Below are 72089 nucleotides of genomic sequence, written 5' to 3'. Positions count from 1 at the left end.
GAGAAACGCATCAACAAACCTCAATTTATCAGTTGTCAACACCATGTATTAGACAGAATCCTCCGTTTGGTGATGGATGAAGAACCTGGAAGTTAAACACAATCGCCGAACATCGAATATCCATTTGTAACTCAACTGTTGAAGGAGTATATACAACTGAAAACACAGTTTGACAACGGAAGATAAGTAACTCTCGAAACATCATTCATTTAAATTCCTTCAACAAGGACAGTTCTGCAGAAAGCATGTCAATGACTTTTTGTTTTGTTTCGAATCGAATTTTTTTTAGTTTCGAACAATTCGAATTTTCGAAGTATAGTAACTTTGTTTCGAAGCGAACCCAAAGTTAATCAAATTTTATCGTTTAAAAGTGACAGAAAAAAGTTATACAGTTCCACAATGGCGGATAGCAACGATGGTAATTATCGAAGTATTGTCTGGGAATTTTTTAGTAGACAAAAAACGAATGGCAATAGAATTATAGGCATTTGCAAAATAGGAACATGCAAGTTACCTGTTCAGTGTCCAACTGGAGCAACAACAGGTCTTTATGCTCACTTACGTGCTGCTCATCCGAAAGCGCGTAAAGAGTGTAGCGAGAAATGAAGAAAATCGTCAAAGAAAACTTGCAGAACAAGAACTGAAAAATGAAAATAAGAAGCAAAGTAAAGTTGATGACCTTTTTAATAAGAAAGCTCATTGGTCGTCAAGTCATCCAAATGCCATCGCCATAACGAATTCGGTTGGTCGCATGCTTGCTCTAGACATGTTGCCATACGACTTTGTAGAAGGCAGAGGATTCAAAGAACTGATGAAATTAATGGAACCACAATATCTGGTGCCAAGCAGAACTACGTTTTCAAGATCAGTTGTACCTGAGTTATATTGTAGAGTAAAACAGAAAACCTCTAATGAAATATATCGAGATTTTGAAGATATTCCTTCATATTCATTCACAACTGACCTGTGGACTTCGAGGGCGCAAGATCCATTTATTTCTTTCTGTCTGTCATATGTAAGCCCTGAATTTGAGCTAAAGACATTTGCATTAGAACACAAGCCGTTTCCAGGAGAACATACCGGCGAAAGCATTCTTGAATCTTTAGACAAGACTATTGATAATTAGGAGCTTCCTCGGACTGTTCCAATTTATGCGTTGCGTGATAATAGCAGTAATATGAAAAGCGCCATGAATCTTTCACAATCATTTTATGATCTTTCTTGTTTTGATTACACTTTACAATTAACCATCAATGATGCCGTGAGTGAAATTGATGGAATGCAGACTGTCCTTTCCAAAAGCCGTCGTATTGTGTCACATTATCACCATAGCTGCCAGGCTACACAGAATTTGCACAAAGAGCAGAAGCGATTAGGAAAGGTAGAACGAGAACTGATAATCAATGTTGCTACTAGGTGGAACTCAGATTACTTTATGCTGAAGAGATTATGCGAAGAAAAAGAGGCTATACCTGCAGAGCTAGCAATAAGTGAAAAAATTGATAATTTGACTAATGCAGACTGGAAGCTTGCTGAAGGCAAGGACAGTTCTGCAGAGAGCATGTCGATGTATATCGTATGGCTGGGCAGAATAACGGTTTACACACCAACTGTATAACAAAAACGACTTAGCTGAAGTACTGAATCCATATAAAAAGGCTTAAAACTCTTTGAAAAATTACTGGAAGCAAGAGCCATTCATAAAAGAGATCCCCAGAAGTAATCAAGGCGTAGTGCGCGCAATTAAAGTTATGGAGGAAATGTATTCATCATGCAAAATTAAGACAAATTGCACCTTCTATTCCTTCAATGCAACATGCAAGAGCTAGGTCAACGGTCTGAATCATTGTTGGATTGAAAATTTATTGTATTACAAAACTATGAAATTCTATATACATTTGAATACATGATAGTACTTATGTCAAAATCAGTTATTCAAGATATGCAAATAATTGTTCATTTCGTGCTTTTTAGGTATAAGTTCATCAAACTACAGTGTAGGAGCATTGGTGTGTGTGTGTGTATATATATATATATATATATATATATATATATATATATATATATATATATATATATATATATATATATATAATAGTTCAGCATAATATGTATTATAGTTATCTTCAGAAATTTCAATGTAAAATCTCCGCTAAATTTATTCAAAATTGTAATACTTTATCATAATTTTATTTGTTGTAATAATTCATTGTATAATTCGTTGTATAACTCATTGTGTAATTCATTGTACAATTTATTGTATAATTCATTGTATAATTCATTGTATAATTTATTGTATAATTCATTGTATAATTCATTGTATAATTCATTGTATAATTCATTGTATAATTCATTGTTAAATTCATTGTATAATTCATTGTATAATTCATTGTGTAATTCATTGTATAATTCATTGTATAATTCATTGCATTTACGTCGCGACGATTGCGTAAGTTATTACGCCACAAAGAATTTGTAAAACTTTTATAAATCGTAAGAAGCAGAGAAAGAACAGAGAAATATATAACTGTAACAGAAATATAGTCGTCTTGATTTTACAAGCTTTTTTCGAAAGTATGACACCAATGGCAAAAATTATTGAAAAATTTGATGGGTCTGGCGATGTGGTGGTATGGCTGAAGTAAGTGAAATTGGTCGGTGAACTACAAAAGATGAGGGATATGTCTTTGATAATTCCGTTATTTCTCGAAGGAAGTGCATTCGCGTTATATGAACAACTTAGCGATAGTAAGAAAATCTCCGCCGCGGATAATAAAAAAGCTTTATTGGATGCAATTGCAGTAGATAATTTTGAATTCAGAAGACATCAAAAACGATAAAATAACAGGACGAAGACTTTTTTCAATATGTGGGCACTTATTAAGGCACTATCCCGTTTGAAATGGCTTAGAATGGCATACAGCATTGTAAAACGTCATAGCCATGGAGAAGTTTTGAATGATTTAATTGGGCATCAAGCACAGCCATGGTTGGTCGAAATACTGCGTCTATTGGAGTTAAACGATCCTGTATAAGGGATATGGGATGCTGAAGGGATTCACAATGGAGCAATATTGTGGTGTAATGCAAGTAGCATAGCGATGGGAGTTGTTCTAGAATATGATGGTGCAATAATAGAGGATGCAGCCTGGCTACGAAGCATCGATGATATCATGCATATTAATATTGCTGAATTAGAAGCTGTGGTACGTGGGATAAACCTAGCCGTCAAGTGGGATATAAAGAACCTATTAGTGTTCACTGACTCAGTAACCGTACATGAATGGCTAAAAAGTGTGCTGACCGAAAGTCATAGAGTTCGATCTAATGGGCTATCAGAAATGCTTATTAAAAGAAGGCTTTTAATATTACGAGATTTAGTAAAGGAATATAAAACGAAAATTGTGTTAAAGTGGGTTCCGTCCTCTAAAAACAAAGCTGATGCACTGACAAGAGTTCCAAAGACCTGGTTAAACGAACTTTTACGTAAAGATGTTATTGAACTCTATGGGTATGGTATGGTGTAGAAGAAATTCGTAAATGTCATTCAAAGCATCATTTCGGCGTTGATCGGACAATTTTTACAGTTCAGAGAATAATTCCGCAAGAAATGAGGAAAGATCCAGCACCATTAATCTATCCAGCACCATTAAAATGGGAACACGGAGTACTAGTTGTTCCCGATACCATGTATCGGGAACATCTAGTACTTCGTGTTCCCATTTTATTGTCCGTGTTCACTGATTTTTTTCTCCGTGTTCACTGATTTTATTGTCAGATAAAATGGTCCGCATTAATTTAAACCACACAATTCTTGTTATTCTTCCGCAATTGGAACTAAAGACGTAATTAAAGACGTAATTAAAGACGCAATTAACGAAGGAATTAAAGCATGGACGTATAAGAGTGGAAGTGCAACTTGTTATTATAGTTTAAACTTTTTGTATTAGTTTAAACTTTTGTAGCATTTGTTTAATAAGACTGTTCAGGATAAAGTAACGACTTTATGTGTTGACAAATTACTAAACAAATTACACCAAGATAAAGGAAATTAGTAGTCGGCACGAACAGATTTTATCATTTTTTCAAGATAAACATTTGTAAATTTGAGAACTTTTTTTGTGTATACAAAGTCTGTCAATGATAAAATAGACCTTTAAGGATAATTTTAAAATGACTAAAAAAAGTATAGCAAATTATAAAAAACCTTAAAATTTTTCGCCAAGATCTGTTTCCATTAAATTCTTTGGTCCGTCATTCACCAAACTTCATTTGATAATGCAAAACCATTTAAAAAGTTATTCAAATTTATAATTATCTTGCAAAATGCGGCTAGATATTTCATGTTTTTGCTTTTCATATTTCATATATTATTTCATTTAACATAAAAAGCACATAATAACCCATAAGTTTTTGTCAAATAAAGTTTAGTTTATATATAGCTGGTAAATCGTATTTTGTTAATATTAAATACTTAGTAATGCTTGTGGTTTGCCATAAATTGGCTTTAAGAAATTCTTTAAAGCTGTGACATTATTTTTTCTTTCTTGTATTTTTATTCATTTTATGTATAAGTTATTTATCCTTAACTGTATATATCTCTGCTGTTGAACACACACAAACATGCACACACACACAAACATGCACACACACACAAACATGCACACACACACACACACACACACACATTTAAGACGTTTTTAATTAGACGACTTACAGTGTTTCATTTGAGACCAATTTAAGACATCTTTAATACCAATTTCAAGTCATCTTAATTTTGTCTTTAAGACGACTTGTTGATGGGTGGGAAACGTCCATGATTAAAGACATCTTAAACTGGTTATTCTGAAAGACGTCTGAAACTTGTTGTTCCGACAGACGTCTTGTTAAGATGTCTTAAGGATGTCTTAAACTGGTTGTCAAAAGACGTCTTAATATGATGTGGAATGGCCATCTTAAACACGTCTTTAACTAGTTGCAGACGTCTAGACGAGTTAAAGATAAGCTACATACGTCTTAAAGTCGACTTATGTTGGGTGGGTAACGACTGCAATGCAGTCTTTTTGTTTAGAGCAAAAATATTTTTTAAAATGTAAAAGTTTTTTAAAAAAATTACATTTTCAAGACCAGAAACGAACTGTTTATGAAGCTCTGGATTTAAATCGAATTCTTTTGCACCGCCAGTGACTGATATCAACAAACGTGGCAGTTCTAACTCCCAAACAGTTGTCAAAAGTTCAAAAATAACCGTGGCTTCGGTATTCACACCAACTCTGGCAAACTAAACAAAATATCTATAGCATCATACTTAATTACAAAAAATTTTTTTCAAATTGATTCAAAGGAAATATTTTCTATTACCTGATTTTAACAGGGTGGTAGTAAATATTTAATTTATTAAATAATATTTACAAATCAACTAATTTTTCTAAGCAATAAAGAGCAAAGTTAAATAAATTCAGTAATATTTACGAATCAACTTATTGCTTCTAAGCAATAAGTTGATTTGTAAATATTATCTCGTAATAGTAAAAGTTTTACCGGCGCTACTGCACTTTCGAACCCCCCCTCCTCCTTTATATATATATATATATATATATATATATATATATATATATATATATATATATATATAAATGATTATAATAGGGAATTTTATGCTGATTCGTAAATACAGAAACATAGACCTGAAAATCAACGTACAATTCTCTAGATCAAAGTCAAAGCTTTAAAAAATCCCACTAAAAACCCAAATATTCGCCGTCTTTTAAAAACATTATAACACCACAGAACATAACGTAAATTTGTTACCGTTACACAGTGTCACTAAATGACTTTTAATTCGAACCTCTTGTCCCGAGAAAACCCTTTGGAGGTTTGAGAGTACACATGTGTAGAATAACACTAGAGTTGGTTTTGAAATCTTTCATCATCGTCCGAGAAAGAAAAATCAGTTTAAAGTTTTAATTTTATTGCTCAGAATAAAAATTTTACAAAAAAATAATTTCTTTAAAAAAATCTTGTTCTCTATTATAACATATAAATTTCTTCAACATATAATGTGTTTGCAACTCTGAACAAAGCAAAACCAAAAAAAATACATACAAACTATTCTTGAAAGACAAACAGTTTTCTACTTTCAGCTTTGAAATTCAAGCTGCGAAAAACATTAATGATTCTAGATACTTATACAAAATTATTCTACTCAATTGATTAAGAAGCAAGCCTTTATTAAACTCTTACATAGCATATGTAATTAATAACTGTAAATGTCTCTTCCACAAATAGAAATCAAAATAAATGTTTACTGTTATACTCGATCAAACAGTTTCGAAGATTCCTGGGATAATCCCGATGGATGGCTGGCCTCTTGAAACGTTGCCAAAGAAGACTGAAGTTGTGGTGAAGTGACTCTCTGGCTTAATCGGAAAAGATGCCCAGAGAGTGGTTGTGGCGATCAATAAACTGCGTCACATGGAAGAAAACAGCATGTGCTTTGGGGGTAACACTTGTGTTTGGAAGGTTGAGATAGGAAGCTTTAAACTCTTCAATAAGCTCACAGTAGTTCTGTTGGAGTGTATTCCCAAAGCAGGCATGAACAACAGCATCAAATTTTCTGAGGGTTTCAATAAATGGAAATGCCAAAAAGCAAGCATGCTTCTCTGCAAGTTGTTGAAGTGAGTCAACATTTCTCAAAAGCTTTCTACGCTCATTGTCAGCAAATTGTCCTCCATGAAAAGGTTGTTGCTGAATGTTGATCATCTTTGGCCACTCATCTGCATTTTGCCAAACCTGACAGAGGTTCTTAAAGAGGTGGTTCACAACACCAATAAGAAGGTGAAGTTCCATAGGAGGAATAAAATCTAGGACAAGAGTATCATCAGAAAGTCTTATTATTGGCTGGTGAACAACATTTTAAAAGTCCCTTGCCTTTTTTGTTTGGGCACCGGCTGCTTGGAAGCCTTCAAAATCAGAACGAATGGAGCCAAATTTTCGAAGCTCACCACTGTGATGAAGATTCTTTGACTCAATGTCACACCAGGTGCAAGGGTGTGCACTAGAGTGAGATTGCAAGCCACAAATTATGTTAGCAAGCTTCATGTCGCATGACAACACAAAAGACATTCTCTCTAAACACAGTTTATCCAGGATTTGTTTGACATTGTCATAGTTTTCAGAGACATTTTCTGCAATGGCCACCAAAAGTTGACGCTTCACTCCTGAGTCTTTGAAATTTTTAAAGAGAGGTTTCTTTCATGGAGGAGAAGTATCTGGTGTTTCTAAGCTCATAATACCAAAAGAAACTTTCACGAACCCGCCTCCACCATCAATCCCCACCTTAATAAGCTGGTCTGACTGAGGGCCTCTGACTTCAGCAACAGTGTTTCTTAATGACTCCATTTCATTGCAGTACACCAATAAATGTTTAGACTCTTAGCTAGTGCTTTTGGATGTATCAGTAATTTCTGAGGTGACAAAGAGGTCAGAAAGTTGCTTTCCAAGAGATTCAAACTTTTCTCTGAAATTTTTCTCCACAACACGCTGTGGAACTACTTTGTTAAGAGTTGAAGCAAGCATATTCATTCCTCTATTTGAAAGACCAATCTGGTTTTGAACTTGTACTAGATGTTGTGCAGTCAAGGTGGGTGTAGATGAAGGAAATAATTCTCTTTGTCGCGATGGACCTGCAAAAAATCACAGAAAGCTACCATTGTATCATTTCCGAAATTCATAGTGTATATTTTATTGCTATGCCCTTTGACAAAAGTTTTTTTTGTTTAAAAAGTACAGTTTTTACCTGGAGTTACTGGAAAGGGTCTTCCTACTCCTTGATTGAGACGGACAGTGCCATGGGGGGAAGGAACTTTGTTGGCAATTACAGAAACAGCCACTCTTTTTGCTGCTTTTTTGTCCTTTTCTGCAACTTCGAGTAAGTTCTGTCGTAACATTGCTTTAGTACAGACATGAGGGATGCCTCTTCCTATCAATGAAAAGCATGCTGAACATCTTTTCTAAACAATTGGTTGTTCTATAGGCTGACTGGCAGCGTTTGTTGCTCCACTTATCTGAGGGCTTCTGAATTTTGCTTTTCCCACACTACAAATCAAGCAATCACATGCTGATTCTCTTGTTGCAGGACGGATCTTTATGTTTTGATAGTCTGGCAAGGAAGGAAGTTGGACATCTCTCCCTTCACCTTTTCTTCTGAGACTTACTCAACAGTTTTCACAGATTCCAATTGGTACTCTTTGGTCTTCAAAGTTGATTCTTTGGCCCAAAATTTCTTGACTGCGTTTAATCATAAAATCAGTCAGCTGCCTGTTAGGTTTGTTCATACAGAGAAAACAGACAGTTTTCCTGTTGTCTTCATGAGTTTTTGCTTGGTTAGGCATTTTGAAAAATGACGCACACCTTGTTCTTTTAAAACGGTTTCTAAACTGTTTGCAGGTTTTTCCCGGAATTCTTTAGTTAATTATTTTTTTGCTAAAATATTTTGTATGTACTATTTGTAAAACAAATAACCAAAATAGACAGTTTTTTTGAGAAAGAAAAAAAAACTCTTAGTTTATTGACCTTATTAAATAAGCATAAAATTAGAAACTTTAAACTAATTTTTCTTTCTCGGACAATGATGAAAGATTTCAAAACCAACTCTAGTGTAATTCTACACATGTGTACTCTCAAACCTCCAAAGAGTTTTCTCGGGACAAGAGGTTCGAATTAATAGTCATTTCGCGACACAGTGCAGGGTCATCATCACAATTTTTCACCTAGTACTTAATATTTGCTCTGACCTGTGAATAATTCTCTTTAATAAAAACAAACATTTCGAGTGTTTCTGGTTTAATACACTCCCATTTGGCACCTATAATATTGCCACCTGTAGAAAACATGCTTTCTGATGAAGCTGATGTCACTGGTATCCACAGATCATGCTGCTTCCACTATTGTAGTGAATTCACATTATAACTTTGCACTGGTATGTCCATGTATTTAACTATTTCAGTTTCCAGCTTTGATTGTGATTCCAGATTGATTTGATTTTCCAGCTTTGATTGTGAAGATTTCAACATTTCTTGCCCCTAAGAAAAAATCCCCCTGGAAAAAACTCTAAATAGTTTTTTTATATACTTTGAAATGCTTTAGTATAGTATCATTTTATTATTGTATCAGCTTTTTTCCTGCTACCGTTTTTACTGTTTAATTTTTAAAATTTTATTTTATTGCTTTTTTATTTTTGTTTTATTGACTGATTATATTTAGTAAGATCACTTTCAAAAAATATTTACTTTTACATATAAAAAGTAAATTACATTTCGATGTAAAGTATTTGTGTAAGTAAAATCTAAATTACTTTTTAAAGTAAATTACTTTCACATTATTTACTTTTAAATTGATTAACATAGACAAAGAAAAAGTAAATAAAAATTTTATAATAATTACTTTTACTAGTAATAATAAATTACTTTAACAAGTAAAAGTTAAACATTTTTAAAATTAACTTCTATGTAAGTAATTTTTACATGTAATATATTATTTTACTGTGCTACTTTTTAAAAAATGAATTACTTTTAAATGTAAATATATTTGATAATTTAATCTATGTTATGTAAAGTAATATTTGTTTAAAAGTAACTTTTTTACATCAAAGTAAGTATAAGTGCTATCCCTAGTAGGTTTGTAGGACCTAAATATAAAAACTTTATTCAAGTTACAGGTTTTACAGCTTTACTAGTTTTCTCTCCTTAGGAATTTATTTTTCAATGGAGTGTTTAATTGCGGAGTGAATTTGCGAAAATCTAATTCGGTTTTTACAGTTAATTCACTCTTTTTACATATTACCATCGAAATTTAATCAAATACTTCGTATTATTAGAAATACTTCTTTTTTACAGTGAAATCTCGTGATAAATCATCGAATTACATCGTACCTCTGTTATAAATTATAACTAATTATCAATTTACAACTCTCTTGACAAATATTGTAATCGTCGCATTATAACTACCATTTATTTTTTTTATTGTATTAATCTACGTTATTTGATATATAAAACCTTTGGAGTTCAGAGGTTATTATTTCAGTTTATCTATCAAAAATAAAAAAAAGTTAAAAAAAATAAAAAAATTAATTTTCATGGAAAAATATCTGTGTCCAGAAAGATTTGACGCGAATCAAAATTCTTCAATATCAGGTAAAGAATGGACTCACTGGTTTAAAACTCTCGAAAATTTCTTATCTTCAGAATCTACATCTGACGAAAAATTAAGAATATTAATAAACTTCATATCACCAACTGTTTATGAACACATTTCCAATTCACTATCTTTTGAAAATGCGATCGACGTTCTCAAATCGTTGTACGCTGAACCAAAAAACGAAATATTTACTCGGCATCAATAAGCAACACGTAAGCAACAAGCTGGCAAAACACTAGACAAATTTATACAAGCTCTCCGAACTCTTGCAAAAGAATTCAACTTTAAAGTAGTAACAGCCGATGTTTATTGTGATGAGTCTATTAAAGATGCGTTTATCACTAGCTTAAACTCAAGTATAATACGTCAAAGGCAGTAGCCTTAATACTACTGGCTTAATACTCTAATACTCTTAATAATATAAGGTTGCCAATATTGTACCCCCTAAGACAAAATTAAGTAATGTAGGCAATCTACTGAGTAAAAACCTGGATTTTCAATTGGATTTCATAATTTAGGGATTGTTTGTGGTAAAGATGTTTAAAAAGCTCAAAATTTAAAAAGCGTTAAGTCTCGAAGAATCAAATTAAAAAAATAGCGCTAAGAGTATAATTAAGGAAACTATATCCTTAATTGTACCATTGTAATCCGATATTGTACCACTTTCTTGATTTCAATTACTTTACAGCTTTTGCAAATATTTTATGATTTTAGATTTAAGGGATTTAAAGAACTGATTAAAAGGAATGGTTTTTATAGAATCAGCAATTGGAAATATTCTGATATAACATAACATAACATCTAACTGCCCATAATATAATGAAATGAAGTTTTTTATTTAACAAACTCTATGCAACTTGAATTTTTTTTACTTCTGGAAAATGCCAAAAACAGGTAGGGGAGAGTGGAGTATTGGCGAACAGCTAAGCGGGAATGCGAATTAAAGACAACTATAACTATATATTGATGATATTTATTGCTTATCATTTAGTCTAACTATTCAGTTAAAAACACTCAAAAGCAATTTTCATACATCTTATAAAAAAATAGAAAATTCGATCAAAAACAAAACCATTGGTGTTCGGAATTACCCTACGTACGTGGGGTAATTCCGAACATACCGTGGGGTAATAACAAACACTTTTGGAGTGGATAAAATGATGATTAAAGCAAATCAAACTTAATTGAAGCGCTAAAATATTATTGAATAAAATTTTAAACAAATCAAATGTTAAGAAAGAAATATCAACAAATTTTATTCAAACAAAATAAAATGTTACATCAATGAAATGTCAAATATCTATCAATGTTATTCTAACATATTGTTACTTCCATTTATTAAGTGCAAAAATCACAGAGAAAACCTCTAGATGTGCTTGCACAACTTGTGCACTTCTCGTGGGACCACGACTTACATTTGTAACACATAATCCAGTCTTCCGTTGGTGGATCATGATACTTTTCTTCACAAATTAAACAATAACAATCATTTTCTTTATCATCTCTGGTTATTATTTTCTTCTTTGGTTCATTATTAGCCTCAAACTTATTAAAGTTGCTTCCTACCTTCTTTTTTTTAACAGAAATCTTTTTTACTTCTTGTTCCTTCATACTTTTCTTTTGCTCCTTGTCCTTTAAAAAATCTCTCATTGGAGAACTAGTGATAATAGTCGAATGTTTCTTTCTTAGACTTTCTCTGGTTTTCCTTTTTGGCAAATTAGGTACAGAGACAATATTCAAAAGAGGTATTGACTGATTTGATCTATTTGGTAGCAGTTCAGGGGAGACATTCACATCAGGTGACAGACTTACACTAGAAGGATTCAATGACAGATTAACTAACACTTCAGATGATTTGGCTTGAGTATCTGATTGATTCATTGCATTTACCTGGGATTCTGAACTCATAATGTTATCAAGTAATGACGTTTCAGGTGTAACGATACTTCTTGGAAATAAATCATTGAATTTTGTGGGATCTAACGGATAAATACCAGCTCCTCGAAATCCATTGACTGCTTTTTCAATATTGCTGAGACGATTAAAAGCTTTTGTAAATAGTTCAACAATTTCATATTGAGTAATTCTTCGGCCTACGTTTGCTGCCATAAAAATTTCACATTCCCTGTTATATGCAGATTTAAGTGGACCAAAGTATGTTAAATCTAATGGTTGCATTTTATGGGAAGTGTGTGGTGGAAGGGATAACAATACAATTCCATTTCCACGACAAAGTAGAAAGCAATCAAGACTAATATGGCTCTCATGGTTATCTAGAATTAATAACACAGGTTCGTCTTTGGTTGGTTTAGCAAATGACATAAAGTGATTAAGCCAGTCCACAAATAAATTTTCATTGATCCAACCTGAGTCACTGACCGTGGCAAGCATATCGACATTGCCTCCCCGCAACAACTGATCATTCATGCGTTTTCTTTTAAATACAAAAAATGGAGGAATATACTTTCCTGAAGCACTGAATGCACAAACAACTGTAGTTGTTGAACCCCTTTCCCCACTGGTTGCCATCCCAACTTGTTTCTGGCCCTTAGGGGCTAATATTTTGGAGTTTCGTTGAATATTAGAAATACCGGTCTCGTCAACATTATATATATGATTAGTGTCGAAGTTATAAGTTCTTTGTAAAGTTTCCAGATTTTCAAAAAACATTTTTACTTCTGTTGCATTAAATCCATTTATTCTGTTTAACGAAGTGGGCTCAGGTTTTCTCAATGAAATATTTGAATTTCTTTTTATGAAAGAATAATACCAGTCTTTACCTGCCAATTGGGTTGTCCTATTAAATTTATGGTTCAGGTTATTTTGTTCAGCAAATTTGAAAGCAATTTGTCGCACCATTTTAATTGTTAACCCATAAAAAACCTGGCTACATTTGACAATATATTCCTTTAACTCTTTTTCTTGTGCATCTGAGAATATACATTTTCTTCCACCTCTTGGTTGTGTTATGAATTCTCTCTTGCAGTGGTCAAATAAAGTGGTTTTAGGCACCGAATAAGCTAAAGAGGCTTGACTTAATGACAAAGTTTTATTGTTCACATCTTTTATGGCCCTTTTTAAATCCTCTAGTCTATATTTTATTTCAGTTTTTCTATTATAATTTCGTGGCATCTAAAATGAAAAAGAAATTTAAATAACATATAAATACATATATATATATATATATATATATATATATATATATATATATATATATATATATATGTATATATATATATATATATATATATATATATATATATATATATATATATATATATATATATATATATATATATGTATATATGTATATATATATGTATATTGTAAATGTTTAACTTGCTTCAAAATGTAATTTTAACTTTGAATAATAATAAACTAAATAAATAATTTATAATAACTTTATTTAAGAAACGTCCGTGTGTACACTAGAATACTTCGATGTTTTCTCAAAGTATTTGAAAAGAATATAGCGTATCCAATGAGATATATTAAGTTAATATATATCATTGAGCATTTCTGATATCACACGGACGTAGGCGGTGACATAAGCGTTCGTTATTACCCGACTAAGATCGTTCGTTATTTCCCAGCGACCCAACCAAATGAAATTAAATGAATATATTGAGGTTGTATTAATATACCCTAAATATAATACGTGTTAAAAAACTCCATGATTATGATACTTTGCAACTACATAAAAAAAAGTTTAGGTTTTATATACTTAGTATAGCCAATACATAAATGTTTCGCAAGTAAAAATTACATGAAACAAAGAGAAAAACTTAGAATAGATCTATCGTGAACAACATGCGCATCTATACTACACTACTGTACGTCTGGAACTGATCATGGAACACACTCTCGCCAGGGGGAAAAAAATTTGTCAAGTTTCCTAATCGAACATGCCGTAATGACCTTGTTCGGATTTACCCCGCGTTCGCCAATACCCCACTCTCCCCTATCACCACATATGGTACAATTTTTATTTAAATTTTATGTTTACCAATGGGTTAGCTAAGATTAGAATAGAGGAGGAAGTTAGGTATTAAAGATAGTTATACTAAATAATGTAAAACAATATATACTATATCCGTTTTAAAAACAACCACACTAAATATTGTAAAATAAAATACATAAAAACATTATTTTTGGCAAAAGTTTCAGATATATTGTATCTGTTTTTGATTAACACCTGCACAGTCAACATGACACCAGCCTTGACATATTGGTAAAACTGAACTAGAGAGTGCATCTTTTTAAGGACTGCTTGTCAATACAAGAGTATTACTGAAATTTTTCTTTTTTTGTTTAAGTGGTGAAGTTCGTTTTGTAAGTATGGATATTTCTCTAATTGGAATCTCAAAAGGAATTTGTTAACTTTACACGCATTTTTTAGCGGTCAGAATGGTTGCGTCGGTACAATTAAGGATATGCCTTGAGGTACAATTTACGCAACTAATTTGACATTCAGTTAAGTAAAAAATTTGACAACTAAAAATAAGATATTTTTAATTCTAGGTATTTATTTTAAATTTAGATAAATTATGCTTTAACATAACTACACTGAACAAATCATATCTTCTACTTTCTTTAGTGAAATACGCTTAGCCATAAAAACCTAAAATAAGAAATCTCCAATAACAAAACAACAAGAGCTTACTCCGGTCTTAATGCAGTTAGATGACAAAAAAAAACAGTTGACTACATAATTTCATTCAGCAAAGATAAAAAATAAGTTAAAAAATTTCTTGTGGGTTGTAAAAGTAACGAGTTATGTTAAAAGTACAATATAGGCATCGGTACAATATTAGCAACCTTACCCTAGTATAATTTTATTAAAGATATTAGGTTTGTGTTTTGTTTCGAAAAACTTTCGGTTGTTTTAAATCAAGCTTTTTTCAACCCCCATCAATTCAACCACAATCATTTATGTTGACTGATATTATTTTTTATGTAACTTGGATCAATTTATACTTGCTGTTTCCATAGCAACCAAAATTATAAAAAAAAACTTTGAAAAAAAGTTTTCGTTAAGATATCTGTCTAAGAGGCGTGGGCATAATCTAAAACTTGCTAATCCTTTTAAGTTTCCTACTAAAACTTGCTAATCCTACTTAGTTCCTAGTAAGTACTCGTCAGGAACTTACTAAGTTTTAGTAGGAAACTTATTAAGTACTTAACGGGATTAGCCGGTTTTTTTTTCTCGGGCAGTCAGTCAATAATTATATTAAACAAAATATTGAGAAAATTAAAATAACAAAAAAAAAAAAAAAAAAAAAGATTTTAGAAGACGTAGTTCTTGGAAAAGGGCAGTTAGGGGTCAGGACGGGATTAGGTTAGCTCTGACTACCGTAACTTTTTGCAAATCATCCTCATTCAGCATCATTCTCAACATCCTAAAATTAGATTGTGCACACGCCACTTTGACAGCTATCTTAACAAAAAAATTTTTTCAAAGTTTTTTCTCAAGGTCATTTTAATTGCTATGGAAACGGTAAGTATTAAATTGATGCAAGTTACATGAAAAATGAACTCAGCCAATATAAATGATTGTGGTTGAAAAAAATTTGATTTGAAACAACCGAAAGTTTTTCGAAACAAAACACAAATTTAATATCTTTAATAAAATTATACTACTTTATTTACAAAAAAAAATTTTTAAACCGCCTTCCTCCTTCGACAAAAAAAAATGTCCACCGTTCGAAGCTTTTAAAAAATTCGCTGAATTTTTTTTTTTTTATCAACATCAAAAAAAACTTTCCGTTCTAAAAATTTATCGAATCTCATCTTAAAAACTCGAATATTTTTTTCATAACTGTTACCATTGACAACGACAAAAAAACAGTGTAAATATTTTATATTTCCGTTATTATTACATTAAATTATTCTCATTTTATTATATTTCCGTGATTTTTTGCAGTATTTAAAAAACTTACTTAAGCTTTAACAAACAACAAATATTCGCAACAAAAACTCCAAATAAAAATGAAAATCTTTCCATTTTTTTCCGCGTTTCAAGTTTTAAAAGAAAGTTGTTTTTTTTCCTTTTAAAATTACTTAACATTTCATTTCATAAATAATTTTTGAATTATTTATACATTTTACATTTTTATTTAACATATTAAACATTTTTCGTGTTTCTTACTTTAAACTCTTCGATGTCAATAAAATCTTTTCCACGGTACTCAACCGCTTGAAGTACGGTATGAGATCCGCATTTTCTTTAAGTTCGAACTACGAAGCCATTCACAAATGTCATCGATGAAGTTAGTTTCGTCGTGAAGGCGAAGATCTAATTCTTCAGCAAGTCGAATCCACGGCAAGAAGCCTTCGAACTCGTTCTTTGATAAGAAAGTATCACTGATGTTTATCCGCAACCATTCAATCTCCCAGTGGGCATGCGTCGTCCGCGCGACGTCCATAAGACGTCCGTTAGACGTCCAGACGTCCTTAGCACGTCCGTGGGACGTCGTGCGGACGACGCATGCCCACTGGGCTTATGCTTCAGTATCCATCCATTGATCTTCACTGGATGATATAAATAGACACAACGAACGTTGGTCGAACATAAAATGATAAGTTTTTTCTCATCCTCAGATAAAATCTTTTTACGAACATGTAATTCATTCAACTTGCATCTTGCGTCTAAAAATTTCTCCATGAAATATTTCTCATGTGAAACTTCATGAGCAGTTTTTCCATCGTATATCCAAATCTCCCATTCTCGTCCATCGATTGATCTTTTCATGTCCTCGGTAATCGACGCCTGCGCTTCAAAGAAGCATTCCGTGAACATCTTGTATTTATCATCTGAAGAATAATAACATATTAATATTATTATTAATATTTATTTATTTGCAACAACAATTACTCAAGAAAATCAACTTTCAAAAATTTGAAAACACAATATCGTGTTAAATAAATATAAAACGGATATTATTTTCTTTATAAAAAAGATCAAAACAGTTCAAATGATCACAAGTCAATTCAAAAAATACTTTTTATTTATCAAATATTTATTAAGCAAATAAATAATTTGCGAAATGTAAAATTCAAATATTTATTGAAACTTGTCGTACGCCGTTTTCAAACTTTGGTTGCGCTTCAACCAATAGAAATACGAATAACAAATAAGCCAATCAGAAGCTTTACCAAAAGCATTAAAATAGCGCTCAACTTTATTTAAAAGTCGCGTGAGATTTTTCATACAAAAATAATTTATTTTCAAACTGAAATAAAAACATTTTCGCTTTCTATTTCTTTGCTGTAGCAACGAAAGATATTAAAAACTAAATGAAAAGTTTGTCAATTTAAAGCGGTATCTGTCGAATAAAAATTGTCAAAACGGTTGGAAATTATATTTTAAAAGTTTCACACGAAAAGTACCATATAGGGTGAGGTTGCCAATATTGTACCCCCTAAGACAAAACTAAAAAATGTAGGTAAGCTACTGAGTAAAAACATGGATTTTCAATAGGATTTCATAATTTAGGGATTGTTTGTTGTAAAGATGTTAAAAAAGCTCAAAATTTAAAAAGCGTTAAGTCTCGAAGAATCAAATTAAAAAAATAGCGCTAAGAGTACAATAAAGGAAACTATGTGACTAGATCCTTAATTGTACCATTGTAATGAAATATTGTACCACTTTCTTGATTTCAATTACTTTACAGCTTTGCAAATATTTTATGATTTTAGATTTAAGGGATTTAAAGAACTGATTAAAAGGAATGGTTTTTATAGAATCAGCAATTGGAAATATTCTGATATAACATAACATAACATCTAACTGCCCATAATATAATGAAATGAAGTTTTTTATTTAACAAACTCTATGCAACTTGAATTTTTTTTACTTCTGGAAAATGCCGAAAACAGGTATCACCACATATGATACAATTTTTATTTAAATTGTATGTTTACCAATGGGTTAGCTAAGATTAGAATAGAGGAGGAAGGTAGGTATTAAAGAAAGTTATACTAAATAATGTAAAACAATATATACTATATCTGTTTTAAAAACAACCTCACTAAATATTGTAAAAAAAATTGTATTGTAATTGTAAGTATGAATATTTCTCTAATTGAAATCTCAAAAACTTTACACGCGTTTTTTTAGCGGTCAGAATGGTTGCGTCGGTACAATTTAGGACATGCCTTGAGGTACAATTTATGCAACTAATCTGACATTCAGTAAATTAAAAAATTTGACAACTAAAAATAAAATCTTTTAAATTCTAAGTATTTATTTTAAATTTAGATAAATTATGCTTTAACATAACTACACTGAACAAATCATATCTTCTGCTTCTTTTAGTGAAAAACGCTTAGCCATAAAAACCTAAAATAAGAAATCTTCAATAACAAACCAACAAGAGCTTATTCTGGGCCTAATTAAGTTGGATGACAAAAAAAAACAGTTGACTACTTAATTTCATTCAGCAAAGATAAAAAATAAGTTAAAAAATTTTTTGTGGGTTGTAAAAATAACGAGTTATGTTAAAAGTACAATATAGGCATCGGTACAATATTAGCAACCTTACCCTAAGGAGCAATTTCTTTTAGAGACATCTTTTTTTAAACTTTAAAACATTTTGAAGAGAAAAAAACATTTCAATGTCACCAAAAAAACTAAAACTTTTTAAATCTATAACTAAAATCATTCTATTAATTGAACTTGTTGTCACTTTTTCCCTAAAAACCTAAGTAATAGAAATATATTCTGCTCAAAACTGATTTTAACAACTACATAACAACAAAATCTTAAACACTTACTTCTTTTGCACCGTTCGTTCAGAAATTACTATAACAAGAGAATGAACATAAAAGTTTGCGATTTTCATCAATGAAATAACTCAACTCCTGCGGCAATGCCTCGGCGATGTTCTCACTTAAAAAACGTCCGCCCGCTCACAGGGTTGCTTGAAAACTCAACCAGAGTGAGGGTTTAGTTGTAATAGAAAACTCGAGCGTCGAATGCGGAACAAGAGTTTGCAATTGAAGGGCTGCCTGCAAAAAGTTCATAAGTCACCTTCTTTTCATTCTGAGATATAAGCATTTTAAAGTTTTCATTTAATCCTGAAATTAGACTATACATTTTAGGCTTAAAAGCTTCTATCAGTTTATGTATTATGTAATTGTACACATATTAATGCAATAAAAAGTTTTAAAATATTAATATTCTGCTTTTAATTAAAAAACTAAACTTCATGTAATTAGGTACTTTTTGAACTTTCCCTGCAAAAAGTGCTTAAGTCCAAGTAGATCATTTTTAAAAAAATGTAAAAAAAATAACAAATATAAAAAACAAATATTTTTTATTGTTTAGGAACATAGAACAGATTTTTTATTACATAATTTCCATAAATTCAATATCATATCAATTAAAATTAAACATAAAATGCAAAATTTATGTAAACCCATGTTAAGAAAAAATTAAATACACATCTGTGATATAGTTAGTTATATAACAGTGATAATCATAAGTGTTCTTAAATGTTGGATAATTATTATATAAAAAACAGTATTTTAATATATTAAAATCAAACATACAATGCAAAATACATGTCAACCCATGTTAAAATAAAATAATATTAAAAGCACGTGTCATAGATAGTTATAACGGGTCCGCCATCTAACTTTTTTTTTTTCAACTAGTGCTTATTTCGTGAATGGTAACACTTAGCTCATGTCTGATTTGACAGATAATTAGTTTTATCCTTCCGCTGAACGAATATGGTTGTGTATACGCTTGAACAACGCTGGGAAATATTGCGACATTACTTTGAAAATCATGGTAATGTTGCAGAGTGTGTGCGAAAATTGCGTACGGATTTTGGAAGAAGAGAAGCACCGTCAGCTCCGTATGTTCGTTATCTTGTGAAAAAAGTGAAAGAAACTGGCATCCTCATCGATAAACCAAAGCGAGAAAAGCCAAAAACAGTGCGTATACCCGAGAATATTGCTGCTGTGGCAGAAAGTGTGCGTGAAGCGCCATCAACATCAATTCACCGTCGTTCTCAACAATTGAACATTTCGGAGACATCATTGAGACGAATTTTGCATAAAGACCTTGGTATGACGCCATACAAAGTCCAATTGGTTCAGGAGTTGAAGCCAACTGACCATCCAATGCGTTTTCGCTTCGCTAAGTGGGCCTGCGATCGACTTACAGAAAATGCAGATTTTGCCAAAAAAATCATCTTTTCAGATGAAGCTCATTTTGATCTTGGCGGGTATGTAAACAAGCAATATTATCGCATTTGGGGCACAGAAAACCCGCACGCATGCATTGAAAAGCCGATGCACCCAAAACGAGTCACTGTTTTGGTCCAGAGGCATAATTGGGCCATTTTTCTTCGAAAATGAGCAAGGAGTGGCCGTTACAGTCAATGGCGATCGTTATCGGGCCATGTTGACGGAATTTTTGTTCACAAAAATTGAAGAGGAGGATATTGGCAACATTTAGTTTCAACAGGACGGTGCTACTTGCCACACAGCCGAAGCTACACTCGATGTTTTGCGCCCTGTTTTTGAAGATCGCATTATCAGCCGCAGAGCTGATGTCGTTTGGCCACCTCGAAGCTGCGATTTGACACCGTTGGACTATTATTTGTGGGGTGCCCTCAAAGATAAGTGTTACGCCGACAAGCCAGAGACAATTGACGCTTTAAAGGACAACATTCGTGAAGCCATTGGTGAAATACAGCTGCACACAATCGATAATGTGCTTAAAAATTGGACCGATCGTGTAGACTACTGCATGGCCAGCCGAGGCAGCCATTTGAATGAAATTATTAACCATTATTAACCGGAAGGATTGTACTTTCAAATAAAAAAGACATTTGAGAAAATATTCAATAGTTTTTTTTTATAGCACTTTCAAAAAAAAAAAAGTTATTTGGCGGACCCGATATAATAGTGATAATCATAAGACAGTGTTCTTAAATGTGAGATTTTTATTATATAAAAAACAGTAGTTTATGATATCATTCAACTTCATCAGAAATGTCCTCTACCTCAGTAATATCTTCTACAATGCTGTTTCCTTAAATGCTACAATAGAAAGGACTACCTGCTATCTGAGAATCTACAAACTGTAAAAGATCTTTTATGTCATTTATTTTAGCAGATTTTATTGGTAGAAATTTACCATCATATGCAATATTTGGTTGAATCAAAGCTCTCCTACAAAACCCTCTTTTCCCTAATGCAATGCTGTCAAAAGTCCCAGTCATAGTGTCTCGTGTTTCTATTAGACTGCTGTTGGTGCTAAATCTTACAGTATGTACCTTGGCTATTGGGACAGATGATTTTATTCTTGGTTCTATTGCAGTTTTCCAGTCCATAACTTTTACTATTCTGTCTTCACCCTCAAATGACTTTGAATGGATTTTTCTTATTACAGGATTTCATGATGTCTACCCATTCATCTGGCTTGATCAACGTTTTCAACTTTTTTCTTTTTTTCAATCTTTGCAAATGATCTATCAATGGGCATCATAGAATGTCCTGGAATGGGGTAATTTATAACCACTTCTTTAAAAATTCCTCTAGCACAAAGATTGTCTAAATAATAAAATAGGTATCTATTTTTGTTCTGACTATAACAGTTATCAGCAAACAGAATCAATTTTTCATTTTTTGATTGTTTGTTTTCTTTGATATAATCATCTAAAAAAGTAATAATCTTGTTTGGGCCTTTTTCTGCAGCATTCTCTGCATAACAAAAAAGAGTTGTCTTCTCAGAAATGATGTCAAAGATCCCAAAGTTATGTATCCATAGCTGTCTTCTGTAATATTCACCACTAATGTTAGTTATAGTAAGGGGTAAACTTTTTTTAAAATCCATGCATAACACTAGACTATCCTCTGGTTTTTCAAAGTGATATCTTTTTAGTTCATCATAGAACACCTGTGCTTTTCTTAAGTGTGTTTCATACTGGACTTCAAAACTTTTAGCTGAAACTTTGTCTCCTTTTCTAACAGCTGCATCTTTCTGTACTTTCATCTTTTCACATGTTTTGCAAATGTCAGATCTTGGTGTCCCAAAATGAAAATTGAATTCGTAATTAAAAATATGACAAAATGTGTGTTCTGAAATGCTTTCATTTAATGTTGTTTTACAGAATTGCTCGTATAGCTTTTTGATGGTGAGATTGGAATCAAGAATTTTTTTAATTTTATTTTCATTTCTTGAATAATGTGATTGGTGATGTGGATATTTTTTTAAAAAGTCTCTTACACCATTTAGTTGTTCTTCTGGTGTTCTTTTTCTGTTGTCATGATGACCTCTGGCATCTATAACTGATTTTTTTCTCCCTTTTTTTGATGTAACTTTACGTCTAAGCCTTCCTTCAGAAATATTAGGAATAGCCATAAATGCTTTTTTACATAATTGTATAGTTTTATTTGGTACAACTACTGAGTACTTAAACACTTGTCTAGAGTACTTTGCTGGTAATTTTCTAGGACGATGTCTTTTTGTCTCAGTTGGGAGAGTATAACTTCTTAGATATGAAACTTATAGAGAAGGAGATGACAGTGAGTGAAATGATCTGTTTAAATAACATATTTCATCATCCCTAAGTTTCAGTCTACATTCACATCTGCAATTAGGTAATACTTGATGTCTAGCATTGATGTTTTCTATAGAATAAAAACAGTTGATTAAGGCATAAAAATCTGAATTATATACATTGTAATTTAATATACTAATTTGCAAATCAAAGTCAACACAACAGCAAACACCATTACAATAAAATAAGTGCTTATAAATATACAATGCCTTGCTGAGTAATAACATAGAGGAAATATTAAAAAATGTTTACATTTTTATTTGTTAATTAGTTATGAAATTTGATTTAATATATTAGTATTAGTAATTTTTTATAGTAATGTTACTACTCTTACTACTCATATTAATGAACTATTTTTGGTAGATTTATTTATAATCCTGCTTGTTTAATTCATTTTATATCAAAAAAATATAATAAAACAGAGTTACTGTTTTACTACAAGTTACCAATATTAGTACAAAAACTATTGCAATAAAATAAATATCTAAAAATTTTCAGAAAACAAAGAGTAAGAGACTTTCACTACAGTACTTTCAGTTTCAGAAAATAACAATTTTTACATTTTATTTTCCTATTAAATTAGGAAATTCGATTTTTAATCATATTGTTAGTGATATTAAAAGAAAAGCTATTAATTATTAAACTACTCAGCAGTTTTACTTACCATCTTATTTTTCTTCTTTTCATTTCGTTTCCGACTTTCTTCATCAATTTTTCGCTTCCTACTTGACACCATGATGGCTTGTATTCACTGTTAAATTTACGCTATCACGTGACAGGTAATTCCCTGCTCATTGGCTGCAAATACTTCTGCACTTTTTCAGCTTAGAAACCCAGATCTTTGCAATGATATATTATATATACTAGATGTCTAACTTCGATCAGAGAAGTGAAGCCGTGGAAGCCATTTTTAATTCAGGCAAAAACATGCATTGTTAACTTTTATTTCGCACGTCGGATATAGCTATTGCCCTTATTACAAATGGCGGATTTAATTTGTAAACAAAAAAAGCGGCTTCACTTTTCGTCTAATAAAATCCCGCAAGTTAGACATCTAGTACATATAATATATCATTGGATCTTTGATACTGAAAGTATCATTTTAATGGGACTTACGATCTTCTTCTCATGAAGATAATAGTTGGATATGATAGATTATAAGTCCCTTTACAAAATAATAGCTGGATATGATAGAATATAATATACATGAAAATATTAGTTGGATACAATAGATTATAAGTACCTTTACAAACTGAAAGAGTTATCTCATTTTTTCCAAAAATGGACTTGTGAAATTTTTGCAGGCAGTCTTTCAATTGTTTTCTTAGCTCTATTTGTCATGGTGCGCTTTAAATATTCTCAGTTCTCCTGAGAATCTCTATATTCTTAATATTCTCAGTTCTCCTGAGAATATTTAGAGCATCTCTTAACAATTCTTGAAAGTAAGAACGTGATTGAAGCTTTTATACTTTTTTTAACAGTGGAAAATCCAAAACAATGCGTAGAAATGAGGGATTAAAAATATTCTCTGAGACATAAAAAACAGGGATTTTCATGCTGCTGCTGCTACAAAAGATCAAGAAATATCAAAAGATACTTTTAGCTCTTTACAGCCACACTCCTAATATTTCTTCTGAAAGACCCAACATAATTAAGGGCTGAGTCCACGGGGGCAACAGGGACAGTGGCTTCCCTTGGAATATTACGCACGGGGGCGAGAGAATTAATTCGCCCCCGTGATAATCCGTGATAATAAATTGTTAGTTTAATGCTGTAGCTGGGAGAAGCATCAGCAAGTGTGAGTTTCACACTTTGATAGGCTTTTCAAGTATCAGAAGTTTTCATAAAATCTGTCGCATGTTTTTGAATTCCTTCAAAAATTTTGTGTTGACGGCTTCTTCTGGCAAAGAACTTTTTTGTTTTGTTTATACCATAAATTTAGCTTTGCGTAATTTTTGGACGACCCTAATGCCAAAACCCTTGAATGGCAGAATATTCTTTACTACCTTTTAGTGCATTATATTAATATAAGATGTATGTTTTAAAAGATTTGTTTTTTGTCTTTTTTTTATTGTTATAAAATACAACAGGGATATGTCTTTTGATCTGTTATATGAATTCCTGACTTCCAGTCATTCATTTTAGTATGCACTGCTTTCAAAATCCTACTCTCTTCATTTTTTGTTGCTCTGTTTCCAACTTTTGTGCTCATTCAAGAAGATAATTGGAAAGAATCTAGATTATAATTCTGCAGAACGATTTTTTATAACTAAATCGGTATTTTCCCTTTTAAATTATTTACAGCTTTATTTTTTTAGGTTTATCAAAAGATCAAAAATCTTTAATGCACCTGCCAAGCAGGCCACTAGAAAATCAACCCGTAAAATTTGTGGCTTGACACGTACAAATGGTTTAGTTATGTTTTGACTCAGATTCTTTTATATATATATATGTATTATTATTTTATATTCACACAGTAAACTTTTTTTCTGAACATTCTTGTTTGTGTCTATTTATGATTTTTATCAGATATGAACTTATTCGTCATGTAAAGGACAATAGACGATCGAATTGCGGCTCGCTGTCAGGACTATGGATTAATAGAGCCACACATTTTCACTGCAAAAGAATGTTACAATCAAAAGTTATTGATTTTGTTCTAGACGGCCTACCATCAAGGTTTACCTCTGACTCCTAACTGTTGTTATTGAATGCAGAGTCTTTTCTAGTTTATTAAAAAGTCTCTCCAAGAACATTTTGTGACTTTTAAAAAGATGATTGAAATATAGATCGACTTAACTTGCATAGGGACATGTTTCAGGAAATAATTAAAGCCAAACATTTAAAAGTAGCATCTTTCATGGACGTTTTTAATGTTTTGAAATGTCATGAAAATAGCATCTAACAGAGCTAAAATAATTTTTGCACTTATTTATGACAGTTCCAATCAACATGTACTATAGAGCGATCATATTGAAGAATGAAGACATTTTTATCACATTGTCACAATGAAGAACAGGATATTCTAGATATGGGGAAGATTGGTAATGAATTTGTAAAAAAAGACAACCATTCAAAGCAATACTTTTGCTATAAAAATTGTTAGTTCATAAGTTAATAAAAAATACCATATTTTTAATTATTCATGTAGGAACGTGTTTTTTTAATCACTTATATTTTTAAATAAATATGTGTAACTTAAATATGTGAAAATTGAATTTCATTCAAAAAGAATATTTGGCAAAAAGCTGCCGAATATTCTTTTTGAATGAAATTCAATTTTCCCTTACACCCTTCTATATTTAATATAAAAAAAGATTTCTCAAAGTAACATTAAAACTTTCATTTTATATGATTTTATCCATTTCTCTTTTCTTAGGATAAAAAAACACATTTTCGTCAGGTTTTGAAGGCTTAAAAGTTTTATGAGAAGGATTGTATTGACGATAGAGTAGAAACCAATTAAGTACATATAGAATTGAGTTTCTTGATATACAAATAAGGTGTAATCGAAAGAGTAATTTATCATAGGGTTCAAACTGTTTTAGTCCGTTAAATTTATTGCGCTTTTACCAGGTTGCTTTGTTACCTGATCTTTCATTTCCTTCCGACTTTTTAGAAGTTTTGTTATAAAGAACTCACAAAAATGTTGAAAACCATGCTGTCAATAATTCCAAAAAACAGCTCCTAGAAACCGACAGTGCAAGAATAGCAGCGATGATCTTTCTTTAAGCAGTAAAGTTTTTTTATCGAAAGAAATTGCTTACAAGAGAATAAACAACAAGAGACAAGACTTAGAAGAGAAGGAGTTAATACCTTATCTTATCTTTCTATTTTAGCCTAATATCCTTTTTCAAAATGGTGCTTTCAGTTTGCAAAGTTCACAATCAAACATTTTTCGTAGCTAATACGAGCTGAATGGAGCGATTAAATGTCAACAACTGATGTTTAAATTAAAGCTTTGTTACGGTTGTTATAGCTCTTAATGCTTGTTTAAAGCTGCGATTTTACTAACATAATTTGTTTTTATAACTTTATAAAGTCAATGTCAGCAGGTCAACATCAGCCAAACATCTTCTCACAGCAAAAATTCATACTTAGCATGTTTTCGTTCAACAAAGCAAGATGAACTCAAAAGTGCTGAGGATGATCAGAGTCTTGAAGTGCTGCAGTCATTTTTGTGATACTCATGAATAAGTTTGTAACTTCATATATTCGCTTTGTTTCAATTTAAAAAATGCTTACAAGAGTTGTTTGAAAACTCATCCAGAGTGAAGTTAGTCCCTAAATAAATGGAAGGATTTATTCTTAAAGAATAGATATTTCTAAGTTTATTTTCTTCTAATTTTTTTCCCTCTTTAATATTCTAAAAAGACACATCTCCGTAAAGCTTTAAAGGTGAGAAGGGGGTGGGTGGGGGAGGGGCGTTTTAGAGAGAGTGAGAATTGTTTAGACAAAAGAGCTTACATAAAACATGAATAAGAGGTTATTTGGGTGTATCACCTAGAGTTGATCTGCTGATGTAGCCGAACGAAGTCAATTTTCGAAGGCTAGTAAAAACACAAGTGCAAATGATTTATTTTTCAAAATTCTGCTGATGGGCTTTTATCACATTGAAAGCTAATTTTCACAGAGAATTTCAACGGATCAGTGAAAGCATAAAATCAACTCTTTGTAAGTCAAACCACATGAGCAATTATTCAATTGATGTTTAATGTTTCAAATTTACAAGGAAAATGAATGTTTTTCAATATAAACTTTTACAATTGTCTTATCCACATTGCTAACCTCTTGATACCTAACAAATTTATAACTAATAACTATTTTCTAGAAATTTAATAAAGCAATAAAACTGACACTGAAAGCAATAACTCACAAAATAGAAAATATGTTAAAACTAAAATTAACATAAAACGAGGCTAACAAATAAAACAGATAAAACAACCCATCTAACTAGATAACAAACGCAATTGATAATAACATCATTTACACTACAATTAGTAAAATAATTAATCTTTACAGTATACTGAAAATAATGAGTCATCTTAGCAAAACAGACTGAAAAAACTCATGTCATAAAAATCTTCACTTTTTCCTTTCAGCTCTTGAAACATTCTTCAAAAGTATTTCTTCCCGTGTTTTTATAGAAAATAGATCATTTTTAGCTAGAAATGCCCAATGGTATTTTGTAAATGAGAGAAGAAAAGTAGTCAAATTCATCAATTATTTAAAATTTGAGGCACGCGAACAAACCAAAGAAATGTTATTGAAAAAAAAGCAATCGCATATTTAAAGCAGTGATCACGTAAAAGTTTCCCTAAACAAATTAAGATAATAACTCTTAACACTTAATGCACTCCACCAACTAATACTTAAAAAATTAAAACTGTTTGATATCAAATCTAAAAACAAAAAAAACACGTATGAAATTTTATTTTAGAAAAAACTTATTTAATTAGATATGAAATCAAAAAAGGAAGGGGAAATAAATTTAAATCGTTTATCCTGTGGCACAGCAAAAGTTCAAAAAGTGAAATTTCTAAAACAATATTATTTGGCATAAGCAATCAATATTCCCTTGTGATAAGTAATCAACATTTTTTCCCCATGTTTTAATTACAGCTGCGGACAAAACTACGTGAACGATTGCAAATAGTTTTTTTTAATGAAATTTTCAATGTCTTAAAATAAGTTTATAGTTTAATATTATATATGGTTGGATAGAGCGTTTTTTGCTCTATAAGACTGTGTAAAGTGTATTCTCTAATAATTTGTTTAAAATTAAACATATCTAAATGTTCAAAAAGCATCAAATATTTTGCGCGACAAAACCACGTGAACGATTTATAAAAGTGTCATTTTTGATGCAAATTATATTATATTCACATCGAAATCAGTGCTTTTAAAAATTGTTCATGTGGTTTTGGTATTCTAAGAACTTACAATCATTTAAATTTCTCAAGATTATTCTGTTTAACATCAAAAAATTAAAAAAAATTAAACTATAATGGTTCGTCAAACTGATTCAAAAATTGAAAGCTTGGTTTTGCGTTTGCGCAAAGAAGAAAAATGGTCCATTAGGCAAATTGCAGCTCATGTGAAGATGTCAAAAGGTGGAATACATAAAATTATACACCGAGAAAAGAGCAAAAAGATCGTTAAGAAAGGTGGTCGTCCACGTATTATGGATAAGCGGTAATATTCCTTTAATTTTATTTTTTTTGATATTTAATCTTAATAATATTAATGTTAATGTTAATTTTAATGTTTAACATTTTATTTTTTAGTACTGATCGAAAAATTGTGCGAAAATCTCTTGAGAATCCACATTTGACAGCCCCTGAAATTCGTCTGCAAACTCTTTAAATGAGATGAAAATAAAATTAATTTCTTCCAACACCCAAAACAATTGTTTCCCACATTCAGCAGATTTAGTCGTTTTACTTGAAGTCGATGTGATAAAATTGTTTATAACATTGTATATAATATATACAATATTATAAACAATTATAAAAATGTTGGTCAGTTGTAATATATTTTTAGTATTCTTTTAAATGAGTTTCCAATTTATTTTTTACTTCAACAATATGTCTTGTGCTTAACAATCATAAACACTAAAATAATTACATGTTTTTTTTTTTATAAGCATATGAAATTTTTGAAACAGGCTCGGGTATGCTTAAGCAAAAAGTTAAAAGAGGCTCAAAAATATGCTTAAGCTTAAGCATATTTCTAATAAAATATGCTTATTTCAATACTTTTTAAAAGTGTGCGCGTTACTAAAGGTTAATGGGTATAAGAAAAATAAAAAATTGACTTAAGCTCTGTATTTGCCTTGGTTTTAATGTAGCTGAATTAATGTTATAGTATAATAATAAAAAATAAAACATATATACTATATACAAATGTTATCAATGAAATCAAAGATAGAACTTAGAAATGAAATAAACATTTTAAATATGGCTTTAAATAAACTACACATTAAAAGCGAGAGAGAAAAAAAAAAAAGAGAGAAATAAAACACTTCAGAGCGACTCTTAAACTTAATGTTTTTATGTTTAAGTATTGAGGTTTAGGTTTTGCAACACAATGACTTCATTACTTCATAAAGTCGTTGCATTGCAAAACATAAACTTCGATTTTTGTTGTTTTTGTTGGTTTAAATTTAGAAATATATTTATTTAAAGTTTTTAATTAAATAAAATTTAAATTTTTAAAATAGTTCATCGAGGCTCAGGAATATGCTTACATATGCTTTTTTTTTTTTCAAATCTGAGCCTCTATATGCTTATAAGCGTTATGCTTATAAAAAAAAAAACATGTATGTGCCTATTACATAGGCTATGTTATTAACAAATATGTTATGCATGCAGTAATTGTTTTAATAAATAAATTTTTTTATCATAAACATTAGCAACATTGTGTATTCATTTATCAACATAAAACAAAATTGTTTACTTCTTTGTGTATTATAAAAATACATGACATATATGTAGCATGTATTTTTATAATATAAAAACACTTTTTAATTTATAATATTGTATATAAAGTGTAATATAATGTGTATTATGTGTAAATTCAAATATCATAAGAAATATAATTGATGTACTTTTGACTATTAACTAAATATAACTAATTATGTAGAACAGCATACTTATTAACAAATTAATTAATGTTACTTAAGTTATTTATTAATCAGTTAATTAAAAGTTGTTTAGCTTTGAGTAGTTTAGGTTAGTAATAGTTACTAATATGAAATTTAAAAACTTAGTTTTCATCAATGGTTTAGCTTTAGTTAACACGTTCGCTGCCAACTACGAGTATACTCGTAGTAAGATGGCGTCATTTATTTGCCAACTACGAGTATACTCGTAGTAAGTTGGCGTCATTTATTTGCCAACTACGAGAATACTCGTAGTACGCTGGCGTCATGAGCTTGCCAACTACGAGAATACTCGTAGTTATACTAACTTATTTCAAATATCATTTGTGCATAACTGGCTTTGTCTGTTCTTTTTTTTTTTTTTCTTAGCTTCATATTTGATTTCGGAAAATATTACATTCAAGTTTTTATTTTAAAAATCCAGGGAACCTAACAAAAAATGCGGATAAAGACAGAAATAGCTTAAAACAGATAAAAATAAAACATTGATATTGATTTAATTTTATTTCATGAAAATTCAAGTGTAAACCTATTCTGTTGAATGATACATTCTGAAACATTCGCCAATACATAACGGAGGTCTATTTTCACAAGCAGCACATTCATATCGTGTTTCTTTACGCTTTAATTTAGAGCAGACTCGACCTGGTTTGGTTAGGAATTTTTCTTTTCATTCGGTGGTATTGAAGACAAGTAGTGGAAGCTATTATTGGTGATTCGAGGCACAATTTCATTCAAACGTTTACCCAATAAATCTCTAAACTTAAGCAAGGAAATTGTGTTATCTACTCCATATTTGCTGTTTAGACAGTAAACATTAAACAAAACCAAAAAGATGAAGTGCTACTTTTTTATAATATCTAATTGTCTTTCTTAGGCAATCATAGTGTGATACCATTTGTTCCGCCCTATCTACTCCTGACATACGTTGATTGTAATCTTTAATAATGTTGGGTTTCATTTTCTTCTCTCCTCTCCTGTTTGTCACTTCAATCATTTGCAACGAATGCAAGTTGCTAATCATTAGCACGTCTCTTTTGTTGTTCTATTTAGCAACCACTACACCCACTCTGCTTCTGCTTATAACGTCTCCCTGTTTCAGTTTTGCTTTTGTACACTCTTTTGGATTTGACTTTCGGTCAGTTCTTAAAGTACCACAAATGTATGTTCATTGATTTATCTTCAAACCAGGATCGGCAGTAAATTGAATTTGTTTTAAAATATCCGGCTCATCTTTCCATTGGTTTGAATTTCTAGATGGACGACCCGTTGTTTTAGCTCTTTTCGGCGCCATTAATAAAATCTTCTGCAGTGGCTGCTAGATGAACGTCTGTTAACTGATTGTCATCTCTTTCTTAAGTGTTATTATCTTCAGAAACTGATTCTGATGCAGTCAAGCTCGAAGAGGTAGTAGTATAAGCGAAAAATGAATCCGAATCTTCAATATCATCATCTTCACTATCCTCACAGTCTTCCATAATCATATGTGCTGATCCAATTGTGGAATATCTGTGTTGAGCTAATAGGAGATAGATAAATTTATAATTATCAGTTTATAAAAAAGAAATTACTCATCTATAAAACACATTAATTAGTATACTGTGTAAAAAATTCGAAGTGCACACTAAAATGTTTTTTAATGTATTAAAAAACATCTTATTGTGCACTTCAAATTTTTTTTCACATTTTCAATAACATACAGTATAATGTAGTTATCAAACATATTTTAGCTTCTAGTCTAAAAAACACAACAATTTAGAATTAAGAAAACAAAATATAAATTACCTTTTTTACTCATGATATCTGCCAATGTGCATGTGCAAAAAAATTGAAACACTATTTATAATAATAATGCATAAAATAAGCTACATTACTACACCTTTTCAAGATGTAAGTGAGAACTTGAAAGTTGTAATTAAGAAACGTAAGATGTAATTGAGAAATACAAAATGTAATTTAAAAGTCGCAATATGTAATTTAGAACATGGAAGTTGTAATTAAGAAACGTAAGATGTAATTGAGAAGATGAAAGTTGTAATTAAGAAATGTAAGATGTAATTGAGAAGATGAAAGTTGTAATTGAGAAAAGCTTATAATATATGTTTCAAATTACATATTGCGATTACTTATTTACATGTTGGGTTTCTCAGTTACATTTTAAAATTTCTTAATTACATGTTGTGTTTCTTGATTACATTTTGCGACTTCTAAATTACCTGTTGTATTTCTCAATTACATCTTACGTTTCTTAATTACAACTTTCAAGTTCTCAATTATATCTTGAAAAGATGTAGTCACCACAATGAGTTATACTCATTACGGTGTTACGAGTACTTTGGCACTGGAGAAAAAAATTCCTTCGCCATTGCCAAACTACGAGTATACTCGTAGTGCTTTTTTTTTGTCAGTTATATTCAGAATAAAAAATACTATAAAATTTTTTCAGATTAAAAACATTTTTTTTATTGGAATGTTGATATCTAGCTTTGGCAATGAGAATGAAACCACTCAAAACAGCCTCGGCAAAAATTAATCATTGTAGACATTATGGCTCGGCAAAGAAATAACGCATAGTTTAAAATAGCTCGGCAGCGAACGTGTTAAGCATTTTATTTCTGAAAAATTGTTTATAGAAATTAGTTTATTTAATAAAATGGCATCTCGGTTAAGTAAATGGAGAAGTTTTAAACAATTAGTTAACGAGGTATTAGAAGAAGAAAGTGAGAATGATTCTTATTCTGTTGATAAAAATGTTGCTGTTGACAATTATGTTTATGGTGGAATAGTTTTAAAGATGAAATAATAACCTCTTAACTCCAAAGGTTTTATCTATCAAATAAAGTAGATCAATACAATAAAAAATTAAATGGTAGTTATAACGCGACGATTATAATATTCTCAAGAGAGTAGTAAATTGATAATTAGTTATAATTTATAACATTCTTCCAATCAATAAATTAATTGTCCTCAAATCCAAACCTTTGGGGCGCTTTCCGATTTCGTTGAGAACGTCTGGGAAAAGGTTGTACTTCTGATAGAGTTTCCATTTCAGATACCCTATCAAACAAGTTTTCTCGGTCTGTACTTAATGGTTTATTTAATTGTGGGGTATGCTCAGAGTGAACGGAATCCTCTTTGTCGGCATTTTCAGGATTAGGATTAGGGAGTTTTTTATCTCCTTCTAATGGTGCTAAATCTTTAATTGATACAATAGATTCTCGTCCGTTTGGGTATTTGATGTGGGCGTACTGTGGTTCTGCTTCTATTAATTGCACCTCTTCTACCAGGGGATCGTATTTACTAGATTGAAAGTGCTTCTTTACAAGTACTTTCCCTTGTTCTAATAACCAGGTTGGCATAGATTGTCCGTTCGTAGATCTCCGTGGAAAATTGCAGAACCTTTCGTGTGGTGTTGCATTTATTGCAGTACAGAGTAGAGAACGTATCGAATGTAAGGCATCTTGTAACACGATTTCCCAGTTTTCGACTGGTAGATTTTTCGATTTGAGGGCTAATGTTATTGATTTCCATATTATTCCGTTAAAGCGCTCTACTTGTCCGTTTCCTCTAGGGTTATAAGGTGTCGTTCTGCTCGTTGCAACGCCTCGAGTATGAAGGAAAGTACGTAGTTCCTCTGATGTTAGGGAGCTTCCTCTGTCAGAATGAACATAAGCAGGCATGCCAAATAACGAGAAAAGATTCTTAAAACACTTTATTACCGATGAGGAAGAAGTATCAGGGCAAGCAAAAGCAAATGGGAATCGTGAGTATTCATCAATAATTGTAAAGATGTAACGATTTTTAGTTGATGTTGGAAGTGGGCCTTTAAAATCTATGTTAAGGCGTTCGAATGGTTGGGTTGCTTTTATAAGATGAGTACTGGGTGGTTTGTAGAATCGAGGTTTCAGTTCGCAGCAGGTAATGCACTGGTTTACGACACTTTTAATCTCTTCTATAGAGTATGGTAAGTTTCGACAGCGGACAAAATGGTTCATTCTTGTGATGCCTGGGTGGCAGAGAGCATTATGAAGCTCCTCTAATTTTACTTTATTGTTACTAATATACGAACAAAGTGAGCCTTCATTGTTTGATAATTTTTGAGTCAGTAAAGCGGAGCACGAGGAACGTGTTAAACAATCAGCTGCTTGGTTATACTTTCCTGGTCGATACTGTATGTCGTAGCTGTAGCAACCAAGTTCAGTACGCCATCGCATAATTTTATCGTTTTTAATTTTGCCTCGATGGTTCTGATTGAACATATACGAAACAGCTTGTTGGTCGGTTACTAAGGTAAAATGGCGTCCGGTCAAATAATGTTTCCACTTCCGAAGAGCTTCTACAATCGCGTATGCTTCTTTTTCAATAGCCGGTTGGTGCGTTTCATGTTGGTTTAGAGATTTCGAGAAGAAGGCCACTGGCTGACCATTTTGGTTTAATGTTGCAGCCAACGAAAAGTCAGAGGCGTCCGTTTCGACAACAAATGGGATTGTTTCATCAATTGTTTTTACAACAGCATTTGCAATATCGTTCTTTAGTAGTTTAAAAGCGTCTGTAGCTTGTTGATTGAGTGGGAATGTTAGACACTGTAATAATGGACGAATTTTTTCAGAATAATTACGGATAAACTTTGAGTAATAGGAGAAGAGTCCTACAGTTCTTTGTAAAGCTTTACTATTTAGTGGTAAAGGTAAATTAAGTAGGGGTTGTAATCTTTCTGGGTCTGCCTTTATGCTGTTATGAGATACAACATAGCCAAGTAGATTTATTGAACTAACTGAAATTACACTTTTGGTGCTGTTAAAAGTAAGTTTGTTTTCCTTCGCTGCTTCGTATAACTTCTTTAAATTAGAATCGTGTTCAGCTTGAGTCATCCCTGCTACCGTAATATTATCTAGATACGCAAAGGTGTTTTTTAAAGAGTTCTCATTTATAAATTCGTCAATTTTCCGTTGGAAAACAGCAACGGCATTTGTTAGACCGAATGGCAAGCGAGTAAATTGATATAGTTTGCCATCAGCTTCAAATGCTGTATATGGCTTGTCTTCTGTTAGAAGTGGTATCTGATGATAGGCGCTAGTAAGATCAAGAGTACTGAAATAGTGGTATTTAGACAATTCGTTAATTTGGTCTTCTATTCTGGGTAGGGGATAGGCATCGAGGTAAGTGAACTTGTTTATAGTTTGGGAATAATCAACACACATTCGTTTTTTGTGTCGTTCATTTGTAGTGATTACAATTTGTGCCCTCCAAGGTGAGTTACTTGGTTCTATAATTTCGTCCTTTAATAATTTCTTAATTTCTTAATTTGTGTCGTTCATTTGTAGTGATTACAATTTGTGCCCTCCAAGGTGAGTTACTTGGTTCTATAATTTCGTCCTTTAATAATTTCTTAATTTCGGATTGAATAAACAGCTTATCAACGTAACTGAATCTTCGGGATTTAGTTGCAATCGGTCGACAGTCTTTGGAAAGATTTGCAAATAATGTTGCAGGTGATATTTGCGATTTCTTTAAGCTACAAACTGACAAAGGGGGTAATATTCCCCCAAAAGGGATTGTTATATTGCTATGCTGTTTCATAAAAGCTTGACCAAGGATAATATCAGCGCATAAGTTAGGTAAGATTGACAAGGTGATATTAGCATACTTTTGGTTTTGGAAAATCATATTTACCCTACAGTAGCCTTGAATTTTTGTACTGAGTGATGATAATGCCATCGATACACTGCCGCTACTTTTCGTATATGGGATTTGGTAATTATCTACTATGTATTTGTTGATAAAATTGTCCGAGCTTCCCGTATCTATTAAAGCAGAAAAGTTCCACCCATTTATTTCCACCTTCCGAATTGCGTACGAAAGGCAATTAGTTGTCCCAGCACTAATCATCGCTACTATATCATCGGATTCGGTAACAGCTAATGATTTGTTTGATTTACACACTTTTGCAAAGTGTCCTCGCTTTTGACATTTGTGACATGTGGTTTCTTGAGTAGGACAAGCACTGCGTGGATGGCGATTGTTTCCACAAAAGTAGCACAGTTTTGTGGACGGAGGTGAAGTTAACTGATTATTAGTGTATTTTCCTGCATTATGCATTGCATTGATTTGGGGTACGCTAGATTGGTACTGTTCCGAGTGCTTTTGAGCAAGTTCTAATGAGCGTGCTTGGTCGAATGCCGATGTTAGTGTGAGTGTCGTGTTTTCCAGTAGCCTTTGACGTATTATGCTTGAGTTTAAGCCAGTGATAAACGCATCTCTAATAGACTCATCACAATAAACATCGGCTGTTACTGCTTTGAAGTTGCAATCTTTTGCAAGAGTTCGGAGAGCTTGTATAAATTCGTCTAGTGTTTCCCCAGCTTGTTGCTTACGTGTTGCTAATTGATGCCGAGTAAATATTTCGTTTTTTGGTTTAATGTACAACGATTTGAGAACGTCGATCGCATTTTCAAAAGATAGTGAATCGGATATATATTCATAAACAGTTGGTGATACAAAGTTTATTAATATTCTTAGCTTTTCGTCAGATGTAGATTCTGAAGATAAGAAAAAATTTTCGAGAGTTTTAAACCAGTGAGTCCATTCTTTACCTGATGTTGAAGAATTTGGATTCGCGTCAAATCTTTCAGGACGTAGATATTTCTCCATGAAAATTACTTTTTTTTTTATTTTTTTTTTTTTTTTTTTTTATTTTTTTTGATAGATAAATTGAAATAATAACCTCTTAACTCCAAAGGTTTTATCTATCAAATAAAGTAGATCAATACAATAAAAAATTAAATGGTAGTTATAACGCGACGATTATAATATTCTCAAGAGAGTAGTAAATTGATAATTAGTTATAATTTATAACAAAAGAGTTATGACCAAATAGTTAGAAATAGTGTTACATTAACCTCTTGTACTTATGATGATTTTGATATCTCATGTAATTCATCTTATGATACAACTTCATCTAGTACAAATAATGATTTTGAAACATTGAACTCATCTGATTAGCAATATAATGAATTGGAAACAACATCACTATTGCAAGATCTGGCATCTTGGGCATCCCGAAATAGATTGACACAGATAGCAATAAATGAAGTATTAGGTATCCTAGTTAAATGTGGTCATTCCAATGAACTACCAAATGATTCAAGAACCTTACTAAAAACACCAAGGTCTGTAGAAACTGAATGTATGTGGAGGGAGTTATGAGTACATTGAAATTGCTTTAGGAATCATAAGAACCTTGAATGAAAATAATGGTTACACAGAAAAAAAAAAAAGAATTGGCTGTTAACATTGATGGTTTGCTTTTGTTTAAGTCTTCTTCTACACAGTTATGGCCTATTCTTTGTAAGTTTAGCACTTTAAACCCATTTATTGTTGCACTATATTGTGGTGAGAAAAAGCCAAATAACGTTGATGACTTCATGAAAGATTTCTTAACAGAGTATGATAATTTAAAAACCAATCACTTAATTTACCATGATCGATTCTACTTAGTTTCAATAAAGTATTTTACAAGGTGAATGGAAAGGAAGAATGGTTTTTTATGAACTTGATCGTTCAAAAAGAACTGACTATAAGTTCAGTTTACTAAAATATCCTGTACACCAGCTTCAACTGAGTCCTCTAATAAGTTATGGCATTAGTTGTGTGAATCAATTTGTTATAGATTATATGCATTTGATATGTCTAAGTGTGGTAAAACAACTTATAAGTTTTTTAAAATTTGGTCTGCTGGTATGTCGTCTCTCCCAACTTCATATTAGTAGAATTTCAGAAAGTCTTGTTCAATTAAATGGATGTATGCCAAGTGAGTTTGCAAGGCAGCCTAGATCATTAGAAGACTTCAAAAGATGAAAAGCAACAGAGTTTCGTCAATTTTTACTCTATACTGGACCTGCTGTTTTAAAAAAACCTTATCAAAAGATTTCTATACCCATTTTGTCACACTTAGTGTAGCTATTACAATTATGTCATATATGAGTGTATCAAAAGGTCAGAAGCAATGTTAGATTATGCAAATGAACTTTTGCTGTGGTTTTTGTCCAAGGCAAAAGTTTTGTATGGACAAACATTTACATCTTATAATGTGCACACTTTAATCCACCTACATGAGGACATAGTAAATCATAAAACAAATCTTCATGAATTATCTACTTTTTCATTCGAGAGTTATATGTACATATTAAAAAGGTTTATTAAGAAATCCCAAAATCCACTTGCACAAGTTGTGAAGCAGTTGTCTGAGTTAGAAAAATCAGGATCATCATTTTCTTTAAAAGCTGTTTTCACCACTCTGTCAAAAGAAGAAAAAGATCATTGGTTTTTACTTGAGTCAAACAATTTTGCTCTTGTCAAAGATATATTATTTAACAATTTTTTTTTTTTGTGATATACTTAAATCTTATCAAATAAAAAGTTTGTATACAAATCCATGTGATTCAAAAAAGATTAATATTGGTTATGTTCAAAGCAATGTTTAAATGAAGCAGAAAGTTTTGCATAGATCTGCATTTAAGTGCAAAGTGGCAAGTTTACCCAATTTACCAAATGATAATAGTTTTGCACTTGTGCCTCTATTGGATGAAGTTCATTGGTCATAGACTAAAATTTTTCTTCTTTTTACATGTGTGGTATTTAATAATTATATATCTTTATATGCGTGATTATAATAATAATGAATAAAGTTAACCAAAATATGTTTTGTTATACATTTAACACTGAATGTACTTTTTTTTATAACAGTTTAAGTGTTATGTGAGTATGTACATATATTTGGTTCGGAAAATATTGTTGTTCTTATAACTGTTAGTAAAATGTATTAACTTCTATTGCATTACTCTACTTTTGTTGCAATCCATGAAGAACTTCCCTATTTGAAAAGTAATCTTCAACAAAATTAAGCTTAAGTAAATCTTATTTTGAAATAAATAATTTATTTATGTTGTAATATATTGCATAATTGACATGTAACTTAGCCTTTCTAATTAAATCAAATTCTATATATATGCTGTACTATATATATAATATATATATATATATATATATATATATATATATATATATATATATATATATATATATATATATATATATATATATATATATATATATATTTATATATATAACTTAATGGTTTTAATTTTTTAAAATCAAATTAGGATTTCAATACAAGGTGATTCAGCTGCTTAGTGAGATAAAATCAGTTGCAAATAGCCATCATTTTCAATGTACATGTAAAGTTGCTCAAGATGACAATCTATTACTTCTTTTAAACACTGTAGAAGAATTTGATGACTTTGAGAACAAAATATCTTCAAATGAAGATCTGTTTAATTTACTTGTAAGTATTTTATTTATAATTATTTTATAAACAACCAAGCAAAGTTTATAAAATGTGTACTTGAAACTTGCAAAATCTTAGGTCAACCAAATCAGTCGAGTTGGTTGAGCAAATTACAAAACAAGTATAAAAAGCATCATGCAACGGTAAGTTCATTTTGTTACTATAGGGAAGGTGTAAACTCCCAAGTGCTTCTCAAGTGTTTTTCATTTTTACTTTTCTTAAAATACTTTTATAATGGTAATGTTTTACATAAATGTTTTCAAAAATGATGGTAATATAAATATAATATCTAATGATATTATATTTATATTACCACCATTTTGTAGTTAGAAACGGTTTTGAAATTCAGACATAATATTTTGATATGTAATAATAATGACAAATATAGACAATATATACATATATTAATGTATTTATTAAATATAGAAAATATATTCATTACAATTTAAACTGTTGGATATTTTTATTTTTATTTAAAGATTAATAAAAAGTTTAATTCCAGATAACAAGACTCTTAATTTGTGCATATGAGATTTTTGTTTCTTTTCTGCAATTTTTAGGGTAATGTCAAATAGTCTTCAAGCTAAATTTAGTATGGCAGGTAAGAGAGGACAAAAGAAAGCTTTCGAAAAGACAAAATTTTATCATGGTGTATCTGGTAATAGCTTAAATTTTATATGACCAACAGCCCTTAAATTTCTTAGTCTTGTTGATATGAAACTAGCTGTAGGCGATCTGCAGATCGATTTCCAATTAAAATTTGTCAGATAAAATTTTAAATAATTAACTCTTGTTCTATTTTTAGATTCGGTTTTGGCGACTTATGCAGAGAGTACGAGATCCACAATTCGAGATTTTTTGAAAGATTATCTAAAATATGGTCCTGATAGGCTAAACGGAGGTGGGCGCAAGAGCTCGCCACGCACTCCGGAGTAACGAAAGTTATTTGTAAGCGTTGATACAACCAATATTTACAAAAAGTTTAATTGCAGATAACGAACAAATCTCTAAATTTGTGCTGTATCTGTTTTGAAATAAGAATTATATACCGTATAAATCTCTTTATTTGTGATGTATTTGTTTTGAAATAAGAATTATATACCTATTATTATTTGTTGTATTATTTCAAGAGATGTTTTGTATATGCCTAATATTTATTTTGGTCGTTTTAAATCGGTAAAAACGACCAACGTAGGTTGAAATAACGTTTATATAACGTAAAATCAACGTGTTTCTTACGTCTGTCCGCAACGTTGGTTAAACGTTGACAAAAACAACGTCATAATTTGTTTCCATTTCAACTAATTTTCAACGTCAGTTCAACGAGTACCGCGACGTTATAACAACGTTGTATCAACGTTTTTGTGCTTGCTGGGGGAGTTGCCGCTAGAGGGCTGAGTTTTTAAGAAAAAACACTGCTTAACGAGTTTCTGGCAAACAAGCTCTGCAGTCCATAATGTACAATTAAAGTTATGTGGAAAATATTTTTGAAAAATGTTTAAAGTTTAGCTGTAATAAAGTTCAACTACCTGATCCATTTGGATCTGTCTCAAACTGTCTTTTTGTGTTGAATAAAGGCATTTTTTGCAATGCAAGTCTTGCACGAATGAAGCCGTCTCTTTTAGCCAAACCGCAAACTTGATCTGAAGCTTCGGTTACAAGTTTGATGCATCTCTCTACTCCTTGAGTATGGCATGGAAAATGCTGCACATCTGGAAGATAAACATTTATTAACAATTCAATTAGATTTTCATCTGAAATGTGAGTGGTAATCGGAGGTTCATTTAGTTCACTTTTTTCGAATCAATTAGATCTACATAGTCTTTTGCTTTAAAATTGATTTCTGGTATAGAGAACTTTCGGACTTTGTTTGTTTTCATCGATCTTGCTTTCATTATCAGTTGTAATGCCAATTTTCTCACATTTGGGCGAGTATCCGATATCATAGCAAGAAGCATGTTTTCTGGATGCGCAAAAAAACCATTTCTTTGTATAACTGGATCGATGATACTTTTTATTTCACTACTGGCATACCATATATTTGGCAGTAAACTTTAATATCAAACTCAACTATTTCTCTCAGCCTGTGTGACGGTTCGCTACATCCAACATAATACCTCAATATTCTGTTTGTAGTGGTCACCCACCTGGCATGGTTAAGTTTTCCAGGATTTCGGTTAGCCAAAGCGTTTGGACAATAACCTGTAGATATTGCTTTGCAAATATCAAGTAAGTATTTTTGGTCAGAACTAAGAGATTTTTTGTCTATTTTTGGAATGTAATTGACTATTGACAAGGTATTACACAATTTAATTTCTCTTCCGATTGGTCCAGACCATCCGTTAGGTCCTGATGTAGGTCCGTCTAGTTTTTGAATTAGATGCCGTAGAGGCAGTTCATTAGCATGTATTTGACAGATAAACCAGTGGACAGGTCTTTTTAGTTCTAATTCGAACAAAGCAACAACACCATTAAGAAATCCGGTATTGACAGCTGTCCCGTCATAACTCATGGCAACTAACTTAGATGTATGTTGTTTTGAGTTAAAAATGCTTTTATACTTTTCTTAATGCTGTATCCATGCCCTGATGCAGTCTCTACATGCCCTAGATACTTTGAACCTGGTTCCTGTACTAAAACTACATGTTCTTCTTTTATAGTTTTTCGTATATTTTTCTCCTTGTTTGTATCAATTACTAATGTTGTATCTTTTCTTCCATCAAAATACAAACCTTCTAACATTTGAATACTTTCATGGTGCAAATGTTGCATTTTCAGTCTGTTTTTCTTTCGTTCTCTTTGAATCTTGTTTTTATCAATTACTTTAGTTTTGTCTCCTTTTGAAATTATGTTCATATCTTCCAGCACAGCACACGCTATAAATGCAGCACCTCTGCTTGAAACACCTACTCTATCGCAGGCTTGTGCTAAGGATAGTAACGGTGATCTCATTTGTTCAGTTTTATATTTTCCGTTCCAATTTCGCTTGCGGCTTTCAGGTGTGTCTAAATAATCAGCTTCTGATTCTGAGTCAGTATTCCAAATCACAATGTCATCAGAGTCAGAATCTTGAGATATAGAATAAAAACTTGAATTCTGAATGCGGCTTGATGATATTTCTTGAGCTTCAATACCTGTAATAGCTAAAGACTGTGTTGATGGGTTAGACAGTAAGGGGCTGTTTACTCTGTTTTTTCTTGCTTCTTTTCGCCGTAATCTTAAAGTACTTTGAATATCGAGTCTTTCCATATACATAATTCTCATAAATCTCTGATCGCTGAGAAAATCATGTTCTTTCTCTGGTACCTTCTTTACTTTTTCACAGATGCATTTAGAAAAATCAAGGCATTTGCATGCTGCAACATCAAATAAAGTATTTTCTGCATGCTTTTGAAATGTTATTATTTTGGACTTTAACTTGTCTGTTTGTTTTGTTTTGTTAACGGACTTCATAATATTTCTATACTTTTGATTGTAATCAAGAAACATTTTTACAATGCGTTTATGAGACACAGTAGGTATCGATGCTTTTCTCCACAAATTTTCTATTTTGTGCGCCAAATTTTCCGATATTTCTTTCAAAGAAGGTTGTTTTCCACTACTTTTCACTCTCATTTTCTGTATTGGGAAAAGATAACTTAGCATGACATGTTTGTATGTTGGCAAGACATTTTCACGTAAGTCTGCTGGTGAACCGAAGATAGGACGAGAAGACTTTTTTCTTGTTGTTACTGCAGCAGAAGACATTTCTGCCAATAAAATTTTCTTTGATTTCAATCTATTTTAATGATAAACAGATGTAAATCAGAACTAATAAATTATAACCTGTGCTTTTTGCTCTTTATCTGAATAATTACTAAATAAATGTTTTGATTATAGACATAATTTGTGATAAATAATGCTGATGGTGATGGAAATAAATGTCGTAAACAGTGATGACAAGTGAAAGCATCAACAACAATTAAAATTACTTTGTTTTAAATAAAAATTGGGTTTTTTCTTAAAAACTCAGCCCTCTAGCGGCAACTGAAGACATTAAAATATTTTCTTAAAAATTGTAACCATTTCTAACCTGATCAATGTGTAATGTTTAAACTCTAATACAACTCTAGTATATGCATAAAATTTGTTATTTTTATTTTATAAAAAAGGTCAGGAAACGTGTTTTTGTAAGAAAAATAAAACCCTAGCGCGAACTGAAGACATAAAAAATATACAAAAAAATTAGGCACAATTACTTTTTATAGCATTATGCAACTTTTCCGCTCTATTACATTTTCAAATTCAAAAAAAAGTTGTTTTTCGATACACCCTATTACATATTCTCAGTTCTCCTAAGAATATTTAGAGCATCTCGTGACAATTTTTGAAAGCAAGAACGTGATTGAAGTATTTGTACTTTTTTTAACAGGAACTTTCAAACAAATAAAAAATACTCGTTTTCAATTTCGTTAAAATCGAGAAAAATTTGCTTTATAATAAAAAAAATTCATTTCTTACCTATTAAATCTAAAGTTATAAGAGCGACCTTCTTAGTTGACAAGAGTTTGCTTCTGTTAACCAATAACTCAAAATGTACAGAATGCAGGTAAAACATTTTATTTTCAAGTGAGGCTTTTCATTTTTAAATTTAGATCAATATCATAAAAAAGTTGTCAGACTAAAGGAGACCACATATTGAATAAGTAAGAAAATTAAAACTACAAACAAATGTTCTATAGCCATCATTTTTTTCAAGTGTCTTTTGTTCTCTATAACTCTTAACTAGTACACTAATTTTTGATTTAGCCACATCACAAAGCTCAGATATTTGCTTAAAGAATTTTCTTCTCTACAGCGCGTATTATTAAATTTTTCTTTTTTCGTGACAATTCCTTAGACTTTCCCCTTGTTTTTTTAATTCGACTAAAGTTATCTCCAGTAAATTAATTTTAATATAAATACATTTTTCTTAATGAAGTTTTGTATTTCTTAATGGGCATGGAACTGTTATTAATCTTTTGCAGGGTTACGTTTTCAATAAAATTTGAATTTCTACCTTCCATTACAAGTTATCATTCTTTTGAGTAAATTATACGATCACATTATAGGAGCAATTGTTAAAAAATGATTTTGTGGCCAGTTTTTTAGCAAATGATCTAATTCCAAAACTCTAATAACAAAAGTTGTTGCCTATTGCCCATAGAGTATACATACAAAAATTCAGGGCAATCAGACAAAGTTTTTTTACCAAAACTAAAAACTTTTGGTACCAACACTGTCAAAATGTATGATTTTGCAAAACGTTTTGGCCTATAACTTCATAACCAAGCAAGATAACTGCATGAAATTTTATACATTGATAGCCATACTATGTAGGTACAACACCATAAAATTTCATGAAGTTCCAATGACCCATTTCAATTTTATGGCTTGTTTAGTAAATAATCGAAACAGTAAAAAAATTGGGAAATTTTCAACTTAAAATTAATTTTTTTTTTCGGACGTAATAGATGGATTTCAAAACTCACATTTCTGGACACCTACATGTGTCCACTATCACCCCATATAGGTGGTTTTTTCGGGTTAGCTAGAAGGGCACTATCCCCAAAAATATCAACTGTATTATACACATGTCTAACCTATTGATCCCTAATAAATTGATAACTAATAACTATTTTCTAGAAATTTAACAAAGCAATAAAACTGACACTGAAAACAAAAATTCACAAAATAGAAAATATGTTAACACTAAGGTTTTTCATAAAAACGAGGCTAACAAATAAAACTGACAAAACAATCCATTTAACTAGATAACAAACGCAACTGATACTAACATCATTTAGACTACAATAAGTAAAATAATGAATCTTTACAATATACTGAAAGTCATGAGTCAATTTCTTCCTAAAACAGAATGAAAAAACTCAAGTTATAAAAATCTTCACTTTTTCCTTTCAGCTATTAAAACTTTCTTCAAAAGAATTTCTTTCCGTGTTTTTATAGAAAATAGAACATTTTTAGCAAGAAATGCTCAACGATATATTGCAAATAAGAGAAGAAAAGTAGTCAAATTCATCAATTATTTTAAGTTTGTGGCGCGGGAACGAACCGATGAAATGTTCTCGAAAATAAAGCAGTCGCATTTTCAAAGCATTAATCACGTAAAATCTTCCCTAAACAAATTAAAATAATAAATAATTCTTACCATTCGCAAATATAAAACCTTTTGGTACCAAATCTAAAAACAAAAAAGCACGATGTATGAAATTATTATTATTATTATTATTATGATTATTATTATGATTATTATTATTATTATTATTATTATTATTATTATTATTATTATTATTATTATTATTATTATTATTATTATTATTATTATTATTATTATTATTATTATTATTATTATTATTATTATTATTATCGTTATCTAAAGAGCTCTTTCAGATCTCTTTTTAAAAATGCTTCTTTTCGACTGATGTTTTAGACGTCTTCGGAGATACTACGATATCATATACAGAAGCCACATTATAAAAATTAAAATTTCAAATCCCTTCAATTTATTAACAAATAAATAATGTTATTTTTGTAAAATAAAAGCGTCAAGAAAAATATTTCTTCCAAAGATTCTGCCATAATTTAGAGCAATAATCAGTAAATGGAGAAAATAACATTTTTCCTCCCATTCATACCAAGTTAAGCCTAATGAAGCAATTTCTTTAAGCTTTTAATATGAAAAGTGATTATTTCAAGTATGTTAGTTCTTTCAAGTATGTTAGGCGAACAATTTCATCAAGATATTAAACGGACGGAAAACTTTTCCTGACTTCGATAAAGTTTTTAAAAATAGTCGCAACGATTCCTGTGATTGTAGTGAATAAAACAAGGCGCATGTGACTTATATTCATTGCACTCGCTTTAATATATTTGCACATATCATACAAGCTGTACACATAAACATACACTTATTTACTTAATATCCATAGCAAGTTATAATTTTTTTTGCAGTTCAGTGAGTGGCTTCGAAAAACCCTTTTTTTTTTTTTTTCTTTTGTTTTATGTTAAACAAGATGAAAAGTCATCGACAGATTTCACATTTTTTAACAAAAATTAGTTAGTGGCGCTCTTAATTGCATAGAATTAGTTAGTGGCGCTCTTAATTGCATTGAATTAGTTAGTGGCGCTCTTAATTGCATTGAATTAGTAATTAGGTATCGTTATCGCAGGTCTTTTTCCAAATAAAGATCAATAAGGGATAATATTATACATCATGTACATATTAATACTCATTCGCTAATAATAAGGAATCCACTTTTTTTTTCCCATCCTTTAATAATCATATGGTCTTGTAATCTTGAAAAGTCAAAATTGGTGTTTTTTTTTTGATAAAAAAAAGTTCTGGAAGTGTAATAAAAGTCAAATATTTGTGTTAAATTTTTTACGGTCAATATCAATACAATAAAAATCAAAAACAATAAAACCACCGTTAAACTCTGCATACTGATTAAACGCTTACATTAATTTATATTTAAAAATTGACTTTTTTATTATTTTACTCTTTTTGAAATATATTTATGAATGTAGATTCACAAATAACAGATATCTTTCGTTTTTAAAATGATATGCATATAAATATAATTAACAGATATGTTATGTTCATATCTGATATTTTTTTAAAGGAGCATTTGTTACAAATGCTGGTCAATATATATTTTTAAAAATGTCTTATTACCAAGTGATTTAGTTTATCTTAAAGGAGGCTAAATTATTTAAATTTTGTAAATTATTACTGAAAAATATTTAAGTTTATTTTTTTTACTTTATTTTTTTAACATTTTAGTTGTATAAAGTGAGAGTAAAATAAATTTATACTCTCACTTTATACAACTCCATGTAAGGAGATTAAATTATTTAAAACTTAATTAACCTAAAATTTAACTTAAAAAAGTTTACTTTTATAAAATTCGCTTGACCTTAATTTATTTAAAGGTGATGAGTAAACTTCTTAGTTAAGTTAACATTATGTAGTAGTACTTTACTGGAAACAATCAAACATATAAAGTAAACATAAACATAAGAAATATGAAACAATAAAAATATAACATTTAGAGCAAAATAAAAAAATATCAAAAAGATATTAACAACATAACAACATCAAAATATACATTTTTTTTACATTATCTCTTTGACAAAGTCATTGATTGCATGATATATATTAACTTATATTACACTGCAAAACTAAAAATTATTTTATCAAAAGTTTTCTTTTTATCATGTTTTTAACTGTTAAATTAAATCTCAAAAGTTGTTCTTCTAAAAACCTTTTTTTTAAAAGCAATTTTGAAAAACAGATCACAAATTGAAGTTAATAAAAAAACAGACTCAAAACTATTTTTAGTAACATCAAACGATTAAGCTGAGATGACATCAATTGTATTATTTCTAAGTTAACTTTAATTAACGTAAACTAACTTTAACATGGAGGAAACTACTTTTTACCATGCAGTAAAAGTATTTTATTGAATATTAAAACTGAGAAATACTAAATATAACAAAATACTTGAAGTTAACAACCTTGTCATCTGTTTTGCAGAATTCAACACATTGAAAAAAAAAAATCTTTTGAGCAGTAAGAGATGTCAAAACATCTTTTACAGTTCAAAATGTACTTTTTTTTGTCTTTGAAATCAAAAACAATAACTTTGTTAAATTGAAAATAAAACATAAACATAATTAGTTTGATGTGTAATAATGGTGTGTAATATCTGTAATATAAATCTATTTACAGATATTACATTTCTTTATTCACAAAACACAAGTAGAAGAGAGAAGAAAAAACCTAATATGACATTATCTAAAACTTTCATATAATATTTCTATTTTGTTTTTGTATTTTTGTTCAATTTCGTTCCAACTTTGTTCCATTGTTTTCACTAAATGAACTTTGAAATAAATAATTGGTATGTTTTTGTATGAAGAAAGATTAATATGAGACTTAGTTAAAAAATAAAGTTTTACAGAGAATTAAAACTGAAACAAATTAAATAGCAAAGTTGTATAAAAAAAACTTTTCAAAATAATATTTTCGATTGCCATTTAAAATATTTCATTAAACATTTAAAATGTTTGTTAAAAGCTTAATAATTAATAATTCTTAACCTAAGGTTGTCTTAAACTAAAGCTTGCAATAATTTAAATGTTTATTAAAAGCGTAATAAGTGTTGATTCTCAAAGAAGTTTTGCTTGAAACTTGAAAGAAAAATTGTAAACGTTTATGAACTTGAATAGGATATTTTTTTCAACAGGAAATCTCATTCCCTTTTTCTTTTTCTTCTCTCCCTCCAATAATGAAAAAATTTGTTTGAAATTGTGCATGAAAAAGCGTTTCTTTATTAAAAGTTTTACTTAAAAAAACAACAACATTAAAAGATATTTCAGTACTGGAGAATAATTTCCAATAACAGTTTAGGATTTTTATTTTTACAACTTTTGATTTTTCACGCCAAAATTAAGAAAAGCGACAGCTCAACATCTTTTTTAAAAATCTTTTGATTAAAAAAGGTTTTAAACACTTTAAATGTATCAGCAAAATTTCATGCTGAAGTAAAATAAAATTTCATTTAAACTTCTTTGTAGCATTTCATAAAACTCAGTTCAGTCTTTGCTTCTTTTCTTTTTTAGTTCTTAGTACTCCTCTATCACATTATTTTTCACTTTTTTTTGTCCTAACAAATAGAATCATAAGTCTCCAGATGTTATGACCTCAGATTTTGTTGTTTTTTAAATTACTTTCTGTTTGAATAGTTTAAACACATGAAGTTAGTTGTCGATTGTTATTTTCAGGATGTGACTAACTAAAAGGTTGCAATAAGTTAAATTCATTAGTTCAATCAAATTTGAAAAACTATGAGGTCAGCCCTCTAGAGCTACTTTATGCTTTTAAAAGTCACATAAAAAATGTTTGGGAGGTTCTTCAAGAAATATTGAGCTGCAGAGAGATAAAAATATTTGAAAATTTTACAATTAACATAAATTAAAGATTAAAACTTTTTAGATATTTAAATCAAACTTTTAAAGTACAAAATTTCACAAATCAATTTCTTTGAATCTGAAACTGTTGATTATATAAAGCCCTGTTTACATGAAAACAAAAATATACCAATAAAATACATAAAACTTCGAAAGTTTGTAAATACATTTTCTCCTACGCTTATTTAATATCGAATGAGAAACATCTTTTAAATATTGAATGAATCATCCTCCTTTAAAACGTTGTTTGGCCTTTGTTTTATTCTATTGTATATATTAAAGATTACAAATTTTTGGCGGGTTTGTTGTTGTTTTTTTTCAGCTGATTAATATTTTTAACTTAACAAAATCAGTCAACATACTTAAATGTAATGTTAAAAAAATCATTAACTTGAATAATCATTAATAAATGCAAGAATTTAACAAAAACTTTTTTACATGTGAGATTTCTTATTATATCAATACAAGAAACATATACAAGAAATCTCACATATTTAGAAATATTTGATATACATGTTATTCAAGCCAACGAATTTCTTAACATGGCTGAAATATGTTGACTGTCTTTGTTAAGTTAAAACTATCAATCAACTGAAAAAAAACACAACAAAAAGGATATGATAACCTCCAAAAAACTTGTAACATTCCTTGTTATTTCAAAATTAAGAAGGATATTAAAAGGATTATAAAAATAAGCTCAAGTAACGAGCTAATTTTTTGAGAAAAGACATTTATGGCTTTTTAATATCCAACTGTGAGGTGGATTTCAATGGAAATAACTGACTATATAATCATTCTTACTCTACTTACTCAAAAAAATAATTTAAAAAATAATTTTTAAAAACAGAACTAAATAAAACAAAAAATCTAAATTAAAGAAAATTGAAGGGAAACAAATGTAGAACTCATTATAACCATAACAAACTAATGATGACAACTCAAACAAAGTGTAATGTTTCTTTATCATTTTAATTGAACTTACCAAGTACAGCATTAAGCAATGAATTCCTTTCTTCATTTGAATTCTTCAAGTTAGCAAGAAATCTCACATAACATCTTTTGTTTTCATTTGCTAGTCCACAGATCAAAGGCCAACAGCTACGCAACTTTTTGTTATTAATAATTTCCTTAGGACTCAAATAAATGTGTGCATAAACTGAAGCACAAAACTCCATTAAAGTGAGGTGAGCAAACTGATATTGATAACCAAGTTGTGAGTCAACACGTTCAATGAAACCCAAAAGTTCATTTTCAACTTCATCAAAGTCATTGACAATCCCTTTCATTTCATCTTGGGAGAAAAGAATTTTACCTTGATTGAACAACTCCCATGCAACTTTACAAACTCTTAAAACATGTTGCTTGTTACTCTCACTTTGCATCATACTATAAACTGTTTCATCAGTTTTACAAATGTGTTTTTGAAAAAAGTATAAAAAAATAGAGCAATACAACTCAGTTGTAGTGTTGAAAGAATAAGAATCACTTGCAGCAATAATTGAACACATTGCTGATATGTAAAAAGGAACAGATGCCATGGCTTTGGCAAAGTAAGACTCTTTAAGAACACTTTTAATGGCTTCTTTTTTGTTGCTAATTTTTTCAATATACTCATTGATTCCATTATCATTGAAACCCATTATTTGAATAATTAACTTGTCCGTACATTCTCTAACTTTAAATTTATATTGTGATATAGCTCCAACTCTTCCAGCAACAACGCACTTGTGTTTTTGAATACTCAATGCTTCTGTTAATGCATTAATGATGGGTTGTTTGCTTGGATATTGGGGATTGTAATTTATTAATTCATCAATGTGAGCAAACTCATCCAACCCATCTATCACAAACAATACGGAGAAAGCATCAGACTCTTGAAAACGGTTACAAGCATCAGACTCTTGAAAAATATCTTTGTAGAAAACATTTAACAGTTCATTTATGTTACTGATATTTTTATGCTGATTTAACTTTCTACATTCAAGATAAAAAACAAGATCCACATTTTTCCATAAGATACCATTAGCCCAGTCAAGTAAGCATTTTTTGAGCAAACAAGTTTTACCAATTCCAGCAATGCCAGATATCAAGAGTAAAGATAGTTCTTTTGAAAACACTTCATCAAACTCAATTGGCTTACAGGTCATTTTTCTCTTAAGAAATAATTCTCGCTCAGTGATTAATACAGTATCTTTTTCCACTTCATCTGCATCAACTACAGTCAATTCAATGAACTTATTCAAAAGTTCAACTTTAGCAGGAGTTTTTACTAAGTGCACAATTTCATCCATTTTTTCATATCTTTTAAGATAAATCTTTTTCAGTGCTTCACACATTTCTGAAAGAACAAAAAAAGAATTTTACTTTACATTTCTAAAAAACATTTTCATTTTATTTTCAATGCAGAATTTGTTTTCAACATAAATATAAAACATAATTTTTTTTTTTCAGAATTCAAAAGATTCAAAAGATGTCTCCTCCCTCAGCCTCAAAATTATATGGCTTTTCACCTATTCACTACTATTATTCACATTGTTATGTGCCCCAAGTAGCGATTCACTGTACCCCAGTACTGGGGTACATTGAATAACTTAATACAACTTCTTTTAATCTCTCTGTGAAGCGTTAGATAATAAATATTTGGGTTTTAGTGATTACTTATCATGAAGGACATATATCTCAATCCTTTCACTTGTAAAAAGATAAAATACAGATTTTAACTTTTACTCAATTTAAAAAATAAAGAAATCCGATCCACTGTGCCCCAATTTCCCCTACATTTGCTTATTATTTATTACATATTAAGTATTGTTTATTATCAAATATATAAAATATTTTTTAAAATTACTTAATAAAATGTGTAACAGTAATGATAACAATAATAAAAATATAAATAATAATAATAATAATAATAATAATAATAATAATAATAATAATAATAATAATAATAATAATAATAATAATAATAATAATAATAACAACAACAACAACAACAACAACAACAATAATAATAACAATAGTAATAATAATAACAATAATAATAATAATAATAATAATAATAATAATAATAATAATAATAATAATAATAATAATAATAATAATAATAATAATAATAATAATAATAATAATAATAATAATAATAATAATAATAGTAATAACAATAATAATAATAATAATAATAATAATAATAATAATAATAATAATAATAATAATAATAATAATAATAATAATAATAATAATAATAATAATAATAATAATAATAATAATAATAATAATAATAATAATAATAATAATAATAATAATGATAATAATAATAATAACAATAATACAAATAATAATAATCATAATGATAATAATAATAATAATAATAATAAAATTTTTATAATTAAAATATATAATATTAATAATAATGATAAATAATAATAATAATAGCAACAACAACAACAACAACAACAACAACAACAACAACTACAACTACAACAACAACTACAACAATAACAATAACTATAAAAATAATATTAATAATAATAACAATAATAACAAAACTAGTAATAATAACAACAAAATCAATAACTTTTATATTTGCTCACCGTAAATGTAGAGAAGCATCAAGATATTACTGAACTTGTACAATTATCTGCCACCATAATTTCAATTGAATAAAATTATGATGGCAGATCATTGCTGACATTAAATGAGAAAATTGAAAAAAAAAAAAAAAAAAATGAATTTGATAAGGGCAAATAGTATTTTAAAATCATGATTGTCAGAAAAAACTGAATAAAAAAATAATTGAAAACTCTAAAAAAATGATTTGGTAAAATATCTTTTTACAGCAAGTTGTTTAGAAAAAATTTAGCTTAATTTTCAAAGTGTTATAACATCACTTACAAAACCCACAAAAATATTTTAAATTGTTTTTATAAAATCTTTGGATGTCCTCACAAAGAAAATGTTTTACAGAGGTCTGGCTATTCCATTTTTTAAAAGATGCTTATATCTGACATTTACACACTTTGTTAGTTTGTATCAATGTATCAAACTATTTTCTTAAAAGACAATTCACTTGTAAAAAGTAAACTTTTCATTTTAAAAAAAAATTCTGATTTTAACCTTTGTTTCTTTTTGTTTAAATCATAAGCTCATAAAAAAAGTATATAAAACTCTTTTATATCAATAAACTGTATTCGTTTAAAAAAAAATTATTTATATGCATTTTATGAAAAACCAGTTATGCTTCACTTAATAAGTTTTTAGCTGCCAATTGTAAATTATTAAAAAAAAATCATTTACTAGTTCATTTAAACAAATATTCACAATTAAATAACCAAGTTCCAGGAGTGATTTAATTGTTTAGAAGCTGTAGCTGCTGGTTGGGGGATTTTAATTTTAACCAATGAAGTCAATGGAAAAATAAACTTTTAATCCTTTATAGATGTCAAATTCTAATCTTTTAAGTTTTGCTTGAGGTTTTAACAGGCGTTAAAAATTGATATTAAAATCTTTATAAAGTTTTGTCAACTTTTTAATTTTACACAGTTTATTATAACTGAAAAATATTTTATGCTTTTAATTTGACATTAATTTGCTTACCATCTTTTTGCTGTTCTGCATCTGAAAAAAAGAACAGAAAAAAACCATAAAAGTTTTTAAATGAATACAAAAAAATACATGATAGGAAAATATATTATCTTTTATATTATTAAAAAAAAATCTAAAAGAATTAAAAGAGAGGAGGACTAAATGAATGTTTTAAATAAAAAACTGAATAAATAAGAAACTGAAAGAGTCTTTTACTGAAATTACAATATATTTAATAACTTTGAATAAAAATTTTATATAAGAAATAAATAAAAGATTTAAGAAATCAAATCATCTACCAACATCGATCAGAAACTAATATAAAAAGTAACCATGACAGCTTTTCATGAAATGTATTGAAGGAATTATCAATAAAATTATATTAAATAAAAATATTTTTCTACAGAATTAGAATTAAATATAAAGAAAGAAAAATGAAGTTTTGCTGATTAAAAAGTGTAAACAAACAAATATGCAAATTAAAAACAATAAAAATAATAAAACACTTTCTAAATAAATCAGTAAAGAATAATATACAAAAGAATACTAAAAAATAATAAACAAAAATAGTCTTCTACTGAATTAAAATTAAATATGAAGAATGTAGAGTGAAGTTTTGCTCAATCAGCAAAACTTCATTTTACAACATTTAAACAAATTAGCAAATTAAAATTTTACAACATTTAACAAATAAGCAAATTAAAATTTCACAAAAAAAAAATCAAGTTCATAAACTTTATAGAAAAATCATTTCAATTGAAATCTAAAACTAAATATTTACTTTATTTCAAAATTGTTTTTGAGGTATATAGGATAACTATAGTTTCAACTGTGAATTATAATTATAATTTTAACTGATAAATATAATTTCAACTGTAGTTTTATTAAACTCGTGTAAAAATAAAATTTTGTATTGTTTTAAAAATTTATAATATAAAACCTTATTTTTTTACTTTAATTATCAAACTTTTTTATGAAATAATTTGTATAAAAACAATAATAATAATAATAACAATAATAATAATAATAATAATAATAATAATAATAATATTAATGATAATAACAACAACAACATTAACAAAAAGAAAAACAACAACAACAACAATAAAAATAATAATAATATTAATAATGATAACAATAATAAAAATAATAATAATATTAATAATGATAACAATAATAACAATAATAATAATAACAATAATAATAATAACAGTAATAATAATAACAACAAAAATAATAACAATAATAATAATAACAATAATAATAATAACAATAATAATAATAACAATAATAATAATAACAATAATAATAATAATATCAATAATAATAATAACAATAATAATGATAACAATAATTATAATAACAATAATAATAATAACAATAATAATAATAACAATAATAATAATAACAATAATAATAATAACAATAATAATAATAACAATAATAATAATAACAATGATAATAACAATAATAATAATATCAATAATAATAATAACAATAATAATGATAACAATAATAATAATAACAATAACGATGATAATAATAATAATATTAATAACAATAATAATGATAACAATAATAATAATAACAATAACGATGATAATAATAATAATATTAATAACAATAATAATAATAACAATAATAATAATAGCAATAATAATAACAACCAATTAAAAGCTAAGCGTTAAGTAAAATGGTTTATTTGAAATAGTCAGTTGATAAGTAGATGAAGAGTTTTACAATGCAGTTGATAAGTAGATGAAGAGTTTTACAATGCTGACAATTTTGTTAAAAACCCAATCCACCTGGGTTTTTGGGTTTTTGAAAAAAGACTTTATTATTTAATTAACTTTTTTAAAAAATACATATACTTAATTGTTAAAAATATTATTTTAAAAGCTCAGTAATTTAAAATGAACAACTTTTTTTAAAAATTCTTATCCAACTTGTAATTATCTGAAGCCAAATAATACCAAAACAACTACAAGAAACTCACTCAAGAAGAATAAATCTTGTAAAGCATCATTTCTTTTCATATCTTTCAGAGAATTCTGAATGCAAATTCTGTAATCCTTTGGATGCTGTTGATGAAGTTTCTTTAAGAAAACTTCAATTTTATACTTTTCTCTTGACAAACCATCATGATCTAATTGATTAACATCCACATCATGATCTATTTGATCAATAACAATGTCTACATCATCAAAATCAGTGCCATGTGCAAATATTTTCCATTCTGATGCCACTTTATCTTTTAAAATATTCACTACTTTTGCATCCATTTCTAAATAAAAATTACTTATCATCTACTATACTTTAAATCAATTGTTTTAATTGAATGATTTCATTAACTTTTGATCAAGAAATATGTGCAGTCCAATGTGTTTCACTATCATATTTAGTATTGACTATAAGATACAGAGGTTTTACTGAAACAAGAAATCATTCAGTCACAACCCTCATGAACTATTTGAAAATGAAATAAGCAACATATAACTTAAATTGCTTTAATTTTGTTAATATAAAGTTCTGACTTTTAGAATTATTACTAAAAAATTGACTTGGTTACTTTCTCCATTAACTAACTAACTGTAAACAAGAAGCAAATGTAAGAGGGAATGAAATTAAATGTAACAGTATTAACATTTGGTGGCATAAGATCTAAATTAATTTATAATTTCTTGTACATCATTGCTACATCATTGTATGTAATACAATAATTATATTAAATTGCTAGTTAAATGATCAAAACAAGCAGAAGATGCCAATTGCTTTGAAGAGAGATTTCAATTAATGATAAAACAAACTTTCTTTCTAACACCAAATTAAAAGTAACTCTAGAAGACATGTTTAGAATGAGTGGTTTTAATGAAAAATTCTCTCAAAACCAGTTTCTAACTGATTATTTATTTTGAGTAAAATAGCTTCATGCAAAAATGGTATATGTAAAAATATTGGCACCAAAAAATTTAAATACATTATTAGTTTGCTAAGTGTACCTTGTCCTGTGGTATAGATAAATCAAGACTCTTCCAAAATAAAGGGAAAAAATTCCAGGTTCAAATGGAAAAGCCTGAGAAGACTAACACTTCGATGAAACATTTATCAGTTAAATTATTGTTTTATTATATTAAAGTAAATTTAGTGAAACAGATTGCTTCTAAATATGTTACTTTATTTATTTACTTTTTTCATTTTCAGTTAAAACTCCAAGCAGACTATTCCTTGAGTTATTTTTAACGAATGTTCGATCTAGGGGAAGTTTTTTTCACAATTGAGTTTTCTATAATAAAACTGTAGATAGAACAAAATAATTATAACCTTGCGATTTGATAAAACTAAAGGCCTAACTGATAAACTGTTAACTTTGCTCAAGGAGAAATGTCTGAATGAATTCTTGTACTGCACTAACGAAACTGTCAGCTCAAATTTTGAGCAGTGATTTCTCACTCCCAAATTTTATGTCAAAAGTCACGTGATACCACAGAGACTTGTGACAGGTTCGAAGTTGTGATGTTTACATGAAGCAAATTAGAGCTGTTATTATCCCCATGCTACAAAAAAAGAAATCCATTGCAAAGTAAACAGAAACTTTTACAATTTATCAAAGAATTTCACTAGTTCGTATTCCAAGCGAACTTCAATTAAATAAGTGAACCAATATTTCGTAAAAAAATCTTGGGATGGTTCATCACACTTCATTTTTCATGAAAGAAAAAACTTTTTTAGTGGGTCTTGGTTAAGGAAGAGGAGTTAGCACCACACATAAAGACTTTATTTTTACAAAAAGGTTTGATTTGAAAAATCAAAGGAGATTAATCTGGTCTCTCTTTACTGTTGTCAATTATTTTGGAAAAAAATCCGGAAGATGACATTCACAGATATCAGTGTCTTATTGAGTTGTGGAACTTTATCCTACTATAACTCTCATCATCATTTAAAGTGTAACTCAGACTTTAAACCTGTAAACTCAGACTTCATTTTTAATGTTATATTTGTATATGTCTGTACTTTCTAAAATGTTACATTCTTAAAGTGTAAAACTTTAGAGCCATTTCAATCTTTGTCTCTCTCTTTAGCCAATCGCGTGAGAGCAACTCCTATCAGTTTTATGTAAAGAGCGTAAAATATTTTAAAAACATGTCATTTTGTTGTTGATTGCAGCTTTTAATTCCAGTAAAATAAATTGCATAAAATGAAAAAAAAATTCACCTTATTGATTTTGTAAATTTGCTAATAAAAATCAATTTGCACAAATACTTCAAATATTTCTGCTCTGTGCGATTTGCAAGTAACGTTTGTGAATTATCTTTTTCACTTTTATCATAAAATTAAAAACAGATCTAAAATGAATAATGAATACGTCCACCACTTTAGGATCTAAGGTAACTGCACCAATAGATTTGGTGTTTTTAAAGGCGATAAAATTATTTGATTCTTTGCTCAGATCAGAGAGTAATATTATCGGTATTACGTAGCTCTTTCTTTAGAGATTTTGCATGGTATGGTCCAGTTTTGCGATTCAAACTTTTTTGTTCTGCGCCTTTTGAGCCTTTTTTTAATTAAACACCTTAAAGGAGTTCATAGTAATTTACAATTTAAAATCCATCATCTGACAGCTTGTGTAGAGTTGGTGGCGTTGTGTATCAGCCATATTCGTCAAAAATCATTTCAGAGGGAGATAAAAAAAATATGAGAATGAATTAAACAAGAAAAACAAGAACAAGAAATTTATTTGGAAAACCAAAAATATTTTTGAGCATTTTTTAAAATATCATCAAAAGAAGAAAAAAATCCTTTTCTCGAATCTTAAAATCTTAATAATTTCTAAAATACATATCTAAAAGTGATAAAAAAAAACAAAAACAATACATATCTAAAAGTGATAAAAGAAAGATGCAAGTCTTAAATTTGAATTAAAAGATTATACAACTACACAGCTGTTGTGATTCAACAAAATATTTCAGTGTTACGTAAAAACTTCCAACCGTTTAAATTTTTGATTCCTTCTTTAAAAAAAAAGCAAAATTTTTTAGGAAGAAAAATAAAAAAATTGGTAACAATTAAAATATCAAATAAACTATTTTACTCATCATTTGTACTCTTATACCAAAAAAACCATGTCACCTCTAAGTAAGTATCTTTCAATTAACGTTTTTATTTGTAGCTGCCGTCTGGTAGATTCATTTTTTAACTCTTAAAACGCTAAATTTTTAAAGTGTTTAGTTGCTTGTTTAAAAAACTACTAATAAAAGAAGAAATTCATAAAAAATATGCCACCATCAAAATATTTTCCCATATATATACATGTTACAATAACTGTATAGTGTACAACGCCTTAACAGTTCATACATGGCTTTTGTACAGTTAAAAGATTAAAATAGAAGCTTGACAAGATTTAATTGATCTTTAAAAAAAGTAGGAACTTTAGGAAGTTTTCCTCCTTTTCGTTTGATGATTGACGAATCTTTTCTTGTTGATTTTAACTTCTTCGGCTTCTTTCGAGTTGCATGATTTAAAACCAACAATTTGATTTTTTTTAACCCGCATTTTTTCATTTAACATCAAACGGTATTCGGAGTGCACACAGTTATGAAATTGTAAGTGTTATTGAATTTACATGCAAAATTAAATTACAATTATAATCAAAGCATTCCGTAATGTCCAAATTTAGAATAATAGTCTTTGCCACTTTTTCAGAATTTCAACAAATTTCGCGCCTTTAGATGATAAATCTGAACAAGGTCTGCATCGCACCTGTTCTTTTTTCTGTAGATGTATTGTGAAGAAGAAGCAAATGTAAGAGGGAATGAAATTGAATGTAATAGAGAAGCATTAATATTTGGCGGCATAAATAAAATTTTGTGCAAGTGATAAGTACTTTTTAAAAGGTTCAAATACTGATACACCTAGTGGCTGTAGCTTATGGCTACAGTGTGGTGGAAAAGACAACATGTCTATTCCATTCTCCTTTGCTAAGTTTAGCGTTTCAAAATGTAAATGAGATGAGTGATTGTCCAAAATCAACAGAACTTTACATTCATTTTAAGGCTTCACATGCTACTACTAAGACTTGCCGATTCTGGCGCATTTCCATTTTCTATAGAAAAAATGACATATCGGGTTCTGACGCATTGACATTTTTATAATTCTGCATCCTGATTTTCTGCAATCATGAATTGTGTATTCTGTCACATTGTGATTTATAAAAATACCGCATTAGTATTTTTATAATATAGTGATTTGCTATAGTTAATGAATTCAAGATGGCGTCGTGTTTTTAATTTTTTTAATTTTTTAATTTCTGCAATCATTTTTGTTGACTTACCTTTTTTGTGTCCTCGTGTTCTAGACCAAAGAGTTGATCATAGTCCATAAATGTAAAGCACGGTTTTATAATTAAAAGGTCGGGGTAAAATTCCATCCGAGTTTTGCAAACAGATGGGAGCAAATGTCGTCGTAAAATCTTTTCTTATCAATGGTTTTTAAAACTGAAAAATCTTCTGCACGACAAGGATGACCTCTATTTTGGAGCAGTTGAAACAAAATGTACTGGACATTCATAAAACTTTTTCTTTTTAATTCTTTCGGTTTGTCTTTTCCGTACACCAGATCGTATAAGAAAGACAAATCCTTGAAATCTTTGATGAGCTGTTCTTCGAGGTATTCTATATCGTCTCGCTTACCGACAAGCACGTAATAGATATAGTTGGCATTTTCATAATGGTTTGTATAATTGAGTTGTTTTAAAAAGATTAAAATGTGTTCTTTGGTAATGCGAGAATATTTCACATGCGTATTTTCAGAATGAACTAATAAGTTTAACGCCTTGAATTTTTTCTCTAATTTTTCAAAGACTTCTTCAGGAATCTTACAGTTTTGTTTGCCTTGATATTGTTTGATGCACTCTTGAAAGTGAATGATGCGTGAGTAAGTGTATTTGTTCACCGAATTGGATCGGTCGTAGTCTTTATTGGGAACAGTTGTTTCTAACATTTCTTGCTGACCTGAACACACGAGACAGAATTTTTTATTGCTGTCGTCCATCTCAAACTGGCTGGGATCGTTGTTGATGCAAAACTTGCATTTGGTGCGTGAGACAAGTGTCTGAGTGATTTTAATATCGTTCCACTGTCGTTGAGAAAGCGTTTCTTCCGCGATGGTAAAATATTGACGTTGAAGCTGGTTTTTTTCCTCGTCAAATTTAGCACGATCTTCAAACGAAAGCTGTGTTTGTAAAATGTCTTGGTATCGCTGGATGAGGTGATTTGTCTTAGCGATAAACGTTATTTTCTCGGTCTTGCGTTTATCCAATTCTTCTTTAGCCTCCAACAGATGCTTAATAGCTTCATCTGACAGGTCGTGTTTGTTTTCCAAAAGAAGAGATATGGATTTCAAGTGTGCTATATCGTCAAGATTATCCTTGTCAAACTTGTCCATAATTTTTGTGTTTAATAAGACAATGCTCATTTTTTAATGAGAGATAGTTCATTCTTTTAATTCGTCATCGTATTTTCTATTCTACAGTAAACTATAGTGAAAAAAAATTTTTTAAAAATGACTTAAATAAAATTCTTTTTATATAAAATGAATGCGATATATAAAGATGATCTTATTAATATGCTTAGTGGTGAAGAGGTGAAATGTTCTACTGATAAATCTAGTCAATATATTAAATTCGAAAAAAACGTTCGAAAGCTTCCAAAGTGTGTTAAAATATCGTTTATAGAAATGATTAAAACAATACCATTAGAAGAAATTTTAATACTCTTAAAAAATTCTTTTGATACACATAATCGTATTGAAATGAGAAAAACAAAGGTTAAAGGGTTATCGAATGCTTTCTCGGTAAAAAGAATTTATCGGCATTATAATGGAGAAATTGTTGGTAATGCGAAAGCAAATTTAGATACAAGTAAAGAATAATTTTATATATCTTTATATATAAAATTTACATTTTTCATAGAATAGCACCTAAAAAGGGAATGCTATTAAAGGGTGAGTTCGGTCCGAGCAATAATCCAGATCCAATAGATTGATAACCATTTCCATTTTTAACAAAAAGTCCTTCACCCATAGTAGGTTTCACCCAAGGTCTTAAAAAGACTCCTGATCCTGCAGCAGTCATTTTCATTCCACTTCCATTCTTTTTCAAGTAAACGATTCCTCTTCCTGCAATTTTATCAACCATAGCAGAGCCAGCAGAAGAGCCTACTCCTGCTAACAATCCAGTGGCGAGAGCAGGAACTACTCTTGTTGCAAGTGTGCTACCTAACATACCTAGTAACGGTAGAAGAGCACCGATGAATCCACCTTCAATGGTTGAGTTGTGTGCAAGTTGTCTTTTGCTCAGTTTGAGTGTAACACCTTTACCAGCTTCATACGCTTTTGTAATTTTTTTCAATTGCGCATGAGTGATAGCGAGAATATGTTCACCGTTCAAGTCTTGATGAGATAGTCTTATATTGACATCAGTCTTGTCTTGAATCGCTTTTTTAATTTTATCAGATTGACTTTGTGAAATGTTTAATTTTACTTTTTGGTAACTCATTTTTTAAATAAAAGAAAAAAAATTATCGTTGAACAGCGCTGCTCGTAAAAAGATCTTGAAGCACAGAGGTTATTCTTTCTCTCACGTGAAATCGGAGGATAATGTCTTCACCTCTAAAGTCGATCAAATTACCGTTTTGATCTAAAATTCTTGTTTCCATTCTTGAAATTCTACCCACCATGATAGGCAAGTATATCAAGTGGAAAGGTTTTTCGCTAATTTTGTAGCCTGGAGGAGTGTCAGGATGAAAAGAGTAAATGTCAGATGTTCTTTTTCCGTTATCATAAGATGCTCCGATCGCATCGTTTGTGATTCTGATGATGGTCACATCGTCTATTCTCGAAAGTGCTTCAGACTCGTAATAGTCAATATAACTTGTGACTTTATCTGGATTAGCTGGATCTTCTTTTTTCTCTACATAGGTATATTCTGCTTTATTAAATCCAAGAACAGGAGCTAAACTGTTGTTCACGTTGAAATCCACCCAATATTTTGTTGTAGCTCCAGGTTTTCCAAATTTCAGAGTAGATCTTAAAGTCATTAGGTTTGCACCGATAACAACACCATCCTTTCTATACAAGTTTCCAAGTTGTTTTTCCATTTCCTTCTGAAGATAATCATTAATCTCGTTAATTTCATACGCTCCTTCTTCGATGTAAATGGTGTAGCTGTTTGAACCAGCGTTAGGACTGTATCTGAAAACATTATTTGTCGAATTGATGTTGGTATAGCTGTGAATAGTGTCAAAGCCGACAAGGGCCATTTCATACTTTTTATTAGGTTCAAATTCAATGGGGTTGTCAAACTCGGTTTGGATGACGCTGTTTCTTATGGTTGGAGTTTCTTTTTTTGCTTTTGCAAGGAGATAAAATCCGCTCATCTTTTTATATAGAGTTGGGAAAATAAAAATTGTCAAATCCGCTTCGATATTTTCCACAATCCTTTTTAGAGGATAAATCAATGACGGCAAATCCGTGAGGTTGAGACCAGCAATATTTACAAAACTTTTTAAACTCTTCTTTTTCCATATCGCTGGATACATGATCTTGATAAATGTGGTTTATGTTTTTAAAGTCTTGAGGAAACAAGCAAATGAAATTAGCATTTTCTCGAATGGTTTGTCTAGGCAGCATAAAATAGTTTTGAGCGAGGTAAAAGCAGTTAACGTTAGAATGTCTTCCTCGGATGTAATATTTTTCACATTTGTTTTGTTTGGTCAATTGCAAATCGTCAAAGATCATTAAATTGTTTTTGGATGAATCAAGATCTTCAGGATTAGGCACATCGTCAGCCGTTTCGAAAAATTGGCATTCCATATCCTCTGTGTTATCCCATTTTTTTGAAATTTCATTAATAACGCATTCAGGGCTTACGTTTAATTCCTCAATTTTGCTTTGAATGTTAAACAAATCAAGAATAACTTCCTTTGGCAATTTCTTCTCGAACGAGTTTTTGAGTATTTTATATTCCGGTTGAAAAAGAGATTTTCCAAACACTTGCAAATGATTATAGTCTAACCACCCAGGTCTTAAAAGTAAATTGAGTAGCAACGTTGTTTTTCCACATCCTGATTTCCCAATAATGATTCCACGTATACTTCTAGGTAAAAGCTTGTTATTTTTCCTTTTGTTTTTATTTACATTCCATGACAAATCAATCACTTCCATTTTTTATTATGTTGAATATAAAAAATGTATTGTGTCAAATGCAAAAGAATAACAGAAACGAACAACTTGTACCATTCTATAAGCAAGAGCAATAGAAATATGCTTAAAGGAACTTGTACCGTCTGCGGAAGAGGCAAATGCAAGTTTGTTTCTGCGAATGAAGTCAATGGAGGAGACTTGGTGGAGTCGATCAACAATTTTTCAAAAAAAATAAAGCTTCCATGGGCAAAATTTCCAGGAGAAATGCACATTCCAGGAATGAATTTTGCAGGACCTGGAACCAATTTAGACAAAAGACTCACATCCACAGACATGTATCAAGAGTGGAGCAAACCGGTGGATAGAGTAGACAATGCAGCATACCACCACGATTTAGCTTACAAATATTTAAACGATGTTAAAAGCAGAAATGTAGCAGATCAAATGATGCTTGAAGAAATGAACTCCATTCCAAACCCCACTCAAAAAGAGATAAACGAAAGAAAACTGATCACTCCCATCATCAAAGCCAAAGCTAAATTCGGTCTAGGTGTATCTGTTAAAAAAAAGCACCGGAGAACCTGAAATGGATGGATCTAAAAAATCGTAGATTTTCATTATTCCAAAAAACGAGTTAAATAATTTTCTTTTCTATATAAAAGAAATGAGTTTTATTACAATTGAAAATTTTGATGAGAGTAAATTATCAGTTGGAGAAATTTACGCAGCAACCAAACCAGTAGTCTATCAAAAAGTGCCAGTAAAATATTCTTATCCAAGTGGAGATGGTCCTCTTGTATTACGATCTCCCATCTTATTTTCGTATGGTGTGTGTGAGAATAAAGATCCAGCAACACAAAAATTGACTGGGTATTCCATGTCCTTTGTTTGCTTTGATGCTAAAAAAGGAAAGACAGAACAAGAAGCAAAGTTTATTAGCACAATGGAAAAGATTACTTTGTTCATTAGAGGTGAAGTAGATAAATTGTCAGCCAAACTTAAAAAAGGAGGAAGAAAAAAGCAAATTAATTCAGAAGAATTGAGTATTTTAAAATATAAAGCTGATAATGTTGAATCTACACCAGTCTTTTATGCAAAGACGTTTACTAAAAATGTGAAAGATGAAATACTCATTACTTCTGTATTTCATAGAAAGAAAACAGATCTTGATATAAAAAATGGAGTCAAAGGAGAACGTGGTAATAAAAATTTGGTTAGATCTTCTGGACACGATTTTATCAACCAACGATGTTATGCTATTGGAGGACTTAGAATTGAGGGGGTGTATATTGGTCCTTCGATTGTGTCTATTCAAGTTAAACTGGTCGAAGCCGTCATCGTAAAAAATGCATCTTTACCTCATAGCATCATGATGTGTGAAGACATGAATTTAGAGGTGAAAGAAGATGAAATAGAGCAGGATGATGAAATGTAAAAACCTTTTTTAGATTCCTTGAATCCATGGAATTTCACAAGTGAATTTTTTAGATTCTTTGAATCCATGAAAAATCTACGATTTTTTAAAATTTTTCTGAATTTTAAAAAAAATGATCAACGTTGAAGGAATTGTACTACCGAACAAACCTCTCACCAACTTTCAATTAATAGATGCTGTGAAAAAGCTCAAAATTAAAAACTTTAGAGGTGTTTTTGTGAGGGATGAATTACCTAAAAAGCCAAGAAAAAAAGAATGTGGAATTGTTAACACGGGGGATTCTAGCACAGATGGGTTTCATTGGGTGTGTTGGTATAAAGACGGTGATAAGAAATACAGTTTTGACTCTTATGCCCAGCCACCTCTTGTCGAGCTAGTTCATTATTTGAAAAGTCCTGTCTTTTACAACAGTGAAAGGGTTCAATTTGGTGATACGTCTTATTGTGGACACTTGTGTCTTTACGTCTTGAAAAAATTACAGGAAGGAGATGACTTTCAAAGCGTTGTTAACACACTTTGGTGAAAAAATTTTTTCCATCATTAAAAAATGATTGACAAATTTGGAAGAACTGAATTAGGGAGGTATTTTTATGATCCTTATTCAGCAACAACTATAACAGGTGATCTCTATGTCAGAACAGATGGAAACAGCACCATCACTGCAGATTTGGATTACAACTCTCATAAAATCATCAATTTGGGTGAACCGACTAACGCACACGATGCAGCTACGAAGAATTATGTAGATACGCATGCGTCAGGAGGAGGATCATCGATTGGAACTGCAGACTTGGATTTGAATTTTCACAAAGCCATCAATTTGAATGAGCCAACTAATTTGCATGACGCTGCCACAAAAAATTACGTTGATGTGAGTTCGAGCCAGTGTGTTAAAACAGACGGATCCAGCACCATCACAGGGATCATCGACATGAACTCTCACAAGTTGATCAATGTGAGCGATCCTACCGCTTTAAAAGACGCAGCGACAAAAGGGTATGTAGACACCAAAGTCTCTTACAACACTATTTCATACACTGACATTAACATGACAGCTCATAAACTAACTAATTTAGCAGAACCCACATCAGCTTCGGATTCGGCTACGAAAAATTATGTGGACACGCATGCTTCAAGTGGAACGACTGTTGGAAATGCAGATTTGGATTTGAACTCACACAAATTAATTAATGTGACTGATCCAGTCAACGCGCAAGATGGAGCAACAAAGAATTATGTAGACTTGTTGTTACAAAAATCGAGTTTGACCAGTGTCGTTCCAGGATCTAGTTTTACCAGTTTAGGATTCAAGTCTCAGACAGTTGCAGCATTAACCACTTCGCCAGTGTTTACGTTTTCTGGAAAATCTGGAGTACTGAGAAGATTGTGGCTGGCTTTATACAGCACCTCTGGCACTAATATTCCCGGTCAAGTTTTTATTCGAATCTTTACTGACGGAGAAATCAATGTAGGAAATTATGCAGAAACCACGGAAGGAGTTGGAGTGGATCAAACAGGACTTGCTACCGATTTGCTTTTCTCACCATTGGGAGGAGCCTTTTACGCCAACTCTTTACAGGGATGCAACATGTTTAACACCACTTCCTTGGGAGGATATTTCACATTGGACATGCCTTTCAGAAACGACGTCTCCATTCAACTGGTCAACAAAAATGCTACAGCCATCACGTACTGGATTCAACCGTTCATTTCCACACTTGCTTCCATTCCTGCGACCATCCCTCTTTACAAGCTGTACTGCAGGACGTTTCGATATTTGAACACCACTTATGGCAGTGAATACGTTTTGCTGAACACCAGCGGAAAAGGAAATGGTGCCTCGTTGAAATACATCAGGATGCACGTCATTGGCGCCTCTGGAAACTGGTGGGAGTCCAGAGTTAGAATGTACGATGGAAATCTACCTCCAGGTAACGGTACTGTACTCACTCCTTGGACACCGTACAACACCAACAATTACACGTATTTTCCAGGATATGACGGTGACAGCACATGCATCTTTTCCTCATCCGGACTGGAAGATTTTTATTTATCGTCATGGAACGGCTCAAATGTGACTTCCTTCAACAACAAATCGACTGGACTGTTGTATCAATCCACTTCATCCATCGACTCTACATCTACCATCTCTTTTTACAGAAATTTTGGAGAAGCAGATTCTATGCCTACTGTCGCAGCTGGTAGAAGACTCGTTGTCACGCTCAACTCTGGTGATGCTCAAGTCGGTCAATCCGGAAGCTTTTACCTTCTTCTAGGACAAGCCTATTATTACGCTTAAAAAATCACTAGTGATTTCCATGAGTCTAATGTACAGATAAAAGAAAAAAAATTGAAAATGAGTTAAATAAATTTCTTTTCATATAAAAAATAACAATGAGTATGTCAGATAATGAATTTTTAGAAGATCTCTATGAAAGCGAAGACGATGATAGTTTTGTTGCTGAGGATAGACCTAGCAATTGGTATATGTTGGTTGACCCTGAAGATGATGATCCAGAGGATAGACCTAACAATAATATTGAAGCGAGTGCAAACAGACTTATATTTGTTGACGCTGAAGATGATGATGAGTCTATGTTGGATGACCCTGTAGTTTTAGATTACAATTCGATGAGTGTTGAAGAACAAAATGAATATGATGATTATATATATAATGAATTTTTACAAGATATGCGTAATGAAACGAGAGCAAACAACTTCACCATTTACAATGGAGATGATGATGATGATGATGATGAGAGAGAATATATTGTTGGACCACGTGAAATAATTATTAGACGACTCAGAACTACAGATGAGGATGGAATAAATAGATTAAAGACTGAAGCGTTGATTGAAGGTTTTCAAAAGGATGAATATAGAGTGTGTGCTTCTGCTGCTTAAAAACAATAATCATTTTATTCCTCACATACAAAGAATAAAATGGTGTATTAAAAATTAATTTTTTTGTGATAATAAAAATGGAGAATCATGTGCATAAAAAATTATTTATTAACGACCGAAAGGCTCGTCATAAATCATATCTTTTTTTCGACAAGTATTTGAAGCATCCTCCTGTAAAAGTGGGAAGTAAGTATGAAGTATTTGCTCAAAAAGAAATCACGTTGAACCGTTTATCCAAGAAGGTGATTGAATTTGTGTTTGGAATAAAACTTAAAAGCGGATTAGCTTTATTGAATTTGAGACATGCACACAATTTAAAGCTGAATTATTTCAGTAACTTTTTAATTTTTTCAGAGTCGGTGGATAATGCGATCATGGAAATTTATAACAGAAGCGATAAAGACGTCATTATTAAAAAAGGGGAAAGTTTAGGCTTTGTCATTTTCATAAATGAGTGAAAAAAAAATATTTTTTTTTGTAATAAAAATGGAATACAATTACGATGCTAAATCTAAACTTTATCCAGGTCTTCCAACAGCTCCTGCAGATGATGGAGGGCATATTTACCGTCTTCAAAAAATAAGCGAAGTCCAAAAAGAGATGGACAACGAGAGGAAAAAGAGAGTGCATCTCAGCAAAAAGTATCATCGCGCTTTCAGAATCATTTCTTTTGTAGACTCTACGTTGCAAGCAGGTGGCGTTGCACTTGGAGTTGTTGGAATTGGAACTTTGAGCACCATCGCTGCTGCTCCTATTGCGATTGCGTGTGAAGGTGTGGCTATTGGAATGGGGTTTTTATCCATTGTAGGAGGACAAGTCAACAAAAAACTAGCACTAAAAGCGGAGAAGCATGAAAAGATTAAAGTGTTGGCCGAGTCGAAATTGAACACCATCAACAGTCACATTTCAAAGGCATTAGTAGACAACATTGTGAGCGATTCAGAGTATGAATTGATTTTAGACGAGCTTCAAAAGTTTAAGAGTCTGATGAAAGAAATAAGAACTAAAACAAAAATCAACATTGACGAGATAACCAAAGAGTCGTTGATCCAAAAAGGAAGAGAAGATGCGATAAAAGCGTTTAACAATTTGTTTAAAAAATCGTAGATTTCCACGGATTCAAAGAATCTAAAAAAAACTAATTTAAAAAAACACAGATAAGTTTGTGTTTTACGTTTTTTTTTCTTGTATTTTAAAAAATGTCCTTTTTTAAAATACTAGACCCTAACAAGAGGGATGAAATTGTGAAAGAACTTGTTGAAAGAAGAAAAAGAATCTATCAAGATAGTTTGAATGAAAATATTTATGATGCTAATCTTCAGACTGATTTGAGCAAGCTTTACAAGCCTCTAATTGAAAGCAATGAAAAGATGCAAAACGAACTAAAGAGCATCGCATACAAAGAGGTTGAAAACACTCCACTGGCTTTGACTTATCCAGAAAGCGAGCCGTCGTCAATTAAAAGAATGAATTTAGGAGGTATTGCGAGTTACTACATGGCTAAATATGCATCGAAAAAAGAATTATGCGATAGAGTTTTTGGAATTCATGCAGAAGGTGGAAAATTGTATATCGGTAAAGAAGAAGTAACCATCGATGAAAACGATGTCATTATTGATGGAGAAAAGTATAATGGAACAATAGGACTTTGGGAGCTGATCTCAAGATCCAAGCCTGATAAAACCAAGTACACTGATGACGACCTTGAAAATTATGAAGATATACTTATTAAAACTCGAGCAATAGAGTCTGATGTAAATCCAAACAAACCAAGAGCTTCGAGAGCTGAAAAATACGGCACGATTATAAAGCCTATTTGGGAAAAATTTAAAAGTGAAACCAAAGTCAAAAAAGGTAATGGCGTGATTATTCTTCCGAGCGATCCAAATGCTCTTGTGGAAAAGCTTGAATTGAGCATCGCTGCATGGCATGCTGGAAATAAAGGGTCAAGAAATGTAGCTGTTTCCATTTGCGATGAGCTGTTGAGACAGAATAGGATTAATAAAGACGAGTACAAGGCTATCATGGCGTATATCGATATGAAATAAAAAAAAATCTTTGGAAATAAAAAATGATCGTTTATAGAAATAGATATGTTAAGAAGCATATTGTGGGTGGAAGTGGAATCATGGACACGCTTAAGAATTTCTTGAGAAGAGCAGCATCTTCAAGCGCTTCAAGAGCAGCATCTACTTTGGCTAATAAAATTGCAAAAACTGAACTGGGGAGAGAAGCCATCATGGCTACTAAATCTGCAGGGAAAGAGCTAGCTTCAACAGCCATTTCCACTGCTAAAGATGTTGCTATTGATAAAGGTAAAAAAACCATTGAGAAATTGTATGCCAAGACTGGAACTCCAAAGCCAGCTGCAAAGAATGATCTCAGTCTTAAAAGCAAGGAAATTATTTCAAGCATTGTTAACAAAGCAGCGGTAGCAGCACCACCAGTTATAGATGAATATTCTATGTTTGGATCAGGATTGTCGAAGAACAACGCGATTAGAATACAAGACTTGGTAAAAAGAGGAAATGGGCTTTTGATTGCATGAGGATGTAAAAATTTTTTTTCTTTGATGTATAAAAAATGGCAAATTCCGATGTTTTAAATTTTACAGAAGAGATTATTGTGGATGAAGAAATTGAGAGATTCGAGTTTCACGAATACGAGCCAGTGAATAAGAATCTAAACGTGGATGGAGAAATAAGAATCAATATTGAGCAGCAAGATTTGTTCACGCTTCCATCTGAGGCATACCTTTTGGTTGAAGGAAGACTTTTAAAAGCGGATGGAACTTCCTACGCTGATGCAGATGTCGTTACTCTTGTTAACAACGGTATCATGTTTATGTTCAGTCAGATTTCTTATCAGTTGTCGAATCAAGAGGTGGAGACCGTTTACGAACCTGGACAAGCTACCACCATGATTGGATACCTTAAATATCCAGTAGAGTTCCCAGTGTCTGAAGGAATGAATCAGCTGTGGCAAAGAGACACAACAGCTTTAGCAGATCTTGTCAACAACTCTGGATTTAAAGCTAGACAAGACTACATCATCAAGCAAACTGAAGAAAAAGGAACGTTTTCGTTTTGCATCCCTTTAAAACACATTTTTGGATTTTGCGACGATTACGATAAAGTGCTCTATGGATTTAAGCATACACTTGCTCTTGTGAGAAAA

General features: G+C 30.4%; 2 protein-coding genes and 1 pseudogene across 4 annotated transcripts; 1 reads left to right on the top strand and 2 right to left on the bottom strand.

Annotated features, from left to right (window-relative positions):
* Window positions 1-11428: 11428 nt before the first annotated feature.
* On the bottom strand, window positions 11429-13372 carry LOC149893858 (uncharacterized). Its single transcript, XM_090075695.1, has one exon. It carries the CDS (start codon window positions 13327-13329, stop codon window positions 11536-11538), a length of 1794 nt encoding a protein of 597 aa, XP_089931821.1. The 5' UTR covers window positions 13330-13372; the 3' UTR covers window positions 11429-11535.
* A 20918-nt stretch (window positions 13373-34290) lies between these two features.
* On the bottom strand, window positions 34291-57866 carry LOC145192540 (NACHT, LRR and PYD domains-containing protein 14-like). 3 transcript variants are annotated; one of them, XM_090076304.1, is made up of 6 exons: window positions 57698-57866; window positions 56373-56660; window positions 54389-54409; window positions 50778-52133; window positions 45972-46004; window positions 35619-36977 (listed from the first exon to the last, which is right to left on the bottom strand). In XM_090076304.1, the coding sequence occupies exons 2-6, from the start codon at window positions 56656-56658 to the stop codon at window positions 35731-35733; spliced, it is 2943 nt and encodes a 980-aa protein (XP_089932430.1). In that variant the 5' UTR covers window positions 56659-56660; window positions 57698-57866; the 3' UTR covers window positions 35619-35730. The 3 variants fall into 3 exon arrangements, with proteins under 3 accessions (XP_089932431.1, XP_089932430.1, XP_089932432.1); XM_090076305.1 differs by lacking the exon at window positions 57698-57866 and having other exon boundaries at window positions 34291-36977; window positions 56373-56661; XM_090076306.1 differs by lacking the exon at window positions 57698-57866 and having other exon boundaries at window positions 36887-38734; window positions 56373-56661.
* Window positions 39065-40720, top strand: LOC149893857 (uncharacterized; annotated as a pseudogene).
* Window positions 57867-72089: the final 14223 nt, after the last annotated feature.

This window comes from Hydra viridissima, unplaced genomic scaffold, assembly GCF_058129835.1.
Source record: "Hydra viridissima isolate aposymbiotic clone 2 unplaced genomic scaffold, HvirCarnegie_v1 scaffold_1, whole genome shotgun sequence".
Classification (NCBI taxonomy): domain Eukaryota; kingdom Metazoa; phylum Cnidaria; class Hydrozoa; order Anthoathecata; family Hydridae; genus Hydra; species Hydra viridissima.
This window is presented reverse-complemented; position numbering and strand designations above follow the sequence as displayed.

Excerpts from the sequence above, each read along its gene's own strand:
- LOC149893858 (XM_090075695.1), bottom strand. The coding sequence starts at position 13,329 with ATGCCACGAAATTATAATAGAAAAACTGAAATAAAATATAGACTAGAG.
- LOC145192540 (XM_090076304.1), bottom strand. The coding sequence starts at position 56,658 with ATGGATGCAAAAGTAGTGAATATTTTAAAAGATAAAGTGGCATCAGAA. Across the intron at positions 52,134-54,388 it reads TGCAGAACAGCAAAAAGATG|AAATGTGTGAAGCACTGAAA; the intron begins GTAAGCAAATTA and ends TTGTTCTTTCAG. Across the intron at positions 36,978-45,971 it reads AGGTTTTATATTTGCGAATG|AATCTACATCTGACGAAAAG; the intron begins GTAAGAATTATT and ends TCTTATCTTCAG.